The sequence below is a fragment of the Apodemus sylvaticus genome, chromosome 6 (genome assembly GCF_947179515.1).
Source record: "Apodemus sylvaticus chromosome 6, mApoSyl1.1, whole genome shotgun sequence".
NCBI lineage: Eukaryota > Metazoa > Chordata > Mammalia > Rodentia > Muridae > Apodemus > Apodemus sylvaticus.
In genome coordinates this window covers 22,374,742-22,446,118 of record NC_067477.1, presented here as the reverse complement: position 1 = coordinate 22,446,118, position 71,377 = coordinate 22,374,742, and the positions used below count along the sequence as shown (strand labels likewise).

Here is a 71,377-nt window from a genome sequence, read left to right as displayed (position 1 = left end):
TGAGGGCCCAAAGACACACCTGAATGTAAGCCTTTGCTCCACACACGCCAGCAGCATTCCGTAGATGGCTCTATCCCTGCTGGCTGGAATCTGTTAGACAGCTGGTGTCTCAGCTGTTAAAATGCCACAGGGACTTGCTGTTTGCCGAGCCCCCCAGGGAGGTTAATCTGTCAAGAAGGCTTTGCCAAGACAGCCAGAGTGGCACGTTTTGACATTTGGGGAACGCTCCTGGTTACACATCACACCTGATCCTACCTCCGCAAGGACTTCCCTGGGCACACAGCTGATGTCTTCTGGGGGTTGGAGAACGTGGGTGGGGACACAGAGGGATGTGCTGGTGGGTGGCTCTGCTGGAGTGGTGTGCTAAGGCTCAGGCAGAGCCAAGCTCAGACTAGGTAGAGGTCAACTCAGATAGTGGCTGCTTAGTTCCTGTCCCGGGATGCACCTGCCACCGTCGGAGGCTTGTTCATCCTTCATAGATAAGCCACAAGCCAGTCATGGTTTCCAGGAAATAGACAGGATCACGGCCATGTAGTCTCAGAAAGAGAATGAGACCCCAACTGAATCTCCAAGTAATAACTAGAAAAGTTTTAAGATGGGAGGGGGGAGGTCTGTAGAAGCCAAGAAGCTAGATATAGTGTGTGAGAGGGGAGAGGGGGAGGGTTCCTAAAGAGGGTGGGGGGGGAGATAATAGAATAGAAAGTAGAGAGGGGCAATACTGCAGGGTTAAAGATTTAAGTGAGGCTGGAGGCAGGAAAATGGGGGAGAAAGAGTTTGGGAGTGGGCTAATATATATATATACATACATATATATACACATGTGTATATATATACATATATGTGTGTATGTGTGTGTTATATACGTATGTATACACATATATACATATACATATGCATATTCGTGTATTATATGTGTGTATACATATATAGATATGCATATACATATATATATATATGCATACCTATAGAAACCCACTAAGGTAAATTTGCAAGCTAATTTCATAATTTATAATTTAAAGGACAACAAGATGTCTTAATGGGTTGAGTCCACAGTGGAAAGAGAGAATCAACTCTAGAGGGTTGTCGTTGTCCTCTGACCTTCATATGTGCATGGTGGTACCCATGTACACACATAATAGATTCCCCATGCACTAGTGAATGGCCCCCGCTCTCATGCACATGAGGCAAACACCTATTGGACTCAGCGGGTCATTTCATAAAAAAGGAGAAAGCATGAAGGTAGAGGACAACATGTCGGGATAGGATTCCAAGAAGGAGAAGAGGTAGTGTGGGTAGATATAATCGAGATCCTCTGTGAATGACCTCTCATGACCCCTACCAGACCCTTCCCCAGGGTCAGCCTCTCAGTCATCCCCGTCAGGGTCGAAACAAAATCCCTTCTTTGGGATCCATAAAAGTCTCCAGCAGCTGCTTTGGTGGCTTCTGCTTGTCCGCGACAAGTGACAGGTGTGCAGGAGCCTGCAGCTGCTACCCCTCCCACTGACACTGTGGGCTGTCATGTATGGTTGGGACTGTGGGGGACAGGGAACAGGCTCTCTGTCCCTGGGAGTCCCTCACTTGAGTTCCCACCAGTACCTCTCGTGCCCCGGCATCTGACACACACGCTGGTCTGTGCTCTCAGGGGACACGGTGCCAGCCCTCTTTCTCAAGGGAATCCCTGTACCTAAGGCTGATTCGCCTTGAGTCTCACTCGTGGGACAGCAAACAGGCCAAGCAATTCAGAGCTTTCGATCTCTATGTGCACCCTTCCTCTCTCCTAGGTCTAGTTTTCCTTTAAGGTGTGTGTGTGTGTGTGTGTGTATTTGTGTATCTCTGTCTGTGTGTGTGTCTGTATGTATTTGTGTATCTGTGTGTCTGTGTATGTGTTTGTGTCTATATGTATATCTGTATCCCTGTCTGTGTGTATCTCTGACTGCCTGTGTGTATCTCTGTGTGTCTGTGTATGTCTGTGACTCTCTGTGTGTGATGCGCATGTATGGTGTGTGCATACATGTGTAAGAATGTGCACACCTGTGTCTCCAGAGAAGAACATCAAGTGTCCTGCTCTGTCGCTTTCCCTCTGGTTGCTTTGAGATGGGCTCTCTCACAGACCCTCAAGCTAGACTGGCATCCAGCAAGCCCCAGTGATCCTCCTGCCTCCACCCAACATCCGCAGTGCTTGATTTACAGGTGTCCGAGTTCAGTGTCTGGCATGGGTGCCGAGAGCCAAACTCAGGTCGTCACATTTGTGAGCTGTTCTCTTACCCACAAGGCTGTTGCCCCAGCCTCTTCCTTTAAGTTTCACTATGATGACGATGTTAAATTTGTGGGGATAGCAGTGTTACGCACCTATATTTCCTCTGAAATGTGTTGAACTCAACACTTAATTTTGTTGACCATAATTAATTTTGTGAATTTTGTGGACAATAAGCTGTACAGCCGCTATATTTTTAAAAAATAAATACAGCCTTCCAGCAAGTGCTTAGCAGAAGAAGCCATAAAGGTTGCACACGAGGACCGCATGGGACACCACTGCATGCCCCTGGGGTGCCTGAGACACAGCCAGCGCCACATGCTGGAGAGGCTCTATGCTGCTGGCGAGCCGGTAACAGTGTTCAGCTGCTTTGGAAAACTGTCTCTGAAGGCTGTGACCAGCATGTCCACCACACATGCACACAGTTATGAAAGCATGTGACTGAGAGTGCGCATGACCTGGTCAATGACACAGCCTACATGACAGTCCCCGAGGATGGAGAAACAGACTGGGGTGGGGCTGGAAGTCTAGTCTAGTCTAGTCAGTCCCACCCCAATCAATTACTGAAGGTTGATGATATAAAATACAGCTTAGCTGATAGCAAGGGTCTTAGATACAGTCGCAGAACACACACACACACACCACACACCTTGAATGCTGCTAATGAGACTGTTAAAGGGTTCAACTTTGACATGGTGCATGTAATGACCCAGGGAAATCTCAGATTATTAAATGAAAATAGCTACACTTCAAAATGTGTGCATCATGCAAGTCAAGCCTGTGAATTTCTAGATGGTGAAAACCAAGGCAGTTCATAGATGGCATAGACTGGAAGAGCCTGAGGGCGTTTCTAGAATGCCGAGAATCTTTTATATCCTGTCTGTATGATGGCTGCCTGTGGGCAGACATGAGGGGAGTATGTGTATACGACATTCATTTTCGTTTTGTGTATTTATTTTTGTGCATTATTGGCCACACGATGTGCCTAAATGACAAAGAAAATGGATAGGAAACAGGCTGAAGCCAGGAGAGAGAGTGACTCCGCAAGAGCCCCTCACAAGGACACAGGTGGAGGGGGAAGGTGGGACGAGAGGAAAAGCAGAGGGGGACAGGGAGAGGGGAGGGGACCCTGGGAAGAGCTGCAGACTGCAGCTAGACGTGGGGGGAGGGGCAGCATCAGGACAAGAGGCAGCGCGTCAGGCTCCTGCACCGGACCACAGCACGCCCCAGCCTTCCTAATGCGCAGCACAGAACATGTCTGCACTCATTTTGGCCCGTTCGTTCTATTTCTAGGAATTTATTGTACGGGAATCACTAACTGTGGGCACAGAGACTTTGTGTGCTCACTCCAGTAATGATAACAGTCAATTTGTGCCGAGTCCTTTTCTCTCATTTAATTGACAGAACAACTATTTTATAGCCACGTTCAAGATGAAGGCATGGAGGCAGAGGATGTGGCCTAAAGCCGGGGCTTTAGCTCCTACCTTCCTGGCACAGAGGCCTTTCTTCTACATTGTGAATGTTCCAAAATATTAAATAAACACAGGTCTCATATCTTAGGCTACACCCCAACAGGCAGAATGGCACTTAATGGGAAGTCTCTTCACTGGCGGAAGGCCAGCTCTGTGAGATGGGGACACTGGTTGGTTCCCTCCATACCTCCCATAGTGTTTGGCGGGAAGGAGGCTTCCAACGTGTCCATCGTTTAAATGTCCATCGTTTTCAAAGCCAGAGTGTGAGTCTCTACAGGATACCCAGTTCTCTCTGGGAATACCCAAGCACAAAAGTGAAATGCTCTGTGTGCCGTGGTGGATTTGAAGAGGCTGCCACAGGGGAGTGCCATGGGAGGGAGAGAAGTCTCTTACAGTGTGTATTTTGAAGCAGTGGTCCTTGGTCATGGGGTCATAATGGGGCAACTGGCTGAGGCTGGGCAGACAGGTGCTAGGCGACTGTCCTTGTTTTGCCATGGTGACTGTCTATGAGGCCACCACACCTAAGATGCTTCTCTCATAACTTCCTGGACCTGTTCACCTTCCTTCTGTTAGAGATGACACAAATATTCCATATTGGTTTTGACAACTTTCACCTTTCTTACAGTGAGACGGGATTATCAGGAAATCGTGCTTTCAAAATATAGTTAATAACCCGGAGGAGCTATTTATGATAATATGATACTTCAGCTAAAAAGAGGAAATGGAGCTGGGGAGAAGGCTCAGTGGCTCATGAGCTTGCCCCACAAGCAGGAGAACATGACTTTGAACTCTGGCATCTGTGCAAAATGCAGCCATAGAGCTGGAGTCCCAGTGCTGGGAGTCTGAGGCAGGAGGCTTCCTAAGCAGTGCGTCTAACTGATCCAGTGAACTACAGTGTCAGGGAGACCCTGCCTCAGAAAAGCAAGGCCGAGAGCCATTGAGAAACAACACCTGGTGTTGACCTTCGACCTACAAAACAACACACACACACACACCAATATGGAGAGAGAGAGAGAGAGAGAGAGAGAGAAGAGAAAGAGAGTCAGAAAGAGAGAGACAGAGACAGAGACAGACAGTCAAAAAGACAGAGACAGAGAGACAGAGACAGAGTCAGAGAGAGACAAAGTCAGAGAGTCAGAGAGAGAGAGACAGAGAGTCAGAGACAGACAGACAGACAGTCAAAGAGAGACTGAGACAGACAGACAGAGAGAATGGGTGTGGTAGTGCACACCTGTAATTCTATACCTAGGCAGTTAAATTGTGAGCATAAGGCCACCTTGGACTATATAATGAGATCTGTCTCTGTCAAAGGGAGGGTTATGCTATACTATAAACTATATAGTGCAGTCACAACAATCATTTTTTTACAATTGAAAGGAAAATACTTACAGCAATACACCATACTAACTCAGGTGATCTCAGCATGGTAGAAGAACGGCTGACTTAGAATCTCTTTTTTCTCTTACATTAATTTATTTTTTTTAATGAACCTGGGTTCTGCTAGCTGAAAATTAAAGGTCTTTTGTTTGTTTGTTTGTTTGTTTTGTTTTGTTTTGACAAACAGTGTAGAGAGAATGGAAGTCTGCTCTAATCTGAGATGCCCCCAACCCTGTTTAAGAGGCCGTGGAGAAGGCTGACTGTCTATGCTTAGCAAAACTGCTAAGCGCAAAGTCATTCCCTCTGCAAGGCTGCTCCAGTTGCCTGATTTGAAGATTCCAGAGAGAATGCCGATGGGGGAATGCAGTGATATCGGGATACAGTGACCACAGAATTTGGGAAGTGTTGACCTATCCAGCATGAGATGTCCTGGTGGGAAGTGCCTGAACCAGGACAGAAGGGTGAGGAAGGGGCGACTCCAAAATCAGGACCCAAGTAAGGAGTCAGAACTCCACAGAGGGCAAACACCGGGCTCTGCACTAAAAGGACCAAAGTGCGAATGAATGGGCCAGCCCCAACGCTAGTAGAGAGAAATCCCAGGGACCCTTGCAGCCCAGGAGCAGAGAAGACTCCAGAAATTAGTATTATTGTTGGGTTTTGGTTTGATTTGATTTGATTTGGTTTTTAGACAGGGTTTCATTTGTGTAGCCCTATAGTCCTGACTGTCTTGGAATTAGTTCTGTAGACCTGGCTAGCTGCGAACTCAGAAATCCACCTGCCTCTCGAGTGTTGGGATTAAAAGTGTGCACCGTGCCACCCAGCACCAGAAAGCATAATTGATTCTCTAAGCCAGTTCTTCCCAAGAGTAAACAAGCCAGGCTGCTGAGAGTCGCTCTCAGACAAGCAAGCCCGGCTGTAAAGAAGACTCTGAAAACCAAGCATCTGCCTGGAAGAAATATAAACTAAACTGAATCTCTTGGAAGGAACACTCGCCAAACCTGAGGTGGTATTTGGTTTCATTCCACCCTCTGCTGGTAAGTATCTGAACTGCATGCACCTGTCAGGCAAGGAGAAAAATAGTCTTTGCCCCACAAACACAAGCAGACAGCAGCGTAGCCAGGGCTCTGAAGCTGAGGTTTACTTTGGGGGCCAGATTATCATCTCAAGTAACACATTTAAGTTCATTTAAGTAAAAAAATTAAAAGTTCCTTTAATTAGAAAACTGATGCCCAAAACACATTTAAAGAAGTTCATTTAATTAAAAAAAATCAAAATGCTTTAATCCAAGCATATAACATGAATATTAAAATTACCCCAGACTCCTTCCAGACAAGCTGCCTCTTGTGGGCAATCTCACACACTTACAGTGAGATCGGAGGCAGGAGAGTGCACCAGAAGCACACAGGCTAGCCTGGAGCATGCTATGCAGCCACAGAAACAATAAGAGCAGGGTGGAAGGCAGGACCAAGCCCAGAAGCTGTCCTCTGACTTACACATGCATGCAGTGACAGGCGCACATCTGCAGACATGCCCACACACACATGTTAAGATATGTTCATTTAAAAGCATAAGGCTTATAGACATCCATGTAATGAATAGTATATGGTATTGAGGTACCTGCATACATTATGTGATATTTAAATGCATATAAGAGCATCTATTTCTTTCACTATTAATCATTATGGTTAAAAGTTGAAATCCTTTTGACTAACTTTCTGAAACACACAGTTTACACACTGAGGTAATGTAGGATGCTTTTCCGACATTTATGAGGCTCTAGGTTTGAGACTCAAGTGAAGAAAAAGTAGCCTCTGAGAAGACATTCCAGTGGCTTCGACTAACACCCACCGTCTAACATCAGAACCCACCCCACCATAGCTGCACAGTCTTTATCCTGTTTAACTTCCCCTCTCATATCTATTATCATATGGCATGCATCATATCATACAATTTATTTACCTGCTTATTATAGACTTCATCAGGGAAACTTTGTTTTCTGCCTGCTGGTTACAGTGTTTCCCAGGCCCTCCCCCCCACCCCCCAGTGCCTGCTGGTTACAGTGTTTCCCAGCCCCAGGGTGCCTGCTGGTTACAGTGTTTCCCAGCACCACCACCCCCTCCCCCCCCCTCCCGCCTGCTGGTTACAGTGTTTCCCAGCCCCCCCCCTGCCTGCTGGTTACAGTGTTTCCCAGGCCCTCCCCCCCCCCACCCCCCAGTGCCTGCTGGTTACAGTGTTTCCCAGCCCCAGGGTGCCTGCTGGTTACAGTGTTTCCCAGCACCTCCCCCCCCCCCTGCCTGCTGGTTACAGTGTTTCCCAGCCCCAGGGTGCCTGCTGGTTACAGTGTTTCCCAGCACCACCACCCCCTCCCCCCCCCTCCCGCCTGCTGGTTACAGTGTTTCCCAGCCCCCCCCCCCTGCCTGCTGGTTACAGTGTTTCCCAGGCCCTCCCCCCCCCACCCCCCAGTGCCTGCTGGTTACAGTGTTTCCCAGCCCCAGGGTGCCTGCTGGTTACAGTGTTTCCCAGCACCTCCCCCCCCCCCTGCCTGCTGGTTACAGTGTTTCCCAGCCCCAGGGTGCCTGCTGGTTACAGTGTTTCCCAGCACCACCACCCCCTCCCCCCCCTCCCGCCTGCTGGTTACAGTGTTTCCCAGCCCCCCCCCCTGCCTGCTGGTTACAGTGTTTCCCAGGCCCTCCCCCCCCCACCCCCCAGTGCCTGCTGGTTACAGTGTTTCCCAGCCCCAGGGTGCCTGCTGGTTACAGTGTTTCCCAGCACACCCCCCCCCCTGCCTGCTGGTTACAGTGTTCCCAGCCCCCGCGGGAGAGCCTGGTGAGTGGTGAATGGCTGCTGCGTGGATGTCACAGTGAGAACTAGTGGTCTGAGCTGTGGCATCATTGACCGAAGTGGCACACACACTGACCTGGGGCACAGGCAAAGCCACAAGATGACCACAGACATGGGGGAGGGGAGGTGTGGGGGAGGGGAGGCTTCGTCTGGCTTGGGTCTCATTGTGCTGACATTAGCCAAGATATTCTCATTGTAACCATCATGTGTGACTATTCATTATCTCCACCCACCCCCCTTTCTGCCCACCTTCTCCTTCCCCTCCCCCTCCCCCTTTCCTTATCCCCACCCCTAACTTCTAAAGCTTGCAGCTTCTCCTTGGCAGAATCAGTGCCCACACCACCTCTCCCAAGAGGATCCAAGAAATAGAAAATAATAGAACCAAAAAAAAAATTTTTTTTTAAAGTAAAAAAAAAAAAAAACCCAGTCAGGTGGTGATGTCGCACGCCTGTACTGTAAACCCAGCATTCTGGGAAGCAGAGGCAGGTGGATTTCTGAGTTCGAGGCCAACCTGCTCTACAGAGTGAGTTCCAGGACAGCCAAGGCTACACAGAGTAACCAACCCTGTCTCGGGAAAAAAAAAAAATCCAAAAAATGGGAAAAAAAAATGTGCGTTTGCTCCACGGCAGGCAGGTGAAAGCAGGCTGAGCTGGCGAAGTCTCTCCGGGTGCTTGGGGAGATAGAGGGTGCGGGTGGAAAAGAGGGAGAGTTCCTGCTGGGGCTGTGCGAGGTAGAAAGCAGATTTAAAAATCACGGGACTGAGGCGCTTCTGCCTGTTGTGCATCCCACAGAAGGTAAGTCTTATTGTTTGTTTTTTTTTTTTTTTTTTTTTTTTTTTTTTGGTTTTCGAGATAGGGTTTCTCTGTGTATACCAGGCTGGCTGGCCTCGAACTCAGAAATCTGCCTGCCTCTGCCTCCCAAGTGCTGGGATTAAAGGCGTGCGCCACCACCACCCAGCTAGAAGGTGAGTTTTAAGCATTGGTGATGTGTGTGCCAGCCTCTTAGGGAGCCTTCTGTCTTTTCAGTCATATCAGGGTCACATTCCTAGGCATCCCAGGCAATGCCGGCCTTGTAGTATGCCGCATTTAGTACAGACCAGAGCCCTTTAAACCTTCCCACTTGTAATTTTTTTGCCTCTGAGACAGAGGCTATGTAGCCCTGGCTAGCCTGGGACTTGCTACGTAGACCAGGCTGGCCTCCAACTCACAGTCCTCATGCCTCTACCCACTCTTGTGCTGTTGGCAGTTCTCCACTCTGCTGCATCTGCTGCTGTGTTACCAGCCTCCCAAGCGTAAATTTCACTTCCTTCCTTTACCACCAAAGCAGGCAACACAAGACCAATGGGAGACTTTTGTTGAGCCTCATGTTACAACATCCAGGGAGCCAGCGTCCTCCTGCCAACTCCCTGAGCAAGCTTGGGGCAGCCTCTATATAGAGCAAGAGAAAGAGATTCGGATAATCACAGCACACCTGTGCACTGGTGATGGTTTGCATTGGCACCAATCACCTTGCCTCTTAAACCTTACAACACAACAGCTTCTGTCTGCCGACGAGAAATGAGAGGCTAAGGAAGAAATGATTGCAGGGGCTTCTGGCATTCGTTGAGGTGATAGCAAAAAGTCTGATACAGAGTGTTTGAAACAGCTGAGGTAATCCACTGTGATTGCGTACAGTTTTTTCAGTCTACGGAGTCTTCAAAGTAGCCAGCCCCGGGGGCTGTTTAACAAACTTTTGTTCAAAGTAGCTGTTAATTAGAGAGTCAGATTTCCTATCCCTCAAACTCTCACTTACAAATAGGACATTGGGGCTGGAGAGATGGCTCAGAAGTTAAGAGCACTGACTGTTCTTCCAGAGGTCCTGAGTTCAAATCCCAGCATTCACATGATAACTCAGAACCATCTGTAATGGGATCTGATGTCCTCTTCTGGTGTGTCTGAAGACAACAGCAGTGTACTTATACACAAAATAAATAAATACAAACAAACAAGTCTTTAAAAAAAAAAAGGAGTACTTACACTGACAACCTAAAAAAACTTATCGTTAACACTAATAACACTAATTAATAACAATGTGGAACACCTGCCAGGAGCCCCAAACAAGGTTTATGTCCCTCCCGGTGTCATTTGGACTCTCTTGACTTTCAGCGTCCTATCTTTTTAAAAATTTTTAATTACTTTATCTATGTTGACACGTATGAGTTTGCACACCACATGCTTACAGGTGCCCTGGATGATTGCAGGCCGCCATGTGGGTCCCCTGCTCTTCCCTACTGAGACATCTCTACAGCTCCTCAAGAGTAATTTTAACACAGTATTAGCCATCATGGTCAGTCCCTTGTAGGAAGGAAAAAAAAGGCACAAATTTAGATGACTTTAGGCAAAGAAATATTCTCAAGAGAGCTGGGAAATTCCAGAAGCTAAAGAAGAACATAAATTCTATGTATCAGTTTCTCAGTCCCAAGTGTCATTCCTGCTTGGCACAAATACTTCTTTCCCAATTATAATCTTGCATGCTTTTAAATGTTTTAAATTTTCAAATTTTCCCTAAGTCTTTAACATCCACGATCATTGTCTTAAGTTACTGACAAAAGCCCAACAGCAGCCAGCTTGAATTCCCTCAAGTAAACTATTTTAAGTTTTGCCCACATGTTTAACCAATCCTTGTACCAAACCACTGAAATAAACCCTTCGTGCTCAACTTCGCCCGTGAGGAAGTTGGTCCCGAAGGGCTTCCGTAGTCTGTCTTTTTTTTTTTAAAGTCACTTCCGTTCTGACGGGGTCGCGTTGGTGGATTCACTTCCGGTGGTGGCGACTTGGACGACTGAACGAAGATGGTGAGTGACTAAGGGTTTCGGCCAGTAGTCGTGGCCACCGAAGCGCCCCAAGGCGGGAGGACGAGGCGATGCGCCGTTCGGGTTCATCGCGGCCCGCGGGGCCAGAGCGATTCGCACTCCTCGGGCGGACGCGGGCAGGACGCACGGCGCCCGGGGAGAGACCTGCCGTGAACCGGTCGAGTAGGCGCTGCAGGGCTAAAGCCGAGCGGGTGAGCCCGGCCGGCGCTGGGGACAGCGGCTGAGCCGCAGGACCAGCGTGGTGTTTATCCGCCCACGGCTCAGCGCTCTCGGGTTTGGTTTGCTGGGCCGGATTCAGATGTAGGCACTGAGGGACCCGGGCGAGCACGGTTGAGGTCGCTTCCTCCGTGGAAGCGCTCCCATTCTAGAGGAGGGAGACAATGAACACGTCAGGGAGCAGGGCCGGGCCAGATCATTAATATGTGGCTGTGTTGTGAGAAGGTGGCTGTTTTGATAGCGTATCCGCCAAGGACCCTTCTTGGATGTGAAATCTGAGTAGAGGCCTAAAATTAAGGTTTTTATATCCGTGCTGATAACTGAGTGAGACCAGGGCAGGGCAGAGGGTCAGAAAATGCAAGAGGAGGCAGCCCCGAAGTCCGCCTGAATCATGAGCTGCTAGGCCGGTGCGTCTGAGTGTGGGTGAAGGGCAGAACTCACAAAAGACCTGTGATGAGTTTGAAAAGTATTCCAAACATGCGCCCCTCATTTTCCCAGAGTTGTCCTTATTTCTTAGAAAAACCCCGAAGATTATGATTAATGTCCTCATTTTAATGAGGAAACTGATTGCAGTAAGTGGCCATTGGTGGGACACATATTCTCTTTTCTAGAGCAGTTGAGAAATTCTCTGGGTTTGCTACACAGCAGAACTTAGTGTGATTTCTAGCTAACAAGCTTTGTGACAGTATACAAGTCCGTTAACCTCTCTGGTCCTTTTATCTGTCTGTATATTAGGGGGCCTTTAAGAATCAAATGGCTCGGGTAAAGAGCACTTTCTGCGCTTTCAGAGAACTCAAGTTTGGTTCCCAGCACCCATGCCAGGAGGCTCCTTAACCATCTGTAACTCCAGCTCTGAATAGGTCTGAAACCTATCTTGGGATTGTGCTGAATTAACGGTAGTGAAGGAAAAATAGCTAGCACACAATTGGAACCTGAAACAAACACGTCCCAGACATTGGCTGTGCCAACCACAAGCAAGGAAGTAACAGGTTGTTAAAGGCTCTAACTGGCACATCCTATTCTAGCACAACCAACTGTGTCTCCCGGAATCTCTCTTCAGCTCTCAAGTATTTTCAGAGTAAAACACAGTTTTAAGAGCCTTGCATAGGGCCGAATATGCTTGGCATCATTTCTGATGTGGTTTTGTCCTGCTACTGAAGCGGCCAGCGTTGTAGTACGAGGTGCCTCCCTAGGGTGGTGAATCTGTAACCACCGTTAACTCCTGTTTCAACTCCACCATTGGGCAGATGAGCTGGCACTTGCCTTTAAGCCTGACCACTTGAGTTTTATCTCCCGGACCTACAAGGCAGAAGGAAAGAATCCCTGGAAGTTGTCTGCTGGCTTCCTCATGGGTGCCCTGGCATGCAGGCACATAGACCACACTTGCACTAAACCACGTATTTTTCCACAGGAATTTAAATTTAATTCATTGTCCTGTGTTAAGCGTTGTTTTAAAAACAGAAAGCCTGGTGAGCTTTTCATGCATTTTAAGATGATAGCTTTTCAGATTGGAAAGGAAGTCTTTCCAGATCCCAGGCTATCAGGATAGGAGCTTGGTAGGTTGCTGTTGAAAGTCTTCCGTGAAGTAAGGCAGTGATGGCTCATGCCTTTAATCCCATCACTTGGGATGCAGAGGCAGGTGGATTTCTGAGTTCGAGGCTAGCCTGGTCTACAGAGTAATTTCCAAGTCAGCCAGGGCTACAGAGAAACCCTGTTTCAAAAAACCAAAAAGAAAAAAGTCGTCTTCTGTGTCCTGTGGACTTCTAGAGAGAGTAGACGGCCATGGAATATGTGTGACGAGACAGCTTTCGTAGTCCAGGACGTAGTGTATATTAGAAAATGGCAGGTCTGAACCCCCTGGTTGAGGGTGCGTTCTGACAGCCAGCTCTCTTACTGGCTTGTCATCACTGAGTGGATCTTGGTTCTAAGGCAAGTAATGTCCCCATAGTAAATGCACACCTGGGCTGCCAGGTACTCACTTGGTGTCCACATACTACAGTGGGGTGTGCTCGTGTTTTAGAGTCAGAGTTCCAGAGGGTGTTCTTTTGAAGTGATCATATTCTGAATTCATGTGTGTCTGTCTTTTTATTCCCCAGGGTCAAAGTCAGAGTGGCGGCCATGGTCCTGGGGGTGGCAAGAAGGATGACAAGGTAAATAATAAGCAAGATCTGATCTTGCCATAGAAACTGCCTTAGGGCTCGGCAAGTTCTTCATAACACCACACACTTTAAGAAGCAAAGTGATGTATAGTTATTTCAGCAACTTTGTATACAGATGGAGCCTGCTTCAGTTTTAAATAAGTTTAAAGAGCTTATTGCCCTGAGTTAATGATATTTTTTAAGCATGAACATTGTAGAAGTTTTAAAGTAGATCACCTGTAAGTGTTTAACTTACCGAGGCATGAGAAGTGCCTCACCCAACCAAACTTGGCAAATAAATCAATTATGACCTCTGGCTACTTATTAAAAAAATCTAAGTCACTGCCTTCTCTCTAAAGAGATTATATTTACTTGCTGTAGTTTGGTCTTACTAAGAGAACAGGAATATGAGGTCTGCTTTTTAAAAGGTGGTCATTTTGCAGAGTGAGCAAGGTGTGTGTGTGTGTGTGTGTGTGTGTGTGTGTGTGTGTGTGTGTGTGTAAAGCCATAATCAAAAAGAGGCCATCGGTGTGAGGTAGGGATGAAAGGGAAGAAGGAAATAATGTAATTGTATTTTAATAAAAAAAAATAAAGGGGATAGTTATTTTAAATATCCTAAGAGATGAGAACATCTGTACCCTTAGGAATAGATATGGTTTTGATACAAACATAAATGTTCTTTTTCTGGTTTCCATTCTGTCTCCTACAATGCTAAAACCGGAAGGACAAGAAAAAGAAATATGAACCCCCTGTTCCAACTAGAGTGGGGAAAAAGAAGAAGAAAACGAAGGGACCAGATGCTGCCAGCAAACTGCCACTGGGTAACGCCTGCTCTTCTGCTGTCCCCCAGCCCCCAGGGAAAGGACTCTGCTTATAGCATGGAGTAGGAGGACGGCAGTCAAGCTAGCTCAGCCTAGAACCCCATTCTACTTATCAACCCGCGTGTAGCCCTCTACTGGGTTGGCAGGGAAGTCACATTTTGTCTCAGAATACAGTGTTACATGAGTCTGCTGCCTGCTCACCATTCTCAGTGCCTGTAATCCCAGCACGCAAGCCACTGGATCCCAGACCAGCCAGGGCTGCACAGAGAGACCTTTCTCAAAAAAGAAAGATAGACAGACAGACAGACAGACAGACAGACAGACATACTAGTCACTGTCTCTAAATAGCTAGCCCCTCTGAGGTATTAAACATGTAAGTCATTTATTTCTTTTGTTGTTGTTTTGTTGTTGCTGTTGTTGTTGTTGTTGTTGTTGTTGAGGGCACACACATGCTTCAGTGTGAGTGTTAAGGCTGGAGGGCCGCTCTTGGGAGCCGGTTCTCTCCTGGCACTGTTCTAAGATGGAGCTTAGATCATGGGCTTGCACAGCAAGTCCTCTACTCACAGAACCTTTGTCTTGACGGCCCTGTTTGTTGTGAGGCAGCGTCTGGGTTTGTGGTCCAGGCTGTCCCTGGGTTTGTGGTCTCTTGCGGCAGCTTCCCGAGTGCTGGGATTAATGCGCCACAGTGGAGATGGAGTGTAAACCATGGATCCAGTCTCAGTCCCTTCCATGCTGTAAAGTGCTGTATCACTCTATTAACGTGTGGATATGTCTGATATGTCTGAACTAAAGTTTTTTTACTAGTTTTTTCTTTTTCAAGAATTATTTTATGTATATGAATGTTTTACCTGCCAAGCACATGGTTCTGAGCAGCCGTGTGAGCACTAAGAACTGAGCCCAAGTCCTTGGAAGAGCAGCTAATGCTCCTGTGCTAAGCCATCTCTTCGGCCCCCTTAGCACAGTTACTCATCTGTGTGTGTGTGTGGGTGGAGCCCATGCACGCTCCCTCAGGTACATTGTGAGCATGTGGGGGTCAAAGCACAACTTGCAGGACTCATTCCGTCCTTCTTCCACAGGGGTCGGGGGCTAGAACTCAGGTCTTCAGCCTTGGCAGCAAGCTCTTCAGCCATTGAGCCATCTTGCCAGCCCTGAACTTAAAAGTTTTTTAATGGCTTTCTGATGAACATAAAGTAAAACTTTATTATAAATTTTTCAAATGTCTAAAGCCTCTTTTAATTTTTTATTACAGTAACACCCCACACCCAGTGCCGCCTGAAATTACTGAAGCTAGAGAGAATAAAAGACTATCTTCTCATGGAGGAAGAATTCATTAGAAATCAGGAACAGATGAAGCCATTAGAAGAAAAGCAAGAGGTGAGTAGAGAAGGCGCTGTAGTCTTCTTTACTGAGTGAGTTCTGTTGAGAATCTCATCCTGTCGTCAAATGGGTGGACCTGTGCAGACTTCTGACTGGCTAGCTTTTAAAGCCAGGGAGAGGACACAGCAGGTAAGTACTGACTGCATCCTGGCAACCTAGTATGAAAAGGTAAAGATCCAGGCTGGGTGTGGTGGCATACGCCTGTAATCCCAGCACTCTGGGAGGCAGAGGCAGGCGGATTTCTGAGTTCGAGGCCAGTCTGGTCTACAGAGTGAGTTCTAGGACAGCCAGAGCTACACAGAGAAACCCTGTCTCAAACAAAAACAAACAAAAAGAAAAAGGTAAAGCTCCAGATGAGGCGCACATCTGTCACCCTGGCACCCGTCAGCCAGACAAGAGGCAGAGATTGGACGACCACCCAGGAGTTCCTCAGATAGCCAGGAGTACACACACCCTGCAGGTTATTCTCTGGTCTTTGCATGCTCAGACACACATACACAGAAATTGAATGAATGAAAAAGAAAGCATTTTCTGTTTTGTCACGAGGCAGATGCGGCAGGTGCTTTGTAAAAGCATCATCTGCCTTACGGTCTAATCTGCTTTTTCTCCTTGGCTGTTACTAGGAGGAAAGATCAAAAGTGGATGATCTCAGGGGGACCCCCATGTCTGTGGGAACTTTGGAAGAGATCATTGATGATAATCACGCCATTGTGTCCACGTCTGTGGGCTCAGAGCACTACGTCAGCATCCTGTCATTTGTAGACAAGGATCTGCTGGAACCAGGCTGTTCAGTCCTGCTCAACCACAAGGTGAGTTGCTGGTCTTTAAGGAAACCCACAAGAGTCTGTTCTTCGCCTCAGACCTGGCTCCTTGTGCTGGAAGTGGGTCACCAAAGCAATCACAGAATTGGGGGCAAGAAACTGGTACTGGTACTGTTTGCTATAAACGACTGACAAAACTCATGATCACATGTTAGGACTTGATGCATTGCAGGTGCATGCTGTGATAGGGGTGCTAATGGATGACACAGATCCCCTGGTCACGGTGATGAAGGTGGAAAAGGCCCCCCAGGAAACCTACGCAGATATTGGGGGACTGGACAACCAGATCCAGGAAATTAAGGTGTGGTGGGGACCAGGTCGGGTGTGCAGAATTCTGGTTTCTTACAGCTGTCCTGTTTGGATGCTTTGGGGTTGAGGTGCATGTTTGTTTTCTTTATTGAGCAATTCCCGCTGTGGATCTTTATGTGCTCAGAACTGTTAGGAACTGAAAACCACACTAAACTATGTGATGGTCCTGTAGTATTTTCACACTTTACATAGTTAATGTTGACTCAGTATCAGGTGATAATGTGATGTTCCCAGCTGTGCTAACTTTGCTGTTGTGTACTTATATAGCATACAGTGCTAGGGCCTAGGCTATGGTCCCTGTCCCTAAGTGGTCCTGGATCCTGGGAGGTGTGGTTGTTTCCAGTACCTATGTGCCTGCCCACTCCCCGCCCTTCATCTGTAGGGAGGTCAGGCAGAACTGTGGAAGATCTCCGCACTGACCTCTCAGCTGGAACTAAGCACACCGTGTGTGTGTGTGTGTGTGTGTGTGTGTGTGTGTGTGTGTGTGTGTGTGTGCGTGCGTGCGTGCGTGTGCGTGTGCGTGTGCGCGCGTGCGCACTCAAAAATAGTTTTAGCTTCCTTATTTTTTTATTTTGGTCCAGAATAGCTAAAGTGTTGCTCAAGGCTGACTTCTGAAAAGGAAAAGGAAAACTGGGTGTGGCTTAGAAAGGGAGTTGATAAGGAAACTCAGTGAGACAAAAATCTCCTTGAGACACATGTCCTCTTCAGCGAGCCCTACCCCAAGTGCAGGTTCTGAAGAGTGAGATTTCTATCTACCTTTGTGGGAAACGATATTTTCATGGCAAGTAATGCTAATAACCTCAGCTAAGCTTTGCTTTTTACCACGTTTCTTCTCTGCAGGAGTCTGTGGAGCTGCCTCTTACCCACCCTGAGTACTATGAAGAGATGGGGATAAAGCCCCCTAAGGGGGTCATCCTCTACGGCCCGCCAGGAACAGGTACGCCACGTGACGCTGGAGCACTGCACTCCTGTCTCCAGCAGCATTGGCAACATAGAGACACCACAGTCCCTTCGCTTAACTGGAGCTGGGGTGGGGTGGGAGAGGTAGACATATTGCTTAGCACGCACAGAGCCATGGCTTGGTCCCCATCCCCCCACCTCCATACCACCCCATGGACACACAAAACAAATTCTCAACCTTGGCTGACCTTATACAATGACATCTCCTTGAGAGTTCTCTGCAGTGCTGTCGTTTGACCCAGCCTCAGACCAGTGTGGAGATGGCGTTCAAAGGTATTCTGAGGTGTTGGGTCAGGTCCATTTACTGGTGCAGTAGCACTAAGTAGGTACTGTTGGATGGTGATAAACACACAACACACATTTAGCATTACAGTCGGACAGTTGTCCTAAGCTGTGGATACCAATGCTTGGCAGTTGATTGCCCTGCAGATTAGAACAGGAGTGGTCATTTGCTTAGAGAACTGACGTTGAGTTTCTGACCTGTGTTGGGAGATATTAAGAGACTGAGAAGTGTCTTGCCCCAGAAGCCTGAAGCTACAAGCCACTCTGTGTTATCTCAGTAGAAATGAAAGCCATGGAGACGCTGGGTGAGCCCAGGGCCGCAGAGTCTTGGTGTTGAGCTGGCCATGGCTGGAGCTGCAACACTGTCCTGACCCACCAGTGTGCATCTTGAGGTGTGGGCACTGCAGTGCTGGGTGCACCGGCCTGTCAGTGGGAGGCTTGTTCAGTGACTCCCTGTGTCACTTGAAGTACCCCAGCAGCTTTCTTGGCGGCTCCTAGACACTAAGATCTTCTTGTCCTAAGAGACCCTACCCTGTCTTTACCATCCCGATGGTCTCCCAGCAATTCTATTACCTTCTGAGGCTTTTTACCTGCCATTCTTCTGTGACCAAGCAGGACATTGTTACCACATGGTGTCACAAAGTTTAGCCCTCTGTCACTCCCTAGCTCTCCCTCTGCATCCTGAGCTAGTACCCAGCGCTCCTCATTTACTTTCAAAGGGGCCAAGGTCTTACCAACTTTAAAACTCTGAGTACTCTGAGTAACTGGCCTGTGCTAAAGGCTGGTCTCTGGGGCTGGGATGCGCATCAACGTTGGTTAGAGCTCCTAAAGTGAATTCAGTGTACATGGCCAACCAAGGGTGAGAACATGTTTGGGGGGTGTGTGTGTGTGTGTATACGTACGTACGTACACGTACAAACTGAAAGAACCAGTGATAGAGCAGTGTTAGAAACACTACTTGAGGGGCTGGAGAGATGGCTCAGTGGTTAAGAGCACTGACTGCTCTTCAGAGGTCCTGAGTTCAATTCCCAGCAACAACATGGTGGCTTAAAATGATCTGTAATGGGATCTGGTGCCTTCTTCTGGTGTGTCTGAAGACAGCTACAGTGAATTAATTAGCTAATTAATTAACTAATTAAATGAGAGGAATTGCCTCCCTCGGGAAGGGAGTGCCAAGCCTCAGTTGTCTTCTGATCTTCCCCAGCTCTTGTCTGTGGGCTCCATTGACTGGTCCTGCTTCCAGTGTTTTGACAACCCACAGCCTGCCTACCCAGTACTGCCTTTGGTGGCTCCTGTTGGAGGCTGCTTTGTGTCTAAGGGTCAAACCTAGGATTCCCAGAAGATATTTTATCACTAATAGTTCTATGGGAGTTTATTTGGTTTTTTAAAACTGGGTTGGATAAGTCAGATTACTTTTTATTTGTTCGTTCATTCATTACATTCATTCATTGGTTTTGATATAGGTCCTCATGAAGGCCAGGCTGGCTTTGAATTCAGTGTCTAGTTCAAAATGACTTTCAGCTTCTAATCCTCCTGCCTCCGCCTCCCAAATTCTGGATTCAAGATCTGTAGCACCAGGTCTGGTTGCATTAAGTTAATTTTATATGCAACTTTGAGTGGATCCAAGAAAAAGCTCCTTTTCAGAAAAAGCAGATCGTTGTTTTGCTAGTGCAGAGTGGTTCTTTCCATAGGTAAATATGGTGGTTGTTCAGATCACGGGTTCTCCTAATGCTGTGACCCTTTAATATGTTCCTTATGTTGTAGTGATCCCCCCATCATAAAATTATTTTTGTTGCTACTTCATAACTAATTTGGTACTGTTATGAATTGTCATGTAAATATCTGGTATGCAGGATGTCTAGTATGCGACTCCCAGATGGGTCTCCGACCACTACTTTGGATGATACTTTGGGCACAGAGTGTGAAAATAACCAAGTAGAGCGCACAAAATGTCTCAATGACAATGGTGTCTGTCACACAAGCCTGGCAACCTCAGTTTGATCTTCAGAACCCATTGAAGGTGAAAGAAGGGCAGTGTTCCTGCCAGGTTGTCTTCTGTCCTCCACAGGTGCTCTGTGGCGCTCCATGGCACACCGACCCTACACAGACACAACACACACATATATAATAATTTTTTATGAGAAAAAATAGCCAAGTAAAGGTGTTGCTGACATTATCATGATGACTTTTAGAAGAGTGCAAAGTCTGTGTTAGATTGGGGAGCAGAGGAGCCGACAGCTGCCGCTGTGTTGTCGTTGTTAGTGTCCATCCATTAGGATGGGGTGCTCCTAAGAGCAGTTAAATGGCTTTCTTGTCTTTTTACCCAAAATAGGTAAAACTCTATTGGCCAAAGCAGTAGCTAACCAAACTTCAGCCACTTTCTTGCGAGTGGTTGGCTCGGAGCTTATTCAGAAGTACCTAGGAGACGGGCCCAAACTCGTCCGGGAGCTCTTCCGGGTTGCTGAGGAACACGCACCGTCCATCGTGTTCATTGATGAAATCGACGCCATTGGGACCAAGAGGTAGAGTTGCCCTGAACTGTTCACTGTGTAAGGTAAACAGTACTGGCCCTGGCTGTGCACGGCCCTCTGGATAGTCTGCTCTCTGCCCTCCCAGGGCCTTAAGCACCCATCCAGGCAGTGTCTGGAGCCCTGTTATGTCAGAGCTCTTGCATGGAGCCGTCCAGACTCTGCAGGCGCACTGTAATCATGGTAGTCTTTGCCTTGCAATGAAAAGGTTGGACCAAACAGGGAGACAAAAAATGGGGCAACTTCAGGCAGAATTGCTGTGCAGTGATATGGTTCAGAAGTGTGTCTGTCCATCTGTGCTGCTGAAAACAACACTACAGGCTGGGTGGTTTAAAAAGGTAGAAACTCGTTTCCCCTCTGCTCTGGGCCATAAAATCTAAGACCAGGGCACGAGCATCATTGTCTGTGCAGGGCTGTGTCTGCTCCAGGAGCATGCGTTGTTGCTCCGTACTCCAGCAGAACAGCAGAGAGAAGGGCCCATGCTCGCTCGCTCCCCCTGCCCCTTGATCAGTGCTAGATGGAAACTTTGAGAGGCGCATTTGACCTAAGCAAGGAGTGCTGGACTGTTGTGCAGTCATGGGGAGGGACTCCTCAGGCTGAGGCAGGCACGGAGTCCAGGCTGTTGGAACCTGTCCTTTAACAGAACCACTGGTCTTCGTTTTCTTTTTCCAAAGATATGATTCAAACTCTGGAGGTGAGAGAGAGATTCAACGAACAATGTTGGAACTGTTGAACCAGTTGGACGGATTTGATTCGAGGGGAGATGTAAAAGTTATCATGGCCACAAACCGAATAGAAACTTTGGATCCAGCACTTATCAGACCAGGTCAAATTTGCTTATGTTACCTCATGGAAAATTAATGGGTTTGTGCTTGAAATGTGCATTGGGGATTGTTATATAACAGTACACAGACTGGCAAACACTGCTATGCAGTAGAATTTACCAGAAAACACCTTGATCAGAGAGACAGCCTAGTTAGGAAAGAAAACTGCCTGTGGGCGAAAGGGCCTGAATGTCATCTAACACATCCATCAAATGAGGTACAAGAAGAAAGGAGGAGTGGCCCCTTGTTCTGGAAAGACTCAGTGAAGCAGTATTTGGCAAAACCAGAAGGGGGAAGTGGGAAGGGGTAGGTGGGAAGACAGAGGGAGAGAAGGGGGCTTATGGGACTTTCGGGGAGTGGGGAGCTAGAAAAGGGGAAATCATTTGAAATGTAAATAAAAACTATTGAATAAAAAAAAAAAAGAAAAAAAAAGGTGGATGTGACCCTAGTACTGGGGAGGTCGAGATAGATAGTGCGGAGAGACACTGATCTCAAAAGACAAGGTGATAGGAGCACGTGCAATGCGCATGCACACACATACCCCGCACACGCAACACACACCGCACACACACCTCTCGCGCACACACACACCAAGTTCAAGGCTGTCTCCGTGGATCCCAGCTAGGAGACTGACACTGTCTTGACCTTTTCGTTCTAGTTCTGCACTGTGATTTTTTCCTCCCAGTTCTCAGTTTCCTTTTTACCCTGGAGCACTTGCTTTTTACTCTGAAGAAAACGTCCATCAACCACAGTTCATAATGACATTCAGGTAGCACTAGAAGGCGTGCTCTTGCCCTTAACACCATTCAAGGTCCCTGTGTTTACTCCTGAAGGCAGCAGAGCAGGGGTGAGCTCAGATGTAGACACTCACAGCACAGAAATGAAGGCTCACCTTTTAGGGTTCAGGTGTCCTCCCCATAGCATCATCTGACCAAAGCACCCCCTGTGGGGGTGGACTAAGGCTCTGAGTGGGCAGTGTGGGTCTGGATGGAGTGCTGAAAGCTTTGTCTCTGCAGGCCGCATCGACAGAAAGATCGAGTTCCCCCTGCCTGATGAAAAGACCAAGAAGCGCATCTTCCAGATCCACACCAGCAGGATGACACTGGCTGATGATGTGACCTTGGATGACTTGATCATGGCAAAGGATGACCTCTCTGGGGCTGACATCAAGGTAAGGGACTGGGTGGGTTTGCCTCTAGAAATCTGGGCTGTTAGAAAGAGTCGCTTGGTTGTATAATCATCATGTGGCTCTCAATACATCCAAATGAAAGATTTGCTTTTTTATTTGAAGCCATTTAATGCATTAATTTATAAAGTAAATTACCCCACCCCTGTGAACCCACAAGGATCAGTTACTAACATTAACTTCACCACCTCCTGTGCAAGACCTGGGTGACCTGCTTGGGAAAGTCAGACTTTGTCGTCTGTCAGGGAAGCGTCTGCTGGGCTTCCCTGACAGACGACACTCTGCGCTCTTGTTCCCACGCTGTGGCGATGGGCTCTGCTCAGCTTTACCTGTTGCTTTCATTGCAAATGTGAGTTAATAGTTTCCCACAGTTCTTTATATCGAGGCCTGTGAGCAATGCCTGTGGTGCAAGCTCCTTCCTTCCAGGAGCAGGCTCTTCCCCAGCGTGGCGCCCTGGTTAGTCGCTGAGGTCATTGGCATCAGTCCTACAGAACTAGGTTAAATAGCTTAGGATAGTTTTCCTTTTTTATTGAAAATTACTTTTTAATTGTATTACACTAACTTTTTTTAACATTTTTCAAGAGTTCAGCAAAGTTTCATCACCAGGATATGTCTACCCACATGCCCATCACCTAAATTTAAATGGCTAACCATTTCCTGTTGTCTTCCACACATACCTTTTGGTTGAGCTATTTAAAGTAAGCAATCTGGTAGCCATTTCCACAACAGCTTTTGGTGCCAGGATTGTAGTATTTTAGTCTTGTTATTTTGCTTGTTTATTTTTTTTTAGGTTTAATTTTTAATTTTTTGTTTTGTCTTATTTGTTCTTCTAGACAGGAACTTGCTTTGTATAGCTTTAGATGTCCTAGAACTCGCTCTGTAGACCAGGGTGGCCTCTGAACTCCCAGACTTGGCTTCTGCCTCCCAAGTACTGGGACCACCTGGCTCTAATTTTTAACTTTTAATTATATGTAAGTGTGTATTTTCACGAGGGACTCTGTGGGAATATAGCTACCTGCAGAGGCAAGAAGGCGCCAGGTTCCTGGAGCTGAGTTACAGACACTTGTGAGCCCGAATGGTGCCAGGACCAAACTGGGGCCTCTGCACAGCTCGAAGCATACCAAGTGCACGTGCACTCACCTCTGCCTTCTGGCTTATCACCTTTTCTGTTTCATAGAAATATTTCTAATAAGGGGACTAGAGTTAAGAGTTAAGAGCACTGGCTGCTCTTCCAGAGGATGCAGGTTCAATGCCCAGCACCCACATGGCTGCTCACAGCCGTCTGTCTGTAACTCCAGAGGACAGACACCCTCACACAGACATACATGCAGGCAAAGCACTTAAACTTTTAAAAATATATTTACTTTATTAAAAAAAACTAAAGCACTTAAACTTTTAAAAAATATATTTACTTTATTAAAAAAAACTAAGAACGGTATTTTTACTGAAAGTGAAGCTGCAAAAATTCACTGAGGCCCAGAGCCTGAGCCACCGCTCAGCACCCCAGACCTCGGCCAGTCCACCCCTTCAGAGTCTTCCCGGGCTATGCAGCCTGGATTCTCAGAAATTATGAGACATTTGAAAAATAACCTGTTCCCAAGTGAGCAATTTGTGTTTAGTCTGTTTTATACTTTATTTCAAAATATCTCTCTGAATTCCTTAAGATAAAAATAAGTGTTTCAGTCTGAACATACTGTTCCTTTTTTTCTTTCTAGACATGGTTTCTCTTTGTATCCCTGGCTGTCTCCGCTCTGCAGCTGACCTGCCTTTGCCTGGGATTAAAGGCATGTGGCACCATACCCAACTCATACTGTTCTTTCTTTCAGGCAATCTGTACAGAAGCTGGCTTGATGGCCTTGCGGGAACGCAGAATGAAAGTTACAAATGAAGACTTCAAAAAATCTAAAGAGAATGTTCTTTATAAAAAACAAGAAGGCACCCCTGAGGGGCTGTATCTCTAGTCCATAGTCATCGTCAGGGATGGACGGTGCCCCGTTAATCACTTCCCAGTTAATTTTGGCTAGAAGGCCTGTATGGTGGAGGGTGCTGTGCAGGCTGTCTCCATCTGTTGGCCACTGTGCTGGGCTGCTCTATGCTCCCAATAAAGGATTGTCCTGGTTTGCTCTCTATTACTGTAAGAACACCAAGACCAAAAACAGCTCGGGGAGTTGGGGGAAGAGTTCATTGCATCTTACAGCTCACAGTCATCATGATGGGAAGTCGGCAGGGATCTGGAGACAGGAGCTGAAGCAGGAGCTGTGGTGGGATCTACTTCCTGGCCTGCTTTCTAGGCAGAACCACCTGCCTATGGGCGGCACTACTCATAGGAGGCTGGGCTCTCCCACTAACTCATTAAGAAAATCCCATAGACTTGCCTATAGGCCAATCTGATGGAGACATTTTCTCCAAGTTCCATCTTCCCAAATGACTGTAGCTTCTGTCAGGCTGACAAAAGGTAATCAAGGTAATCAGCTAAGTGTACTTTCCCAGCTGCTCTGTGGCTGACACCCACGCCTCCCTGCAGCACACAGGAGCATCCTGTACTGGGGAAGCCTGTGGGTAACCACAAGGAACCCCACCTCCTCTTTCCAAAGCCAGTGCCTCGGGTAAGCCACAAGGCCAGTGGTCTTTGAATAGTAAAGATAAGTTAATGTGGCTGTTTCTCAGGAGGGTCTGCTTTGCTGTGGACTCTGCAGGGGCTCCACACTGGGCAGTACATGTTCCCAGGAGGCTGAGAGCCCTGAGGAGTCGGTGAAGAATCCTATCCCAACCATGCCTGCCTCAGTTCTGGGTTCATAAACCTCAGCACTTGGTATTTCCTTTTTTAACAGATGGTTCATTAAAGCCACAAGAGATAGGTGACCTATGGAAGAAGGTATATACGTCTCCTGTTGCCAACATGCCTTAAGTACAAATGTATTAGTTTATAGGTCAAAAGACCAGAAAGCTACACTGTGCTCCTTTCTGGATACTCGGGAGAAAAACCAGTTTCCTGGTGGTCCCTGTTGGCAGAATTCAGCTCCTTGTAGCCATGGCTGAGGTCAGTGCTGACTGAGGGCTTTCCCCAGCTCACAGGGGCTGAGTCCTGCACCCCACTACCCTCCATCAGAGTCGGAAGAGCAGGCTGGGCCCTGGGGCCTGTCTTCCAACTCCTAATCTTCCAGAGAGCCCCTTCCTGCTCTCCCTTTCACCGTCCAAGGGTCTCCTGACCAGGCTGGGCCTACTCAAGATACCTCCGGACAGCCTTCCCACTTTATTTTTGTCATAAAGATCTTCACATGTGGCCCAGGCTTCATGAGTAGTCCAGGCTTATTTACTGTAGAGGTCAGGCTGGCATTCTCAATGTTCCTTCTGCCTCTGTTTGGACTGTAAGAATTAGACAGCATCCTTGACTAACCCTCTATAGTTACTCACGGTTTCAGGCCTAGGGTGTGGCTTTACCTTGGGGATGAAAAAGAGTTTCTGTCTACCCAAGGATACCTACACGTAAGTGGCCTGTGCAGAGTGGGTGGTCTGCCTGTATAGAGGTGTGGTCTCCATGAGACGCTGCACAGCACTGGAGCTCAGCCTGGAGGATGCCACCTGGCTTGGAGTGTCAGAGACCAAGGGTAAGAAACGTGTACATAGTGCTGAAGAAATGGCTCAGTAAGGCTAGGCTCACAACCAAAAATATAAGAAATGTGTACATAGAAGGGTGAGCCTCCCCAGGGCAGCATAAGGCCCTGTGTCTAAATCCCAGCATAAACAAAAATACATTGAGTATTAACACCCAGGAGGCAAGTGCGGGAGAAGCAAGGACTCACGGCCACCCCGTCTCAAAACATCAGAAGAAAGCCACAGTCCCTGCAGACTCCTGCCATAAATACAGGCATGCGGCCGTCCCTTCTAGCCAAGCTGACAACAGGGGGACTAGCTGTGCTGCAGAGGTCTCCCTCAGTAAAGTGACTGCATTCTCAAACAGGCCTCTATTCCAGGCTGAGCTCTGTTGCTGGGAACAGTGGCTGTGGTTCAGATTACCAGCAAGGTTCCTGCAGAGGGTGCTGGTGTCCTGCCCAAGGTTTCCACACAGTACTGAGCACATGAACACCAGAGCTCCAGGGAGGGCCCTGTGGATGCTCCTGGTCCAAAGGCAGCTGTCACCAGAGCAATAATAAGAAACCTGCCACCCTGTAACTTGGGACAGGAAGGCTGGATAAGCGTCTTCTGTGCTGGATGGAAGAGAGCGAGCAATGTGTGTCTCTCATGATCAGCCCGGGGCATGGGCGGTCTCATTGGGAAGTGGCCAGCCCTGTGACTCCAGGAACATGGACACATGCAGTGGGAGGCTGCGCAGAGGGAGTAGGCAGCTGCACACATGTCAACCACAAAAGGTTTATCACTGGCATGACTGTCTGTACATAGAGATCACATATATAATATGTAAAACAATTCATCCAAGCCCCAGCAGACAGTGGAGAAAGCCGCTCCTTGCCCAGCCGCGGCTCTTGGTTCTGCAGACTGCACAGGCCTGGCTGCACTCTAATCCTCCAGCAGTAGCTCCAGCTCCTCCAGGGGCAGACGCACACGGAGCTCCTTCTCAGTCATCACATCCAGGATCTCCTGCAGCTCATCTGGGAAATACTCCATGGCGTCCATGTACAGCACCTGAGGGCAGAGAAAGACCAACGCTGGCCGTAAGCACAAAAGAGTCCCAAGATGAGATAGGATCCCAGCAAGTCCCATCATTCTGTCCCCGAGACAGCTCAGGCAGCTCTGCATTGTCTGGGAAAGCAGAGAACGGCAGTAAAGAGTGAAGCCCTCACTCTATCAGGCCAGCAGGGTCGGCAGGCACTGCCGTGACCCTTTGGTTTCCCATTACCTCTCGGTCTGGGTAGGACATGGGCCTCTGGCCATTGCAGGGGAATGTTGGGAAAACAGCTCACCCACAGAGCACCATCTACTGCTACAGTCACAAGGAACTCTGGTGCCCCGCAACACACACCCGAACACTGCTAGGCGGAGACTGGCAGGAAGGGCCTTGGGAAGCTGGAGATAGCAAGCCCTGCGCTTAAAGCTTACCTTTGCCCAAGGGCAGCTTTGCAGGGCCTTGTAGAACATGCCTTTGCTTCTTTCTTTGTTTCCTAAGGAAACCTGGGTTAGGAAGAGATTAACGTGAGCAATGGAGGCAGGGAAGCTAAGGTGACAATGGCACAACCTCACTTGCCCTGAGACCCAGAAGCCAGCCTGCATGTGGGCGGACACCATCTTGGCAAGAGGGGGATGGTTCCCAGGGCCAGAGCACACTCTCCAGCTCGGCTGTGTTAGATGTGTTAACTCCACGTGTCCCCTTTATAACACTATCATATCTGGGTGTTAGTGAGATGTTCATGAGGTGAGGCTAAGGACTTGGCACATGGAAAGTCATCTGCTATTTTAAGAACATTATATTCAGACAACCAAGAAACTGGGATCCCCTGGGTACTAGTTACATCATTTCTCTTGAGAGGCATTACACGACAAACATGATGGTACATCTGCTAGGGGAGGCTGAGGCAGGAGGATAACAAATCCTAAACTAGCCTGTCTCAAGACAATGAATAAATAAAAATCAAAAGGCAAATTTGCCCGTTATTAAAAGTAAAATTTCCCATCAGAGTCTAGAGGCCACTGTACCCTGACTTCACTGGGCACAGCTGCTGCCCTGGCTGCACTATGCTGCCATGCTCCTATAACGAGCTTCCCGTTTGCCTTTGCTTCAAGGGGAAGGAGAGTTGGGAGAGGGAAGGAAAAGATGGGCGGAGGACAGGTGAGAGGAAGAAAGTAGAGAGAGGAAGGAGAGCACTCAGTACTCAGTGTGTAGTGAGTTTTCTCCTAGCCCTGAAAATGAAGGCCTTTCTAAAACAGCCTAAGATCTGCAGCCAACAGATGAACAGCAATTACAAGGAGGTAAAGAATACCTAACGGTGGCAACCGTTAATACCACAGCTCCCTTTGATGTAGTGAGACTTTCTACAGTGTGCATATGTGGTCCCATAATGGATGCCTGGCTCATCTACTAAAATGTCCTTCAATACTGTGTAAGTTCACGGCCAGAGTACTGAAGGAAGCTGCCACTGTCTCAACACTGCCACCAGCTTGACTCAAAGTGCTGATGTGCACACCGTTAACAGCTGGGAGAGCCCTCACACTGAGGCTGCCACCTGCTGAAGTTCAGCCTAAGTAGGAAACTTAGCTGCTGTCTGTCTGATTTCTCTTTTTTCTATATCCAACCAACAGTGAGGTTTAACGCCCTCGACATTACTGCAGGGAAAGGAAGCATGCTAGCACGCAGCGTGTCTGCACGCCATCTCGAGGACTCAGGCAAGCCGCCCTCCCTACAGCCTTACCCAGCGGCTCTCACCTGTCCTCGAGCCCACAGCTCGAACTGCAGCTTTAAGTCTTTCTTTCCTTTCTTTCTTCCAACTGTAGTTACTTTACAGCTAGGAGCCCACTCAGGTACCTCAGGAACAGCCAGGCAAAGTCACTGCTCTAATTAATCCCTGGTTTTAACACTACCTCATCAAACATACAAACTCCGTAGGGGCCCAGACCTTTCATTTCAAATCAACAGTAGTTTTCGGTATACAACCCACGCATATCCAGCTCCCTGCAGCCTCGAAATCAAAGTTCTGTCATCTGACCGTTCTCTGTGTCCATCTGAACACTTTGGACATGAAGCTGCCAAACATTCACGCATCCCCACTTCGCTCTAAAGCTCTTTCCTTTGCTTAGAAGGGCTGAGACTGGGGGACGGGGGGAGGGGGGAGAGTGACTAAAGCCAGAGTTTCCTGTTAGCTGTACCAGGCTGCCAGGCAGTCAAATCAGGACACACCATAAATACCATCTCCCCATGCAACCCTCTGTTCCGCATGGAATTCAGCCACAAACCTAGGCTTCCGGCTCTAAAGAATTCCTCTGAGTGTGTTGGGGACACAGTTCAGCTGCTAAAATGCTTGTCATACAAACACAAAGATCCCCAGAATACAAGTAAAAGCCAAACAAAAACAAAAGCAAGCATGGTAGCACAGAGCTGTATCACAACATCGGGAGGCAGAAGCCCTGTGGATCTCAGGCCAGCCAGCCTCGCCTGATGTAAGTTCTAAGCCATGTGAAAGAGACCATTTCAATTCAAACAAACAAACAAACAAACAGTGAAATACACCCAAGGAAGGGTGCCCAAGGTTGACATTTTGGCCTCCACATGTATGTACGTGTACACACACACACACACACACACACACCAATGACTGAAGGCCACAGCACAGACCTAGGTGCCTATCACTTTGCTACAGCTCCACACCTAAGAATGTGCCTGCTTTCACTCCATGCACCAAGAGCTGGACTGGGTAGCACCCACATGGCTTCTAAGAACTAGGCCAGCCTGTCTTCCTCTGCCTTTCTTTCTAGCGGTACTAGAGACTGAACCCAAGGTCTGGCATGCTAGAACTAATCTACATGTCCACTCAAAATCTCACTCTTCACAGAACCTTATCTTTTAATAACAAAGTTAAGTCAAAACCAGGAAGTTCTTGCAAAGAGAATGGCAAGAATGTCGGCTTCTCTGAACTGAAAGCTCTTGGACCGATTTCCAAGTCACTAACTTAACAAAGTCAACTCAGAGAAAGCAATGGCCCAGTAATTACTCTTGCATTTCATTCTTCCAAGCATCCTGAAAGAGGAGCCACTACTCAGTCTGGTTCACATAAAAATTAACCAATGCCCAAGAGAGAGGTGGAAATTAAGGCCCTCCTTCCCAGGAAGTGGCTACAGACAACTGCCATCTTGTCTATATATAAATTTAGACATAGGGCTTTAACAAAACCAAAGCAGAGAGTCCAAAAGTTTTTTTTTTCTTACCAAAAAATTCAAATACATCCTCCACAGTAGGGGGCACTGGCTGCCCTTGTCACTCCGAATTGCATTTTCAAACAAAGCTCTGATCCGATGAGTGAGGCCAGTCTCCGGGATTGTAGCGTGGACCTCCCTGCCACCTACCCTGCAAGGAAAGAACTCAGGTTATTCTAAGACAAGTTCTGTGCCCGATGTCACAGTCGGTACAGGTACGGCATAAGAACGGGCCCTGGCCAAGAATGGGTTTCTTCGATATGCCGAACTTGCTCAGGAATCACACACAACCCCATTAATCAGTAAGTCAAGTCCTCCCTCAGGAGAGAAAAGGCCTTTCAATTTAAAATGGACAAGACTCAGATCAAGTGAAAAAAATCACTGGAAGAAACAAAAACCAAGCAAAATAAAGTATCATTCAAAGCAATCCTAATTTGTTAGGATTTCAGTGATGTGAAGCAAAGCAAATTCCAGAGAGAACAATGACTCCTAAGCTGACATGTTCCCCAGATGATCGCTAGCCTCCAGATGCAACGAGCTATGTCAAAAGACACAGAAAAAGCACGAGGCTGTTCTCAGGGAACGCCTCAGAGGCTCACAGTTGCCAGGCTGCACCTTCAAGCCACGCACCTCCTGCACCAGACCTGAGAGGAAACCCCATGAAGTCAGTTCTTCCGTGATTACCATCTGACAGGAGGGGAGACTGTCATAAAGTGCCTGCCCCACACCACCCAGGTACCAAGTAGCAGAGCCGGCGCTGGCACCAGAGCCTCATAGTCTACACTTGACAGCACGACGCTCTCATTACAGCTCCTCAGACACACCAGAAACCAGACAGGTGGAACCCTGGCACAGGAAGACAGTCCCCACCGGTTCTAAGGTAGAGCCACTTCCTATGGTCTTACTTTTTGGTCTGTTACTGGACGCAGCTAGAGCAGTCACACCAGGTGTGGCAAGGCCAGGCCATGTCCACTTCCACATGCCTGAGGCCTGGCAAGGGGCTGCGAACACAGCAACCATCCCATAAAGGTCTGTGAAGCCCATGCAGGAGGCTGCCCGTAATTACCTCTGAACAGATTCCACCAGCCTTTTCCTTAGCTTCTCCGCTTCGATTGCAAACAGCCAGGGCTCCAAATGGCTGGCAGACCTGGTGACTGTGTCAAAGAATCTTCTGGTCTTGTTAGCACTGTGCGACTTATTCTGAATCTGTATATAAGCCCTCCAAAGAACCTGGTTGCCTGGATACAGCTTTAAAGCCTCTGAGAGGGTCTCTCGGAGTGGAGCCAGTGGGTACACACAAACATTCATGTGGAATCGCAGCAGACTTGTGTACATCAGGGTGACAGACTCAAGAACACTGGTCAAACTCTGGGAGCTGACGCTGTCCTCTGACCCAGGGCCTTCTGGGAGAGCAGAGCCCTTCAGCTTGGAAAACACCTGTCCATATATCTGCGCAGCAGCATCAATTCCCACAGTCAGATACTGGAAGAGCATGAAGCATCTCACCAGGCTCCCCAGGCAGTCCAGAGGCTCCGCAGGAGCTGGGCTGGAGGCACAGCTCTGCCCCAGACAGTCCTCCAGAGCGTGCTCATAAGCCTTCCGGGCTCTCAGCACCTGCGTGGACAAGACCTGCCCAGTGTAGGGCCCGTAGGGACTGCTCTCCGTCAGCCGTGTTAGTATGTGGACAGCTCGGCCTGTGGTGGCTCCTCTCGAGTCCGGCGACAGCTCCATCTCCAGCTCGGCATAGAGCAGACTGAGTTCACAGAGTTCACGGTCCTTCAGCTCACTGCTGCCGGCCAGGCTGAGCGCTGTATCGAACACCTTTCTGGCATCCTCTGTGTTGCCTAGCAGCCACTCCAGATGTGCATACTGCTTCCACAGGCAGAAGTTGTTGCGGTTTTCTGGCTCCTTAAGGAGATTCTTGGCTAGTTTTTTGCAGTTCTTTCCCTGAGACTTTAATCGCTTCTTTTTAGTGTGTAGACACCAAATGACCTATAGTAAAAAGAAAACAACTCTGGTCCCCCAAACACTCCCTTTGTTTGTGTCAGGCTAAGGAGGCACTGGCAAGGCGGTGGTAACCACACACCCTTTGTCAAATCTGGTAACACCAGATCCCTGAGCTGGCAATGAACTCGGGGTTTACCATGGCCATAGGAAACATAACCAGGTTTTTACTCGAATACCCAACACACAGGCCTGGGCCCTCTCCAGAGAAACAGGCACACTTTCCTTCTGTCCAAAGGCAAAGCTCGCTGAGGGCAGGATACCATGAAACATACATACCCCACCCCATGGCTTTTTCCCACATTTCTGATAACTCAAATCACTTGGTCAGTAACACTTTTCAAGCCTGCCACACAGTATGCTGTGAGAAGACATGAAATGGGGACATGTAAACTATACATATGATCTAAATACATTGTATTCATGTATGAAATTACCAAAGGACATATTTAAAAAATAAAAAATAAATTAAAAAAAAATAAAACCCGAGAACACATTATCCAAAAGAAGTCAGTACTAATCCTGGCCAGCAGAGGGCAGAGCAGCTCCTGGGCGCCCTCCCTGAGCTGAGCTACAGAGCACAGGGTAAGTAGCTTAGTTCCTAGCCTGAGAAGCCCTAGATCCTCTAACCCTGCTTAAGCTGAAGCTGCCTCTTGGCACTAAGTGCCTAGATAATCACAGACAACAGACAGCTCTGGCACCAAGCACGGGACTGCCTCCTGCCTGCCAGTCAGCTGGAGGAGGAAGTTTTGTGAGGATGACACGCAGGTGCGTTTGGGGTTGACACTGAGGTGCAGTGAGGAGGAAGCTGTTACCTTTGCGATCTCGTACTGTAACCAGTAGAGGCAGAGCTGGGACTTCTGCCTGCCCGAGAACAAAGGCAGCACCAGGTGGAAGACGTTGCGGACAAACTCCTCGCCCTCTCGGTTGTGGCCTTTGGTCCAGCGGGGACACCCCAACTGCTCCATGTAGCCAACACAGCTAATGCCCGAAAACGAAGGGTTGAAGTGAGTCAAGGGCTTTTCATCATAAAGTTCACTCTTGAAGATGCTACTCTCGTCCATGGCCAGGTAAAGGCAGGAGGAGGGGGGAAGGAAGCCGGAAGGCACGCCCAGGAACTGCAGGAAGGCCTCAATGAGCTGGAACTGGAGACCCGGGCTGGAAAGTCTGATCAAAGATTGCCCAATATCGTCAAACAGCACCTGTAAGCAAGAGGAGACAGAGCCACTGAGACCCAGGCTCTCACAGGCACACGGCTCCTGAACAGACTAATTCAACACCAGTCAGAGGGAGGGAAGTTTAACAGACAGTAGCTAGGTGTTCTCCCAACACGGAGACTCCCAAGGCCTCCCAAGGCATTGTGGGCAGCTGGAGAAGGGCAGGCTGAAGCCCGGGGCGCCATTAGCACTCACACACACCCAGGAAGCCCTGGGAAGGGGGTTAGGACCCGGAGCCAGCAGCTTCCAAAGCCACCTGCAGGACTCACAGAAGACCTAGGCCCACGTTCACTTTAGAAAGCGAACGACTTTCTGCCTCCGCTGGCAGGCAGCAGTAGCAGAGACCTTTGGTTCTAGGGTGGGAGGCTTACTATTCGTAGTTTCTTTCCAGAAAGTTGCTTCAGAGTGAAAACAGTTCAAACACAGATAAACAGGAGCAGGGCTAAGCAGAAGACAACAGAAGCAATGGACTGTGTAAAGTGCGACTACAAGCACAGTGCTGGCTGTAAACACTCACAGGAGCACTGAACAAATCTCTGTAAACACAACGATACACCATCGCTTTAAAGCACACAGACAAGGACACTGTCCCTCTGGAGGTGCTGTCACACTGGCCGCTTTCTTTGCCTCTCATAGAGGAAACAAGCGCAGGCACAATCAAACTGGACTGCCCAGGATTCAACAAACGGAACCATAATTACTCCGAAAGCCTTTCTCCCTGGGGTTTCGATTAGAGAAAATGCAAAGTGACAGGAAGTTACTCAGACAGTCTGCTCCAGAAATCAGCTCAACTGTGAACTCTTAAAATCCTCAAACACCCAAACAAATGGTCCTCCCTTTGACACTCAGGAGCCTCAGCCAGGGAAGGACTGGGACCTCCCAGGCTCTCTGCTGCCCACAAACGCCCGCTGGGGTGTCCTCGGAGGTTGCTTCTGGTCCAGCCCTACTCTGCCTGCTAGCTCCGGATTGGCCACTCCTTGCACCTCAAACACTGCCAGTGCAGAGGCCTCCATGCTCCACATCAGATGCCCTTTCAGCCCTGAGCAGAGGCCATAAAATAGCATGTAGGCAAAAGCAACAAGCAACAGGCAGGAGGTGACACGCCCTGTAAGGCGCCTCTCTGGCAGGGATGCTCACAGGAGCCTCATCCACCGAGGAGTTCCCCTGATCTACACGCATAGCATCACAAGCCAAACAATACCTGGTATCGTATAAAATGGGATCAAGTCCAGGCATCAAATTAGCACTTCTTAGCAGGTATGGAGGCACAGAAGACCAGTTGGGACTACACAGCATCAATACAACAATGGACAAACAAACAAACACATCTGGGGGGTCAGAATCATGAGACTCGTGGTTCAGATCTCTCGGCACCTACTTAAGAGGACGCCTGTAACCCCAGATCCAAGGATAGTGACATAAGCATCACTGGGGTTTGCTGGCTTCTAGGCTAGCCTAGAAATTCAAGAGCATCCAGGGAGAGACCCTGCCTTGAAAGAATAGGTGGAGAATAAGAGGGGAGGATGCTCTCTCGCAGTGTCATGCACACACGCACACATGCACGAAGGAGGTGAGGGCAGGTTTCTGCTATAGTGAAGGCTACATGCCTGTCTTTCGGGGTCCTCACAGTCTTCCTCTGTTTGCTTCTTGGTCTTATCGGGCCGCCAGGGCCGCCAGTGCCTCTGGGCTCGAGATCGTTCAATGGCAAGCCAGATCTGCCACCTGGGCAGGCTCTTGTCTTTTATCTCCTGGTCCTCCTCTTCTGGCTCCTCCTCATCCTCATCTAGATAATAATGAGACACCTAGTTCACAGGAGCAGAGAATAAAGCCATCACCACCATCATCACCTCCTGTGCCAGCTCCATGTGGACACGTGACACACACAGAGACAGGTCACCCGGGCTGCCTCCCTGGCTCAAGGACTTCCGTGAAGAAGGGAAAGTCCCAGAGAAAGAGAAGAAGATAAAGGACGGATGGTGTTTTGTTTTGTTTTTAATGCTTTCACACACACACAAAAAAAACAAACAAACCTGGAAATAGATTTCTAGATTATCACTGCCCAAAAGAACTTTCTGAAATGATAAAAACACTGTCTGTGCTGAAGTTGCCACCACCTACATGCGACTCACTGAATTCTTCATTTTATTTCATCCTAATGCACTTTAAGAATAGACAGCTAGGGGTAATTATTTTGAACAACACCATTTTTAAATACATAAAATTTAATAACCACACTGGTTAACCCATCTGATTTTTTTAGCCAGTGGCCTCATAATTATGACTTATCATTTCACTTTGATTTAAAAGCTGTTAATTTAGGGTATCCAACCATTTCTTTCACTATGCTTCCTAAGTCTGAACATGTAGTATTAAAAAATAAAGAAGTCTCAGTCACCTGCAAAGCCAAGTATTTTCAGGGCATAGAAAAATGTAGCAACCAGATCCAGAATGAGTTGGGTGGTTTCCTATAACAGTAGCTGGCACCCACCGCTGCAGAAAGGTGAAGGCTGAAATATGTGCGTACACGTGTGTACACACACACACACACACATACACACACACACACAGTGAAACCTGTGCATCCACACTCAGCGCAGCTCTGCTCATCACAGCCAGAAGCAGAACAGCCTTGATGTCCAAGGCGTAGATGACAGACTGTGACTACCTAGACCCCAGACTGATGCTCAGCATAAAATGAACAAACCCTGACACAAGCAACAATGCAGATGTGTTGCAGAGACTTGAGCTAAAAAAGTAAAATCACCCTAAACATCACAGAGTAAACAAGGGATGCCAAGGATGTGGAGGAGGTGACCGGGCAGCAGCAACATAAAATGGTGCCAGCAGCCATAAAAGACAAGATGGCAGCTCAAAGAATTATAGGACTATCACATGACTGGGCAGTTCTGCCTCTAAATGTGCACCTTACAGGGCTAAAAGTGGACTCAGTCACAGCGCACTAGGGTTCCCAGCGCACCACAACTGTCCAGGATGCAGCAGCCCAAACGTGCATCCGCTGAATGGATAGCCAAACTGTGGTACCCATACAGGGGAACACCACACAAACTCGAAATGAGAGGCCAGCCTGGCATATGCTAAAACACAGGCGACTCCCAACAACACTACAGAAAGTGGAAAAAGCCAGCTACACAGGGGCAAAGTCATCAACTGATACATGCTGTAGAACTGTAGCTGCCAGGGGAGGAGAGGACTCGGAGGCAGGGGGTTGATAACTGAGACTAGTTCAGCTGGAAAAATGAAAAGGTCCAGAGATGGCCTCCATTAACAGCTATGCACTGTGTACATACATATCACTGAACTGCATTCTTAACAGCTACCATAGTAAATTTTATATTTTATTTTGCAACTATTTTTTAAGTTGTATAGCAGCCGAGGCAGCTCAGTGGGTAAAGCGGTTACTGTGCAGCTCACCAGCACCCAGGTATGGCAGTGCCTGCCTGTAACCCCATCGCCGGGATCAGGGAGGAGAGGAGGAAGAGCCTGGCAGACCCTGGGGCTCGCCGGCCAGCAAGTCTAGACAAAGTGGGATGCCCTCAATTCCATGGCAAACTTTGTCTCTAAAACAAGGTGGGAAGCAACAGAGGCCCCACACATGTTCACGCATGCACCACCCATTCATACCCACACACATATGCATCTATCACGTGCACAATGATGATTCCGTTTATAATATATATCAGAATTGATCCCCGTGTTCAGTAACTACGGGAAAAGAAGGATGTGCCTAAAAACAGTGGCCAAAAAAAAAAAAAATGCATGCTGTCTTACCCAGCTCTGGCTGTCTTCTGACCAAGCAGCTTTAGCACTGAGCCCCACCCTCCTCTTGCTACTGAAACTGTGCCTAACAGACTAGGATCCAGTGCCTGCCCTGCCTTCCTGCTGCCTGGCTCTGTTACAGGTAGAAACCTAGAAAGCACTTTGGTCTCAAACAGCTGGTTGCCTCTTTGTTAGTCTGAACACTGACAAAAGACTACCTTAAATCTATGCCCAGAAGAATGGGAAGTAGGGGCTAGCCACACTCTGGCCACTGGGAAGCAACTTGGAAAAGGCCTTCTTCCTCTGGAAGCCTCAGACCCTCAGATGCTCGGAGTGCTGCATGCTGGGAGTGGGAGCTAAGGACTTGGCAGCCCAGCGTCTGATTGAATGCTGACACCCTGAAGCTTGCGGAGCTACACATAAGCAGCCTCCATTAGGCAGCATCTACAAAGAAACATGAAGCAGGAAAAGCCAGCCCCCCCCCCCAAAGATGAGGCCTGGCTGTACTCTCTGGAAGCACATACCTGGGGTGACAAGCACCCAGCCACCACGCTCCTGCTGGTGCATCCACGCCCGCCAGCCTCGGGCTCCCTTCTCCCCAACACGAGGCTCTCCGCTGTCCCAGAAGGGTTCAAAGAATTCCACCTGGTTCAGGATTAAAGGACAGAAGTTTAGGCCAACCACAAGACAAACTCCCGAGTCTCTGGACCAAATAAGTACACACGTAGCTCAGCACACAGTAGGAACTCAGCAGATGCCTTTGGCACAGTTGAGTGACAGAAGGTACCTTGGGACAAAGCCCGATCTGCATTTGAAGGCCAGGCCCTGGGGTCACCTGGACTTGAGATCTGCAGTGTCTGGAAGCAGCCTGCAGGCAGTCAGTCACACCCAGGGACAGAAAGTAGCACCAAGCAGAAACTGACCCTGTTATTGATCTTGTTAGTGAGTAGCAACAGGATTTCCAGAAGCAGCAATCTTCTCTAATGAAAACTTTCTAAAGGAACCTTTGGGGGGCAAGCAGGTTTCTGGGGAGCACATTGCATGCTGACAGTTGCAGGATGTATCTTGAGAGGAAGACTCCCTCCAAGAGTCACAGGGCCAGGTGAGTGAGCGGACACTGGCCTTAGAGAGCAAATGAGTGCGGTCGCCCACAGGAAATGGGATGGAAAGACTACAGATGGGCTTCTGACAGTGACTTAAAAATAAACAGAACTCAAGGCCTACCAAGTGTGAAGACCTGGGTTCAATCTTCAGTAGTGCCAAAAAATAAACGCAAAGTGCACTCAAGTAAAGTGTGCTGTGTGTTTATAACCTGAGACAGACCAATGTAGCAGCCCCTGCCTGTTTTGTCCTGTTTATGGTGATGGAATCTCTCAGCTGGACAGGAAACACACGGCATACTCAGCAGGTAGTTCTTTGTGCGCTGGCTTGCAGATGCTTGGGGAACTGTGCCCCTGGGGTTTAGCACCTCCACCCATGGCGTGGGGCTCTAACAGAGCAGAGCAGGGTTGCTTGAAACATCACCAACTGTCCTCACCACAGATCAGGAGCCTCAGCAGAGGCGTGAGAGAAGGATTCAGACCCTCACCACAGCACCCGCCTCGCTTCTGAGGCATAATGTAGACTTAAAACATCACAGCACATTTTAAAATTGCTCTGTATAAAAGCTAATTAAAAATTAGCTGTGTCAGTATTATCAGGTGTAATTCTTTAACCCCACTTTGTCTAAAGGTAGCATCATAATAAAAATGTCTTCCCTGCCAGTTCACAGGAGACCTCAACTTCTCAGAAATTCTTAGGGCTCTCCATGAGCTGAGACATTCTCACTACCTTCCCCCAGACCCTTTCACAGAACAGAAAAGAAAGCCAAGTTTGTTTCAGTAGACAAAGGGAAGTGGTTGTTTTATAGCCACACAACCCTTATGCTGTGTCATGTTACCACATGGCATGAACACTGGAAATGTCACCTTAAAGATGAAACCCTTCTTGGCGAAGACTGCTGACAAAATGTCCACATGCAACACGCGGACAGCTCCAGCAGCAAATGTAGGCAACGGAGATATAGCAACACAACCCAGCCAAGACAGAGTGACATGTAGCTCAAAATGGAGACAGGCTGCACTTAAGCCGGGGTGGTAAGCAAGGAAGCAAGCCTGTCAGTGGACTCTGTGTGGGGGAGCAGAGATCCCCTGTACCCACCCAGCACGCCCCACTGCCATCATGCAGGATTCCCCCTGGTCACTGGGTCACTTCTGAGACACAGAGGGCACCACACCTGTACTTTAGTAGGCAGCTCTTTCACACTGTCAGGCTTGAAGAAGGTGAAGTCGACCATGGCCTGGAACAAAGAGATGACCTTCTCCGAGTGGCCAGCCTGCCGTAGAAAGTGGCACTGCTGAAGAAAGAGCCCTGTGAACAGGAGCGAAAGAGGACAGGTCTTTGTTGACACCACAAAGGGAGAGAACATGCAGCCAAACACCGAGAAGTCACTGCTATGTTCTCAGGGTCCTGATGTAAAAGCACTAACAGGCTGAAGAGACTCCTCAACAGTTAGAGCACTTGCTGCTCTTCCGGGGACCTGGGTGCAGTCCAAGCACCCTTAGGTGACTTGAAGCCATCTATACCTACACCTCCAGGGGGTTCAGCACACTCTGCCGGCTTCTGCAGGCACCCACACACATGTGCACATACACAGACACATATACATACACATCAATAAAACCTTGTTATATATTTTGAGACAGGGTTTCCTGGAGTAGCCCCTGGTGTCTTGGAGTTCATCCCATAGATTATGCTGGCCCCTAACTCAGACATCCTCCTGCCTCTGCCTTCCTAGTGCTGGGATTAACAGTATATACCACTATGGCTGGCTTAAAAATTTTTTTAACAGACAAATAAAAGGACTCATAACAGTACTATAATCAAGGTAGTTTTTCTATTTTTTTATGAAACTACATAAATATTAACAATAAAACCATATGCAGTATTTAAATATGGCAAAAGGTATGCCTGAATGATAGTTATCCAATACTCAAAGCTTACTATTACAAGAAAAATGGTAGGAAGGGATGGCCCAGGTTTTGTCAGAAGGCAGAGCTGAACTCAGCCCGTCACTGGATGGCATTATTTGTCATTCTGTCGCCCTGTGTTCACACAGGAGCGAACAGACCACGTCCTGAACATTTGAACTGAACATTCTGAACATCTGAGATAGTCAATTCATCTTTTTCTTTTTTTAATTTTTGGATTTGTTTTATTTTATTTTATTTTATTTATTTATTTATTTATTTATTTATTTATTTATTTATTTATTTATTTATTTGAGACAGGGTTTATTTATTTATTTATTTATTTATTTATTTATTTATTTATTTATTTATTTATTTATTTATTTGAGACAGGGTTTCTCTGTGTAGCCCTGGCTGTCCTGGAACTCACTCTGTAGACCAGGCTGGCCTCAAACTCAAAAATCTGCCTGCCTCTGCCTCCCAGAGTGCTGGGATTACAGGCGTGCGCCACCACGGCCCAGCAGTCAGTTCATCTTAATGGTGGTAGAGTCCCACTTACTAAACAGCATTAGGCTATGTAAGCATATCATGAATAATATCTAATTTCAAAAGAAAACTCCATGTCACTTGTTTTAATCTTGGTGTTAGGGATTAACACCTCGTCCGGGCATCACCTATGCACGGAACTGTACCTTTCAGCCCCAAACACAAGGCTCTGTGTCTGTGAGGGAAATCTTATTATTTCTAGAGCAATGCACCCTAGATGTTAGGATAGATGTTAGGATAACTAACTCTCAGTAACAGGGTTCACTGAAGTAAATGCTTGTCACGTGCAGGTCCATCATCCACTAACTCACTTCACATTCACAGTGGTCTTGTAAAGCAAGTGCTAGCCTACTGTGCTGATAAGGAAACAGGCTCAAACTGGTTCAGAAATGTGCACACTGTTACAGATCAGTATCTGTCCACTGTCACAATAAAGGAAAGACCCAGAGCCCAACTGAAGAGCGACATTCTCCATGTACATGAGATGCCTGTTGTATCCCATGACCGGCAAGATTTTTCTACAGTCCTTGAGGACACAAATATTAACACTTAATTCCAGTCACTTACATGTAGGTAGTAAGTAAGCCGTCTCATGTACCTACCTCACTGCCAGAGACCCTATACCTGGGGGTCTCATCAGCTAAGACAGCTGGCAGTGAAAGCAATTAAGGCTGAGATGTGTTTATTTGGTGAATAAGTAGGAAAGATGTCCAGTCATCTTCTTCTTCTAACTCCGCTAGTTCTAACAAGCTACCCACCCACCCTGCAAGCTGGACGGGAATCTGTTAAAATTAGACAGAGTGGTAACACTTGAAATAAAAACCCCCGCTCTGACAATTTAGACCTTTCTAAAATAAGCGTAAAGCCAAACAAAAACAAAACCCTCCCTCCCACACAGCCACTTCTGTTTATCTCCTTACCAAACATGGCTTCCTCGGTGCCCGGCAACACAGGGTGGGATAGCATGCTGCCATCTTTAACGGCAGACAAGGTACTCAAGCACTTGCCATATAGACTGTGGAGTTTGGATACCGAAAAGGTGCCAAACTGACTCTGGCAAAAGGAGAGGTAGCGCTGCCACAGGCTTGTGTTGTTGGGGTGCAGGAAGAGGAGCTTCTGCCACTCCTTGGCCAGCGCGCTGGGCTCCCAGAACTCTGAGCACAGCTGCAGCTTGGCGAGTTTCAGGTCCACGCTGCTTGGGTTGCTCTCGATGGCCCGCTCCAGCACAGCCAGCTTCTTCTCCAAGAGGAGCTTCAGGGACTTCCTGTGCTTCTCCTGCTCTCCGTCCCCAAGGGCACAGATACCAGGACTTCTCATGACCTCGTCCTCAACAACAAGAGCAACAGTTTATTAATGTACACTGCACACGTGTGCTCCTCCAACAGACAAGCCTTCGCCTGCGTGACTTTGAGTGGGTTTCCAGCTTTCAAAATAAGCTACTAGTAAGACTCTGTTGATAAACCACTTACTTACAACAATTCCATTTAATAAACACACAGCACAGTTTCTTTGGTGCCTGTAATACTTGTGTATTCCGTCTTTATTTCTCCAGTCAGAACTGTCTGTCCTTGTCATTCTCGATTTTTAAAACGTACTTATTACTATTTCTTTGGTTCTGTGGTTCTGTGGTTCTGTGTGTTCCTAGGCTGTGTCTATGTATATGTGTGTGTATATATTTTGTGTCTAGGTACATGTGTGTGTATATATTTTGTGTCTAGGTACATGTGTGTGTGTATATTTTGTGTCTAGGTACATGTGTGTGTGTATATTTTGTGTCTAGGTACATGTGTGCGTGTATATTTTGTGTCTAGGTACATGTGTGCGTGTATATTTTGTGTCTAGGTACATGTGTGTGTATATATTTTGTGTCTAGGTACATGTGTGTGTATATATTTTGTGTCTAGGTACATGTGTGTGTATATATTTTGTGTCTAGGTACATGTGTGTGTATATATTTTGTGTCTAGGTACATGTGTGTGTATATATTTTGTGTCTAGGTACATGTGTGTGTATATATATATTGACCAGAAGAGGGCATCAGGTGTCCCCTCTATCAGGCCTCATTCCCGAGGCAGGATCTCTCCAGCAATCCTCCTTTGTCTACAGACACCCACACCCACCTTAGAGATAAGAATCACAGGTTTACAGTCTCTGGTGACACTGGAATTCTGGTCCTCAAGACTACACAGCAAGTGTTCTTACCCATAACTGAGCAATCTCATTGGCCTCTGTCATTCAACACAGATTTATACATCAATAACTAGTACACAGCGTGTTGAACAGGGTGGACCCACAATGTGACAATAAAACAGCCATAACCAGGAACTCCTCAGAAGGCGAAGAATGAGCATGTCAAGCTGTGCACACTGAGGCAGGGGCACTCCCCTGAGCAGCCCTGACCTTTCACAGCTTGATGCCCTTGGCCTGAGAGCCCGGTGTGCTCGGCCCTTCAGGGTGGCCTGGTCTTCACTGCCATTGCATTCCTGGGCTGAGATCCCAATCAGTGACAGATGACTGTCTAATCTGTGAGGCCCTCAGCTCCATCTCAGCACCGCCCCTACCCCTCATTACCCAGCAGTCCAACCACACTCCCACACCCAACCCCTACTAAAAAAGAAACATTCTATTCAAGTTCCCTCCATTCCCAGATAACACCAGGCATTCGGGCTTGTGCTGCACTGTTTCCTTGGATGGCTGGGCTTCGCCACTGGACTCTGAGCAAGCTCAGGTCAAAGGCTACGATGAACAGAAGCTAGGCCCAGGCCAATTCAGAGCAGTTCACAAAGGGCTGCAGGACAGGACCAAGTGCAGTGGTGCATACCTACGATCCCAACCACATGGAGGGGAGGCCGAGGATCTTGGCTCAAAATAAAGCAAAAAAAGAGCTGGGGGAGGGGGAGTGAACAGCAGACACTTGTATATGCAAGATCCTGGGTTCAATTCCCAGTACCAACAAATGCATGAACGGTTAAATGGATGGGTGGACAGGCAGACAGAAGAGTGCTATAGAATAAAGGTCAGAAATGTCATTTCAGAGTGAGAGGACCAGGCCAGTGGCCCTTACCTGGAAAGCCACAAAGGCCATCCACAGCTGCGTGTCCCGAGGATTCTCCCGAACCCTTCTGTTAAAGTCTTCCACTCTGGCCTTCAGAGCAGCACTCTCCCTGTCTTGCTGTGAGTCCGGCTGCTTTGGTTCTTGCTCTGCTGGGCCCTGTCCTTGTAACCACTGTGTGGTAGACTGATCATAAATCCCCAGAGGGTTCAGCCATGTTGCGACAGGAGTCGCCGTGTCAGCAGAGTCCTTCACTGGGATGAATGTGACGGGCTCAGAGGAGGGAGGCTCAGGGTGACTGCACACAGCGACCCCCTCAGTGCGCATTAACCCCACATTCTTCTTAGTAAAATAGCGCTCCAGGGGCCTGTGGGAGTGCCGCTTTGCTGCAGAAGCCCCTTCCCAAGATATACACTGTTTCTTAGGATTGAGACCCAGGCAGGAGTCTCCCTTCCTCTTGTACCTAGTTAGAAAAATAAATTGTGACAAGATATTTGTTCCCCGTGTACCTATTTTGTACCAGGATTTGTTCATCCTGAGACCTGACTCTTCTTCTACATTCACCTCATATGCAAAAATCTAAACACATATAGACAGGCCCTGTGACCTGGCAACCCCATTCCAAGGAATTTACCCAAGAGAAAATAAAGCACATGTCTACACAGAGCCTTGTGCTCGAATATTCTCAGCAGTCAAAGACTGGAGAGAACCCAGGTAGCCATCAACAGGAGAACGCACAACAAACAGTGGTAAAGCCATAAAATGGACTACTACAGGAGGCAAAATTTCTGACAAATGTCACATGCTGACTGTCAGAAACACCACGCTGAGTGAAAATGCCAGGCACGCTGTAACCCACTCACAACTCTCAGGGCAGACAAGATGAACAGGATGAGGATCATAGAGCAACAAATGCCACTGTGACCCAAGGGACCAGGGAGAAAACGTATGGGTGTCACAGGAGTCACGGTTACACAGATGCAGGTATTCGTCAATGGGCACAATTAATTGCATGTAAATTTTAAACCAAAGGAAAAACTCTAAGAAGCTACTGAAGTCTAGTTACTGCTGTACACAGTGTTATCTCATTTGCAGGGTATCAAGACCTCTGGTGGGCTGATGGACAGATGGTAAGGACTCAGCATGAAGGGTGTGAGCAGTAAAATGCTGGAGGAAGGATTCTCCCCCTCCACGGAGAGCAACTGTTTAGAAGCGCCATCAGCTCACGGCTACACCGTGAGTGTGAAGCCAGCCCGAGGTATAGAGGAAGCTCAAAACAGACACCAAACAACCAAAAGAGAAACGGACTTCCAAGGTCTCAGAGCTAAACTGCATGGCCAATACCTCTGGTCCTCAAGACCTGGGAAGCGAGAACAGGAGTCATACCTTTCTCCTTTGTGTCCCCAGTTTCCTTAAAGTCCTAACTGTCTACAGGGAGTCAGTAAACACTCAAATTTTGTTCTGCTGCTGCTGATCCTTTGAGGCAGGTGACTCCCCGAGGTGCCTAGGCACCCTTCAGGTTGATAATTATGCCTCTACCTCACAAGGAGCAGAAATTAAAGGAATGCACCACCCCACATGCTTTTTTCAAATATTTTTGATAGATTACAGAGAAGACTTCTAATTCATTATGGAGGCAAATGTCACCCCTACTTTTATGACTCTGCTGGTGCCTGCTAGAAATAATTTGACAAAGGCATTACCACCAAATGTCATTTGTTAAGTGGCATATGTGTGGGACTGAATAAATAAAAATGCTCTTGCCACTTTTCAAATGGCATGTACATCAGACCACACAGTTCCTGGATACCCTACGGCAGCTAATTACTATATGGTATTTTTAGATTCATTCCTGAACAAACATTTATTGAACACCCACTCTGCCAGGCACGATGCTGTGCGCCGGTGATAAAATGAACCCTGACTGACCTTCCAGCTAAAGCGTTCATTTTAGAAGAGCCATGTGTCTTTAAAACTTGACAATGGGCAAAATCCAACAGAATCCATGAGAGAAAGACAGACAGTGCTGACAGAGTACAAAGAAGATGTTACTTCTAATAGAAAATAGGAGGAGGAGGGTGGGGAACGGGGGAAGAAAGAAAGAAACCAAACCAGGGACTCCAATGGCTACCTCGCTATGTCCCCACGATACAGAGATTTATACTCCCAGTTGGCAGGGTCTGGCTTCTTATCTGTCCTGAAGACGTCTGTCAGAGTGGAGACATCTTCCAGCCAAATGGAGGGGTGTCCAGGAGCAGCAGCAGCAGCAGCAGCAACATTACTTCCCTGACTATCAGACAAAGAAAAAGGGAGAGAAACTTTAAAACGTCTTCAGAAACATCTGTCATCCTCAGAAGTATGTAAGCCATATCTATCACACCCCCCATGGCATCAAACAAACCTGGGTACACAGAACCACAAGCAATGAAAGGAAGAGGCTTTCACTATGGGGAGGGTTTCAAAATGAAGCAAAACCTGCAACCACGAAATAATACTTTACCTGAAGGATACAGTCATTCCTTTTAACTATTTCATTTCAGCCAGAACAGCCTACACAGTCCTGGCTACTCAGCGGGTCAAGGCAGGAAGAGCATTAGCTCAGGGCAACTTAGGAAAATGCTATTTTAAAACAAAAAATACAAAAAGAAAAAGAGATCCAGCTTGGTGGTCCCATGAAATAAACCCTGAGAAATAAACAAGCAAGCATATAAAAATATTTGTATGCCTTATAACGAATGTCTTAGTTCCTTTATTATTGTAAAGAGACACCATGACCAAGGCAACTCATAGAAGGCAGAGTTGGGGGGGGGAGGGTGCTCACAGTTCCAGAGAGTTAAGAGTCCATGACCATCACAGCAGGGCGCATAGCTGGGGCGGGAGCTGAGGCATCACATCTTGAGACAAGCACCAAGAGGCAGAGAAAGAGTTACCTGGGCTTGGCATGGGCTTCTGAACCTCAACGCACACCCCATGGCACAGTCTTCCCACACAGTCACCTTCTAATCCCTCCCAAACAGTTTCACCACCTGGGGACCAAAGAATATGAGCCTATGGGGCCATTCTCTTTCAAAGACCACAACCACAACTGCAAACAAATCTCCAAAACGAAGTTGTTTGGAAACCCATTCATGCTCTAAGACACTCTACGGACATGGCCACAGGCCAAGGGTGCCAAAGCCTTTACATTCAAGTGTACTGCCCTTAAAGTCTTCCAAAGTTTTATTACAAGTGAGTACTTAAGAAAAGAAAGGCCAGAACTCTGACTTGCTCATCCACTGTCACTCTGGCAGGTCCCAGAGTCTCACCTGGACTACTGGACATGTGTGCCTCCTACAGAAAGGGCAGAAGGGCGAGAGCTTCCGGTAACCCCGACTTGTCTCTCTGAGCCCATCTGTAGACTGGCAGAGGTTCAGCCCAGACACAAATGGATGGGACCCCCTGCCTGGGCAAAGAGAGGAAAGGGAGGTTTTCTGGCCTCTAACATATTTTTTCCCCTCTGAAAAAATGAGTTCACAAAGCTACAGACTTTGTTTTGTAGCTCTGCCCGGACACAGTTAAAAGATTCTGGAAACTTCTAGATCCCTCTTGGCAGGGAACATTACAATGGTTTTCATGGACACAAAATAGCTATTCACTAAATAATTGTTGAATGGCGAGCCTTGGGTTGAAACATACTGAAGAAAAGTACAAGTGCCTGCAGGATTCTCTACCAAGCCCTACGGATCAACGAAAGGGGGTAAGCCTGCCGGAAATGAGCGAACACATTCACAAAGGAAAGAGCCTCGACCGCTGGAGCAGCCGGCAGCCCAGCCGCAACTCCTCTGGGAAAGACACAGGCACTCACCTCTCCCTGTGAGAACTGAGCTCAGAGAGCAGATGTGTTCTCAGTGTGCGCAAGGTGCTGCCCCCACCTGAGCAGCTGAGGAGCGCACCCCAGAAAACAAAGGTCAATACGTGGCTATCACCTCTAGGGATTTGTCCTTTAGTGCCCTGAAATGGAGTCCCACCTGGTCCGCTACACATGAAACCACTTTCCTGACATCAGACCGACTTTCACAACTCACTAATATCTTAGTCCTTACTGTGCGGAAACAAACGCTTCTTCCAGCTCAGCGTTTCCAGAATCAGATGAAAGAAGTTATCAAGAAAACAGAAAGCTGGGCGATGGTGGTGCACGCCTATAATCCCAGCACTCTGGGAAGGCAGAGGCAGGCAGATTTCTGAGTTCGAGGCCAACCTGGTCTACAGACTGAGTTCCAGGACAGCCAGAGCTATACAGAGAAACCATGTCTCGAAGAAAAAAAAAAATTCAAAAAACAAAACAAAACAAAAAAACAAAAAAAGAAAGAAAACAGAAGAGAGACATTAGACCAATCTATTAAAAAAGCATCCAATAAAATGACCTAAAACAGCTATCTGGGAAGTAGGCAGATACCGTGCAGTGAGTGAAGGGCTCGCTTGGAAGGCATGAGGCCCAGCCTCAGATCCCACGGGCAGCTGCCCAGTCCTCTAACCCGCTGCTCAGAGGCAGAGACAGCCGGAGCCCTGGAGCTTACTGGCTAACCGTCTGCCTCCTCAGTGAGCTCCAGGTCCTGCGAGAGACTGGTCTTTAGGGAGGGAGAAGGTGGACAAGGACAGAGGAAGACACCCAGCCCTGACTTCTGGCCTTCACAGACAGTAACAACGGTGGACAGGCCTGAAGACAGAGGAGTTCAAGCAAGCCTGGGCTACATGAGACCAAATCTAAAATGACACAATGACAAGAGTACTGTAAGGTTAAATCAACAGCCTTTCAAGCAAGTGCTCTTAGTAGTTGTGTGGTTTGGGAAAACTCTTTAACTTCTACAAGCTCTAGGAAAGGAGTGAAAAATAAAATTTCCCAAAGCTACAACCTCGTAGCTTGTTTTAAAGGCATTAAAAGGTTAAAGACTGTTAAAAAGTAATGGGGGCTGGAGAGACAGCTCAGGGGTTAAGAGAACTGGCTATTCTTCCAGAGGACCTGGGCTTGGTTCCCAGCATCACAAATGTCTGTAACTCCAGTTCCAGGGGATCCAATGACCTCTTCTGGCCTCCACAGTCAACAGGCATGCATGTGATGCCCATACACAAATGCAGGCAAAATTCTTATACACATAACAGTACAATAAATAAATCTTTAAAAGCAAGTACAAGGAGTACTAGTAAAACAAATCAGCCAGGCAGTGGTGGCACACGCCTTTAATCCCAGCACTTGGGAGGAAGAGGCAGGCGGATTTCTGAGTTCGAGGCCAGCCTGGTCCACAGAATGAGTTCCAGGACAGCCAGGGCTACACAGAGAAACCCTGTCTTGAAAAACCAAAAAATAAAATAAAATAAAATAAAAAAAACAAACCAAGTCAGCCAACAAAAAGATGGATGGTGCCTGAAAAACAACACCTAATACAGACCTCTGTCCTACACACACATACACACACACACACACACACACACCACACACTCTCACACCCACCCACTTACACACATACACATACACACACTCACATATACACACTCACACATGCACTCACACTCACACACACACATACACACACTCACATATACACACTCACATACTCATACAGGTATACATAAAAGAGTAAGATACTACATTCAACCACTAATGCAGTGAAAATGGCCTGCAGTGAAAAGGGACGGGGGCCAGGAACACAACAGTCAGTCAACAAGGCAGCCATGATTCCTGCCCTCCTAAACTCAGTCCGTTCTGAACATTTTTGCCAGATGCTTTCAGTTCCCCCTCCAACAGCAAGCACAAGGGTGGCAGCAATAGCCTCTAAGCTACATATTGTTGGACAAATCGCCTCTCCTAAGCCCTTGGTTGCTGACACTACCTGGGATCCCAGAAGACTGCAGTGTTGGCCTCGGATGGAAACAGGGCCAGGTTCCAGGTCCTTAACCAGAGTTCTCTGACATCAGCAGGGCTCCCAAGCACACAATGAAAGTACACAGTCCTCAGGGAGATACAAAAATCTCAATGGAGCTACTACGTTCTTGTGTGCCATTAAGAAAAACATAATTTCTCCCTTGTAAAACATGCAAGCAAAGCAAAAAGAGAAAAGGTTAAATGAACAATACTTGAGGTAGTATAATGGCTAATATTGACTATAAAATCAACAAGATCTAGAGCCACCTAGGAGGCAAGCCTCCTGACACAACAGCCTGTCAGCAGTTCTCCACCTGTAGAGCAGGACTCTTTCCGGGGTCACGTGTCAGATATCCTGCACGGCAGACACTTACAGTTGTGTAGCAGCAACAAAATAATCTTATAGTTGGGGGGTCACCAAAACAGGAGGAGCTGCAGTAAAGGGTGGCAGCGCCAGCAAGTTCGAGAGGCACTGCTCGAGGCTTAACTGTGGGGCCTTTCCTTGACCAGGTTAACTGAGGTGGGAAGAGTCGCCCGAAAACCCGAAAACTGACATATGCTAGTTCATGGGCTTAGCCCTGGACTGAGGAAGGCGGGCAAAGGAGCTGAGGGGCGGCAGCAGCAACAGGGGCGGCAGCAGCAACAGGGGCAGCAGGGACAGCAGCAGGGGTGGCAACAGTGGCAGCAAGGGCAGCAGCAGTAGCAGTGGCAGCAGCAGGGACAGCAGTGGTGGCGGCAGCAGCAGGCGTTCCCCTGGTTCTGATGCAGGGGGCCCACTGCCTTACTCCTGCCGCCAGGGCCTCCCTGCTACCATAGGCTTTACGGTAGAACTCTGAGCAGGGACAAAAGCTGCCGCTGCTGCTCCACACTGCATGGATACACACACCAATACACGGCCAGCATCAGGCCAGGTACGGTGGCGCACACCAACAGCCCTACCACAGGAGAGGGGAAGACAGAGATCAGGTCAAGGCTGCTCCCTGCTACAGAGCAGGCCTCTCTTTTGATCAACTGGCTGACCGAGCACACAGAGGTCTAACGGATTGTTAGGACACTCAAGAAGAAGCATCACATTTAAAACATCACTGTGTCTGCAAGCACCGACGGACGCACCGGGCTTTCTCAGGCTCCTTCTGGCCATCCCTGCTGCTTCGGGAAGCCCTATCCTTCCCAGCCTCGGCGTCGGACTCAGACCCACTGCTGCTTGACTGCTCCTGTCTCCTCTTGGCTTTCTTATGGTGCTGATGTTTCCTTTTCTTCTTTTTCTCCTTCTTCTTTTTTCTGCTAATCTGTGTGAGCTTCTCGCTAGTGTCACTCTCGTCTGAGAGCTCTGACTTCAGAGGACTCCTGTTGGAAAAACCCAAGACTATTTTTAAAAGAGAAACAGGAGCCGGGCAGTGGTGGCGCACACCTGTAATCCCAGCACTCTGGGAGGCAGAAGCAGGCGGATTTCTGAGTTCAAGGCCAGCCTGGTCTACAGAGTGAGTTCCAGGACAGCCAGGGCTATACAGAGAAACCCTGTCTCGAAAAAAACAAATCCAAAAAACCAAAAAAAATTTTAAAAAGGAAGAGAGAGAAACAGGAAAAAAAAAAAATCACACTGACAATGAATGAGTGGCGGCCCCTGCTCACTCCTAGCCCGCACGCTACACGGTGCCTTCCTGGTTCAAACTCACCTTAGAGACCTCAGGATTGAACCAAAGTCAAAACAGGTGAGGGACCTGTCCTAACGCTCTCCAGGCCAGTGCTCCCAATCTTCCCAAAGCTGTGACCCTTTAGTGCAGTTCAACAGGTCGTGGTGACCCCTACCCATAATATTACTTTTGTTGCTATTTCATGACTATAATTTTTCCTACCATTATAAATCATAACATCCATATCTGTGTTTTCCGATGGTCTTAGGCTACCCCTGTGAAAGGGCCATTTGATCCCCCAGGGGGGAGTGACCCAAAGGTTGAGAAATGCTGCTCTGAACCCTTTCTTCCCTATGTACACAGCCGTAATGGAAGCAATCTATCAAAGTGTGTGGCACCATTCTCTAGTAACTCCCTCCTGGTCATCAGCTAGCGTTTCCAGAGCCTTTCTGTGTATGTGGAATAGGAGGGTTTCACCATGTTAATGAGGCCAGCTAGTCTATATTTATGAACGTACATTTCTCAGTTCAATGGTCTACAAAACTTCTTTCACAGCCACAGAAGATGTGTGTCATCCAGCTCCCCAATGAGCTTAGGAGATTTCAGCCTCTGGTATCTTATGTCAGCTATTTTTATCCTTATTGTAGATGAAACTAAAGAAATACCCAAATTAACAGTATTCTAAAGGTCACTAATGAGGTCACTGAAGTTACCGGAGAGTCACAATGATGCAGTCTCCCGTGGCCTAATTATAAGCCTTAACTGTGCCGTGCACTTTTGCCACCGGAAAGGCAGTCACTGGAAGCAAAAGGACAAACTCCGCAGCTCTTCCATCTCAGGGATTTTAGGGAGCATCACAAAGGCTAAGCTATGAGCAGAACACAAGACTGAATCCACCTGTTAAACAAGTACCTTGTCAGTGGTGAGCCTTCGGGAGCAAGGGCTGTGACCTCTTCGGTTTGTTGGCTCAGAGAAGTTAGATTTCCAACACGGAAGCTTGGGTTGCTCAGCCAATCTAACTCTGCACATGCAAGAGAGAGAATCAAGAGATGACATTACTCCCACAGGTCTTCTAGACCAGGAACCTAGGCATGCTATCAGCTGACATCTGCATTCACCGCCATCATCAGCCAGTATCTTGTGCAGTCTGCAGAAACCCAGTGGAATCCATGGAATTTTTATTTCACAGGGCATGGTGCTTTCCGCACATTCTAAAGTATTTAAGATTGAAATCATCTTGCAACATCAGGCTGTGGCTTCTGCCACATAATGAAAGTGGTCTAAAAGACAAGACTTCAGGCGTGCCCGAACATCTCAATGCATCTGGTCTTAGAAAATCAGTTCTCTTCCCACCACACGGGTCTGAGGGGTCAAGCCCAGGCTGTCAAGCTTGGCAGCAAGTGCCTTCACCCACCACACCATCTCACCAGCCCTCAGACGCCAACTAGAAACTCCTAAAAGTTAAAGCCAGCCATACACAGCTGCATAAGCCTGCAACCCCAGCACGCAGGAGACAAAGACAGGACCGTGAGATCAAGTCCACCTTGAGCCACTCAAAGAGAGTTCTAGTCCGGCTTCATAACCTTACAAGGTCCTGTGTCCACATGCTTACCATCTGGAGGGATGTGGACCACTCAAGAAGCACTCCATGCTCTACAGTGCAGTCAAGAGCAGACTTTTTCTTATAACAATATCCTTTGGAAATACAAATGTTGAACTTTAATACTAAAATGTATTAACATTACTGATTGCTTCTGGATACTGCAATTAAATGTTTAAAATCTTTAATTTATAATTTCTAACTTCTTTTTTTTAATGATTTTTTTCTTTTCTTTTCTTTTTTTTTTTTTGGTTTTGGTTTTTCAAGACAGGGTTTCTCTGTGTGATCCTGGCTGTCCTGGAACTCACTCTGTAGACGAGGCTGGCCTCGAACTCAGAAATCCACCTGTCTCTGCCTCCCAAGTAGGGATTACAGGCGTGCACCACCACGCCTGGCTTGATTTATTTACTTTTATTTTATGTGCACTGGTGGTATCTGTCCTCTGGGGCTGGAGAACTCCGTCATCCGTCACACACGGCGCTTTCCCCAGCCTGGTGGTCTCTCTGCCCCTTTAACGTCTAACAGATAATTATATCTACAGTTCTAATTTTACAACTCTATGGAGACCTCCCCAAGTTTTCTAAGCCTTACCTGTGGAAGGAAAGAAAAGAGCAAGGGATGGCACTATGGAGGGGCCACAGAAAGGTCCTGTTCCTTCCTTCAAATGCTGAGAAGGCAAAGGCTTGGGACCAGGAGGAAGGCAGCTGAGACACCATGTGTTACTGAGATCAAACTGATGTATCATAAAATTCACCCCTGCAGCAACAACGGCTTTGAGTATATTTAGGAGTGTGCAGCCACCTCCGTAACTGTACATTTTCAACTTCCTGTGAAGAATAGCCCTGACTTGTTCCTCACCCATGCTCTGTCGCCCGCCTCCCACATCCCGCCTCCCGCCTCTGCCTTATATAATCTTATTCATCTACTTTCTGTCTCGATGGATTTGCCTGCTTGGTACACTTCATATAAACAAGCTCACACGCTATGCGGTGTTTTGTAAACTGGCTATTTTCACTTTCTGGTTTACAAGGTTCATTCAAGCTACATCCATATATCATTGAGTCATTCTTCTTTACTGCTAAATAATAGAGCATTTGATGGATATTCATCATGGTCTCTTCATCAGTCAGCAGTCACTTGGGTTACTTCTCTTCTATGGCTATTATGACAATGCTTCTAAGAGCATTCATATTCAAGTTCTCCAGGATGGATATTCAGACAATTGCAAGGTGATATCGTAAGCCAAGTTAACATTCCAAGGAACTGACAAGACTGTATTTTACCAAATAGTTGCATCATCTGACTCTCATTAACAGCAGATGAGGATTCCATTTTTACACATCTAACTAACACTTCTGGTTGTTTTCCAATTATCATCATCCTAGCAGGTGAGATGTTATTTCATTGTGGCTTTGTTTCCATTTCCCTTATCATGATAATAATGTCAACATCTTTTTTACTTAGATATTGATCTCCAGAAAAAACAGCTATTCAAATCATGTACCCATTTCTAAATATGGTCCTCTTATTACTGAGTTCCACAAGTTTTTTGTTTGGTTGGTTTTTTTATATTCTGGAGTCTAGCCCCACCCCCACAGTAACTACATGTTAATAAATAGAGTCAGACAGTGAGCGCGCTCCCTGAAGACTCAGCCTAACTCCTGCCATCTTCCCAGAAACTAGGGCAAAGCTTGGAATACAGCCGGTGGCCAACAAATGTTTATAGGAAAGAGAAGATGGGAAGATCCCAAAGCAGAAAATAAATATTTAAAAGCACAGGGCACAGGGGAAAGGAAGGAAGGAGAAAATGTTACTGTAAGTGTCCACAGAAGGCCAACCCCAGGACAGGCACGCATGGCATGCACACCTTTCAATCCTAGTGAGCTGGTTTAGGAAGTACTGCACTCTCCTTTCCAGACATGGAACAGGGCTTGAAGGGAGTAAGTAATTCATAAGGCCCTGTCTAGTAAATGCTCAACGACTGCTTGTACAATCTTTCTCCTCCTGTCTCCATGTTCTTTCTCAGAGTGGTTCCTTTCCCTTGGGCCTAATTCCTGGCAAGAGCTAAGGGCAAATAGTCCTTGTTGCTCACTGAGCTCTATTTCCATAGAAATAGCAGGCTCTACCATAAACAACGAAAAGTGGGAAGGAACGGACAGTGTACAGAAAGGGATGCTGTTTCGGCATCTGGGTGGCTCGTCACATCACCAACACTCAACGGTGATGGCAGGTGAAGGAGTGTGAACAAACACAAGCCTCTACACAAAGCTGCCAGGGTACAGGGTGTGAAGGTGTGTCTCTTCAATATTTATTTGAATCCGATCTGTTATTGAATTGCTAATTCATGCAGCAGTGTGCAGCAGGGAGCTCCTGGTGCAGGACTCTGGTGCTGCCATTTCTATGACCCTTTATGGGTTTTCTATTGTGTAAATACTCAGTTTTTCTCCCCTGCCTAAGACAATGTAGAATTGTATCTGATTAGCTGTAAAAAGGAGCTGATGACCAATAGCTCGGCGGGAAGCAGAGGGAAGATCTTCCGGGCAGAGAGAGGGATGCTGGGAGAAGATGAGAGGTAGGAGATGCGAGGGGGGGACACAGAGCTAACCAGACCAGGGCGGAGCAGAGAGGACTGGCCACACGGCCAGACACAGTACCAGGATTAGTTAGAATAGCTGGGAGACTGCCCCAGCAAAATGCCTAAGATTTTAATTATTAAAAAGTCTCTGTGTCATTTTTATATTGCTGGCGAGTTCAAGATAGTCCCACTATACAAGGTAACACAAAGGACTCACCAAAGGCCTTCAGAGGGCCTGTCAGGCTTCCTCTGAAAACAGCTAAGGGTTTGCCACATGCAACCACTGAGAAAGACCCTTCAAAAGAACTGAAACCTGAGTTCAATCTCCAGCCTCCACATGGTGGCTCATAACCATCTAGAATAAGGTCTGATGCCGTCTTCTCGTATCGGAAAACATGCAGACAGAGCACATAAAGAAGTTAATTAAAAAGAACCTGAAACTCTTGGGTTATGAACTCAGATCACCAGACACAGTCACCCGACAGGCCAGTTTTGTGGTAGCACATTAACTGGACACACATATTAGAAGTTTCAATCCTGGAAGCATTTGAGAGATGCGTCCATACCCCATTCACAGATTTTAAACTTTTTTTAACCAAGGGACTGTGAAACAAAATCTCTGAGTTCACCACAGAGAGCAGTAACAGCAGGGCTGCCCTGGCTGTCGCTCGGCCTACAGCAGCTGAGCAGCATGGTCAAGGGCACACACTGAAGCCTGGTGTTGCTTTCTTCCTCTAGGGCTCTGCACCATACCATGGGACTACTCTGCACCTCAACTAAAGTCTCCCGACACGTCCATAAATAAGGCTGTCAGGGCAGTTCGCAAATCGTGACTTATTATCTGCTTGTCCATCTTCCTACAACGTTCTGCCAACTCAAATCCTGTTAAGGGTCGGTTAATCATTATTAGTGTGGCTAGGGCATGTGACTTCAATTACAGCTCTAGAGACAAAGGCAGATCTCTATGATTTTGAGGCCCATTTAAAATCAAAACAAAAAAACTGTCAATTAACAAACAACAACAACAAAACCATATAAACGAACAAACAAACAACCAACCCAGGGCTGGGGAAATGGCCCCATGGTGGAGAGCCCCAGCTGCTCTTCCAGAGGATCCCAGAGCCCACATGACACCTCACAATCATTTGTAACTCAATTCCAAGGAACCTGAAAGAGCCTCTTCTAGCCTCTGAGGACAGCAGGTATACAAGTGGCACAAACATATATGCAGACAAACACCCACATACACATACACACACACATACACACTCACACACACACACACACACAGACATACAGACATGCTCTTCATGTCAAACACAAAACTGGTCTGAGAGTCTTTCATCCTGGCTTCCAGCTCCTCCTCCTGCTCATCTCTTACAAACCGTAAACAACCTGGGGTGGGCGCCATGACTACCTACTCCTATGTTCCTATTACAGAGCCATAGCATAAACTATCGACTCAATAAGTATCTGTTGAAATGCACTGAGGATGTGAAGTCTATCTTCATCTTCACATCCAAAGGCTCCAACCTCCTCCACAAGTCCAGTCAAAGTAGGAAGTGCAGTCACCATATGCTTCTCCTGTTCTTTACAGCAACTGTGTAGTCACTAGATTACCTGCTACATACCCTAGCACAATTCCAGATATTGGGAGACAGTGATGGACAAGACAGCATCCACTTATAGGATGCTTATACGTGATCATATCCTTGCCTGTCAGATGACACACCTGAGTTGTGAGATTCAGTTTTTAGTGACACAGAATTCTGGACAGAGATACTTAATATTAAAAGACATTTTATTAATCAGATTGCTAAGTCCTTTCTTCTTTTTTTTTTAAATTTTCATTTTTGGTTTTTATTTTAATTTCGAGTTACAAATGCTTGTGAGCTGCCATGTGGGTTCTAAGAATTGAACCTGGGTCCTCCGGAAGAGCAGTCAGTGCTTTAACTGATGAATCATCTCTCCAGCCCACTAAGTCCCTTTCAGTGGTTACTTACAATCTCATAACTCAGAGTGCCTGAGAGAAATCAAGTATGTATCCATTATCACTAAGGTGTGTGTGTATGTGTGTGTGTACTTTCATCACTAGGAAGGGTGTAATATATATGGACTTATGTCACTCAGCAGGGTGTAATATATATGTGCTTACGTCACTAAGCAGGTATAATACACTATAGAAAGGAGCAGCAGGAGAGCAATCATCTGGAGCTTAAGAGGGAAGAACGCTCAGGTTAGAAACTGCTGAGAACCTAGCACTGTACCTCATACACACACACACACACAAGAAAGGAAGAGAGGGAAATATCCTCCACAAAAGCCACTTCACGCACTGCCTACCTACTGCTGGGACCCTCAGCACCGACACACACCTTCAGAGAAATCCGACAGAGAGGTAAGCTAACAGCCCATTGCTGAGGACTCTGTGCCGTGCCTCTGTGGTGAGTTTACTACGGCACTTTACTAACTCTCCATCTCCACTGGAAAGGCCTGTGCTCAGCTCCTCCACAGGCAGAGGAGCAAGCCAGCAGGAGTAAGCTTCACCTTTAAAAACTGGATAACTTTCTAAGTGGGTACCACATCCAAGTTCAATGTCCATTTCTGTGACTTGTCCTAACAATGTGGCACTGGCTTCTTGTCTGTTTAAGTGAACTCAGAGATGAGGGGCCACTCCTCCAGGGGTAACCATTCAAACAGCCATTCCAAATGATGGTAAAAATAAGTTAGCAATCCTATTAATGAAGATATTTGTTCTTTTGAGAATAAGCCATTCATTTTGATTAGGATCCCTATTTTCTGGTTGCTGGAAGCTCAAACTCACTTGTATAAAGGTAAGAATGACACTCAGGTGGTGATGTTTTCCTGGGAGTTGATCTACCCCATGAAGCAGCCCAGGAACTGCAAAGATGTTTAAATCACCAGACCCCCCAACTCTATAATAAAAAGTTTATAATGCAAGTTCTGGAGTCAGAAGAACCTGTGTTCTTTAAGTGTCTTTTGCTCATTCACAGTGATTACACACTGGAGGCTAATCTGGGTCCCATTGAGACTCTGTCACAAGAATATAAAAAACATCACTGCGAATTCATCAGCTAAAGGTATGATGGCGTGGTTGGAAAGATGGACCAGTAATTACGCCTACTGGTTGTTCTTCAAAGGGCCAAGGTATGATTTCCAGCATCTTCACGGAGGCTCCCAACCACCTTAACTCTAATCCCAACACTGACCCTCCTAATATCACTGAAATCAAAGATTGGACCTTCCTGACATGACTTATTATCATTTGTGCAGCACCAAACAAGCTACATTTAATGACAAAAAGTACAGCTAAATTTTATCAGGTCTTCCTTTTGGGTTTTTTGGTTTTTTTTTTGGGGGGGGGGGCGTTCTCCTCTCTTGTATTTTCTCAGGCGATTTATTTGTTGAGGAAACTGGTTATACATCCTAAAGCTGTTTCCCACCAAATCTTCTCTGTATAGCCCTGGCTGTCCTGGAACTCACTCTGTAGACCAGACTGGCCTCGAACTCAGAAACCCACCTGCTTCTGCCTCCCAAGTGCTGGGATTAAAGGCATGTGCCACCACCACCCCACCACCACCACCACCCCGGCTTTTTCTTTCTTTCTTTCTTTCTTTCTTTCTTTCTTTCTTTCTTTCTTTCTTTCTTTCTTTCTTTTCTTTTCTTTCTAATTCCACAGATGTGAGTACACTGTCGCTGTCTTCAGACACACCCTAGAAGAGGGCATCAGATCCCCATTAAAGATGGTTATGAGCTACCATGTGGTTACTGGGAATTGAACTCAGGACATCTGAAAGAGCAGTCGGTGCTCTTAACCACTGAGTCATCTCTCCAGCCCATCTTATCAGCTCTTTAAATCTAATTATCAGTTCACAGGAAATAATGGAATGGGTAAACTAAAGGAGCATGCTACATGAAGATTTGGTGGGAAACAGCTTTAGGATGTATAACCAGTTTCCTCAACAAATAAATCGCCTGAGAAAATACAAGAGAGGAGAAACTGTTTCATACTCAAGGAGATCTACAAGTGCATGCAAAACATGCAATACTCCTTGTTCATGGTAGCACTTGCCTTTAACACCAACATTAGGAAAGCAGATCTCTGTGGGTTTCTGGCCAGCCCCCTCTCAAAAAGAAAAAAAGAAAAGAAAATGGAGAAATCTGACTTCTTTTGGATCCCTATAAGCAAACCAACAAACAGTAAAAGGTTGAGACACTTGGAGAAAGCTGAACAGTAGCTCATAGTTAAATAATTTATAGTTAATTTTCTTAACTATATTTTTTTTTTTTTTTTTTTTGCTTTTTGAGATAGGGGCTCTCTATGTTATAGCCCTGGCTGTCCAAGAATTCTCTATGTAGACTAAGCTGGCCTTGAATTCTGAGATCCACCTGTCTCTGCCTCCCAAGTGCTGGAATTAATGACATGTGCTACCACTCCCAGCCCTCCAAACTGATCTTACACTTTCAGTATCAAATGTATTTCATGCATTTATCTGCCATGGTTAACTTCATTATAGGTGACACTTGTCTTAACATTTAAAATACACATACAGTTCTCTAAGTCTCATGCTCCACAACCCCTTGAAGGTCCCTGAATTCTTATCTATCCAAATCATGTCCTCTTGCAGACCATTCCAAAATTCCGAGCATTCCACTTTTATGGACTTGTTGACCGTGGCTCACCTATGACATTTGTAGCATACTACCTTATACTGACTTTTTTTGTTTGTTGTTGTTGTTAGTACCGTTCATGCAACAGGTTGCATTACCGATCCGGACACATCTATTGAATACGTCTATATTTTGGGCCTGTGCTGACAAATAAGTGTGCTACAATGAACAGTCTCGAACTTTGTTAAGGGTTACAGTTTAGTAAAGAAAAATCAGAATTACGCTAACCACAATTACAAGTATTTTAAGAGGGTTTCTTTTGCAATGGAGTTGTGTCATTGCAGCTTCTAGAATGAAGTCCAAAAGTACGGTAATGTTTGCGCCAGATACCACCCTAAGCTTTGTTTCCCCTTCCGTTACTTGACTACAGTAGTGCCCTAAGGAGCCTCTGGCCATACACTTCAGACAAGACCCAGAAGGCTTTGCATCGCCGCGGAGAACCCTGGGATACAAGTGGATAAACAAATCAAATAAAAAGGCCATGACCCAGGCCCGAAAATCTGCCATTAATTTCATCGGTGTCTTTTTCGACTCTTTTGGGGTGCTTACCTTTTCTGGATGCCCCATCACCGGAGGCCTCACTTACGCCCGCAAAGGCCGGGAACAGCGCCATAATCACAGGCCGCACCACCACTCCTGCCACAGAAATGGCGCGGTCTGGAGAGCTCTGGTTGGAGGACACTGACTCGCGAGGCACTCTGGGAAATGTAGTTCTTCCTGCATTCGTTGAGGCTTAACTCCTGGGCAAGGCGGTGCAGAGACCCGAAGGGTAGAGAGGAGAGAAGGGAACAGGGTGAGATCGGAGGCGGGAGCGGAGACTGTTTCCTTGCAGTTAGTGGCCTCCGGCCTCTGTGGAAACTGGAAAAGCAGGAACCGGAAGAGGAAGTTGGGAGGAGGGGAAGGCGTGGAAACTGGAATTCAGCTCAACTCCTAAACGCACACTGCTTCTTTTAAACTGGGTCAAAGTAATCAAACTCTGTAAGCTTCGTTTTCCTCCTCTGCAAGATTGTGTATGTCTGTGTATAGGTTCACATATACATGTATAGATTGCAATTGTTTCACCCATAAAAAGCATTTAAAAGTTGGCTTTAAACTGGGTGTGGGGACTCACCCCTTTAAGTCCCAACACTCAATAGTAGAGGCAAGTGGATCTCTGTGAGTTCAACGCCAGCCTGGTCTACATAGTGATTTCAATGAGAAAACTATAGAGAGAGACCCTGAAGAAAAGAAAAATTAGCTTTTATGTGAAATGTAACAAGTTCCACAACAAAATGTGAGCAATCCAAATATAATTTGCCGTTTTAAATACCCTAGGAGCCGGGCGGTGGTGGCGCATGCCTGTAATCCCAGCACTCTGGGAGGCAGAGGCAGGCACATTTCTGAGTTCGAGGCCAGCCTGGTCTACAGAGTGAGTTCCAGGACAGTCAGGGCTATACAGAGAAACCCTGTCTCAAAAAAACCAAATCCAAAAAGCCAAACAAACAAACAAACAAAATGCCCTAGGAATAGAGTTCAAGGTCCTAGTAAGATAACGGTCTTTGGCAGTAAATACATGTACTTGCCTGTAAAGTAATTTTGAGATTCCTGTTTAAAAAGAAAAAAAGGTTGGAGGTGGGTGGGGCAGGGAGCCAGTGAAATGGCTCAGATAATAAAGGGACTTGTCAAGCAAGCATGAATACTTACCTGAGTTTCATCCAGACTCCACAAAGTTGACTTCTGACCTCCTACAGGGTTGTATAAACATGCCCCACAAAAATAATAAAGTTAAAAATATAAACCACGAGATGTGAACCTAATCATCTAAGCAAAGGAATGGATGGAAACCTATCCAAGCTGCACCTGTATAACATGTAAACGCTGTGTGTCCAAAATAAATGTCCTTCAGGTTTTCAGGTCCCTAAAAGTACTCTGGAAAGGAGGGCAGTGGACTCCACCTCATGACTTCAACTATAAATCTCAAGTTCTGGGAAACCTGAGAGTTATCTCAATCGATTAAATCAATATCTGCACCAGGGCATGGTGATGAACACCTTTAATACCAGAACTCTGGAAGCAGTAGAGTGGATCTCTGTGAATTTGAGGCCAGTCTGATGGACAAAACAAGTTTCAAGACAGCTGGGAATACACTGAGAAACCCTGTCTCAAAACAAAACAAAAACAAAAAAGGGATAGCTGCTTCTCTTCAGGTAACTAAGATGGCTACAGTCTTTCCCTAATGCTTCATCTCTTTCTACTCCAGAAAAATAAGAATTAAGTGTGAAAGGCTTCAAAACATTTCTTGAAAGCCATGATAATGTATTGATAACAAGGAATCTTGTTATAGTGGGTATTTGTGTATTTACAGACATGTAAGAGACTTTCCATAAGTCATTCTTCATAAGAATGACTTAATAGGTAATCAAGATACTGATACAGATTTCTGAAGCTTTTGTTTTCTAGGAGGATTTTTTACATTTTTAAAATGTGTGTGTGTGTGTGTGTGAGAGAGAGAGAGAGAGAGAGAGAGAGAGAGAGAGAGAGATTAGGTTTCTGTGGCAGGAGCTGATGGCCACTGAGAAATCTCACCTGCCCTGTCTTTTGGTTTGGGTTTGGGTTTTTTTAAACAGATCTCACTATGTAGTACGGGCTCAAACTCTTCATTCTCTTACATTTCTCTCAACTAAAACAAAACTTCACTTTCAATTTAATGTGATAGTAAATTTTGCAAAGGTCTAGAAGACACAATCATTTGTATAGAGTATATAGCTTTCATCCCAACAAATGTTGAAAAATACAGGGATTCTCTATGTAGCCTAGGCTGTGCTGGAACTCTCTGCGTTGATCAGGCTGGCTTCAAACTCACAGAGATCTGCCTGTTTCTGCTTCACAAGTGTTGGGATCAAAGGCATGCATCGTAATGCCCCGTATATTTGAAAATGTACAAAATTAATTTCCAGTGTAGCCGCCACCGAGGCTGGAAATCCTGCTTGGTCTTCAATGTTTCTGTGTGATCCTTTTCTGAAAAGGTGTGCTGACCTTTGGCTTAAATGATCAACATTCAGGTGGTAAAGGTCAGTGTGAAAGATCACTTGCTACTCTTACGGAGGACCCAGGTTTTTATTTTTTCAGCCTTTGTAAGGAAGGGTGAAAGCTACGTGCTCCACACACATGGACAGAGGGCTGATTCGCTACAGCTGTGATTGCTAGACCTTTGCAAAATTTACTATTATGTTAAACTAAATGTGAAGTATTGAGCTAGACCTGGTGGCGCATGTCTTTAATCCCAGCACTTGAAAGGCAGAGGCAAGTGAATCTCTAAATCAAAGGCCAGCTGGTCTACAGAGTGAGCTCCAGGACAGCCCGGGCTACATGGAGAAAGACTGGCTCAAGAAAAAAGGGAAGTTTTGAATATTCTTTTCTGCATAGAAAACCTACCACAACAGGTGTGAGAACAACCAACTCTAGTGATTCTTACTCTGGTTTCCAGCTGTAAACTCTGGGTATTTCCATGTGCCAGGGATTTCTCAACATAAACCAGAAATAGTTTCAAATCACCAATTGGTTCTGTGAGTAAATGGATAAAGGAAGAAGTGCACTAGTAGCCACCCAGTGTGTGTACAGAGTACAATGGCCCAGTAGCTGAGGAAACTCAGCCAAGCAGAGAAAAAAAAGAAAGGTCAGATTCGAGTTGAAGACCCCAGTCTTGAACTGCTACTCCTTGATGTCCCTGGAACAGCCTCACTTCTGTGTGTTTGCTCTAGAAAACAACCAAATATACTTATTTTTCCAATTTTGGGAATCAGATTCAAGTTCACTTTCTATCACTGCAACCCAAGGGTCTTAGAAATACAAAACAAATGAGTAAATTTCCACATGCAGGGTCATGATCCCAGAACCTGGACCTGTTCCCGGTTAGTTTGAGTGATGACTTCTAAACTGGTCTACCCAGACTAAGCCAAAGTCAAACTCCCTTTCATCTTTCTGCAAGAAAGAATCCACACTAATTCAGGGAAACTGGAGGAACAGGTCTATCTGCCCACTCCATCCTAAGGAATTTTCTGTTGGTCCCTATGAAGAAAACAAAAATATGCCCTTGGGAAACCAGAGCAAGGAGATAAAGGTGTGGATCTGCTCCAGCCTGGGGAGGGGCTAGAGGGGGGCAGTGAGGGCAGGCAGGGCAGGCAGGGATGGAGGGGGGGAGCAGTGAGGGCGGGTGGGGATGGAGGGGGTTGCTTCTTACCTGATTTGTTTTCTTTGGAAGCAGTAGGGGGGGGGTCTAAATTTGAAAAGTTGTTTTTTTTTTTATTGATTCAGATTTATTCTATTTTATACAGATGTGTCTGACCTGCTGGTTTATATGTGTACCACATGTGTGCAATTGCCCATGAAGGTCAGAAAAAGGCATCACATCTTCTGGGTGTGAATAGCCTGATCTAGACACTAGACATCTACAAAATCAGCAAGTGTTCTTAACCACGGAGCCATCTCTCCAGCCCAGGAAAGGTTTTAGTGATCAGATACAATTTCAAAGATCATTCCTTGGTTAAACCAACCTGTTTATGCATAATGTAAGATTCACATTCTGTCTAAAACAAAAAAGGTTTTGAGAAGCCCCTCAGAAATACACAGAAAGAATCCAACCCGGGTCCTCTGTAAGAGCAGCAAGCGTTCTCAGCTGCTAAGCCCAGGAGGAGCACTTCTTCCCGAGGTGATATGTGGTTTGGTTTTGGTTTAGGATGCTGAGTTGAACCCAGGGCTGCATGTATACTAAGCATATATGCTCTGTCACCGGGCCAACCCCATAGGGCCATCTCTATTTTCTTGTTTTATTGATGATAAAGATAATTGAAACAACACACTCCATTAAAGATAATCTTTTAAAAGCCAAGTAGCTAAATCCTCACCTTTCTTTGACTAGGAAAGTGACATTTTAAAACTTAGTTTATATATACATATATATATATATATGTATATGTGTGTGTGTGTGTGTGTGTGTGTGTATGGGGGTATTTTGTCTCCGCGTGTGTCTGGTACCTATGGAGGCCAGAAGACATCAGATCCCTGTCTCTTGGGATTAAAGTTACAATGTGAGCCACCGTGTAGGTACTGGGAATTGAACCCCTGGTCCTCTGGAAGAGCAGGCAATGCTCTTAACTGATTAGTCACTCTCCAGCCCTAGGAAGGTGACATTTTTAAGAAGTGAGTTAGTGTCAGTCTCTTTTAAGAGAGACTGTTACTTGAAATTGTTTGTCTTTGAGGAAGTATCATCTCACTGTCCTTGGCTGTGCATTTTATCGCCTTGTACACCAGGGAAAAAACCATCTATCACTGCAGCGTTACAAACGCTCCCCTGAAGACTGGTGGACAAGTTATCACTCGAGATCTTGTGCCTGTTGGCACTACTTCATCGTGCTGGATTTTGTTGGTGCTTTTCTGTCAAGTGGAGCAGGAGATGCTTCATTATCTCTCCCCCATTTTCTTCCCATCAGCACCTCTCTTGTCATTGTCTTCCCTCATTACCAAAAAGAGCAAAAGAATGCATTTTCCACTGTCCAGACCATGGTCCCTTGCATTATGCTCAGAAAGAGAATAGAGCATAAAGATGGGGACTGACCATTTACCCTGCACCAGTTATTTTTGTTCTTTCTGTTAGGTTTTTCCCGGGTATTAGATTAACATACATTTTTATTTATTTTTTAAAATGGCAGCTGCTGTGCCATTCCTTTTTTAAAAAAATATATTTATTTATGTGTATGAGTATACTATCTTCATGCCAACCAGAGGAGGGCATCAGATCCCATTACAGATGGCTGTGAACCACCATGTGGTTACTGGGAATTGAACTCAGGACCTCTAGAAGAGGTCCTGATTAAGAACAATCAATGCTCTTAACTGCTGAGCCATCTTTCCAGCCCCAATGTATATTTTTATTATACCTGTGACTATTTTTCCTCTTAAAGTTTCAAGCATCTCAGTCCCTCACTGAGGAACCTCATAAACATGTAGTAGAGAAGCTGTGATATTTCATTCAAAGGATAGGCTCATGATATGCTTACTCAGTTCCCTCTGGCTAGATATTCAGCAGAATTCACTTCTTGTATCGTCTCTCCTTTGTTATCTAAGATTTTTCTAAAGTGTGCAGTGGTGCCAACAGGCACAAGATCTCAAGTAATAACTTGTCCACCAGTATTCAGGGGAGCGTTTGTAACACTGAAGTGATAGATGGTTTCTTCCCTGGTGCACAAGGCGATAAAATGCACAGCCAAGGTCAGTGAGATGATATTTCCTCAAAGACAAACAATTTCAAGTAATAAGACTCTGTATACACATTCCACAAAGGTTCTGACTATAGCCAATAACACACAGAGGCATCTCCACAGGAGGTCCTGGCCTGAAGAGTGAAGTGCAAAGATAGTCCTCCTCAGAAGACAAACTTGTGACACATTTCTCTTGAAAACCTCATTTGCAGTTGTGGAATCAGGTAAGATGCCACCTTAGAAAATAAAGTGGGCATTCCAGCGCACCAAGAGAGGTGCCTGGTTTTGCAAACAGAAAAATGTAGAAAGCTGCAGAAATTAAGACCAACAACTTCAAAGTATCAGGAAGACAGAACCTACTGCTTACTCCACATCAATTTAGTTCAGATTCCTTTATTGGAAGACATCAAAGCAGCGCAAGTGTCATGGTCACGTGAACAGAAACTGGAAATGTGATTCTTCTCCTAAGTCTTCAGAGGGTAAAATACACTTGGGTTTGATGGGACAGTGTTTTAGCACTTGTGACTCCATTTTGATTATTGGTTTAGTCCTCTGGGTGATATGCAGAAGCTTAGTCCAAAACAGTGGTGTTCTATAGTGTTTCTATGACATCTATAAATGAACAACAGAGTAAAAGAAGCACGGGAGAGGTAGAAACCGACCACCCCTCTAGAAGACTCTAAAGAGGAAGAGCCGTTTAGCTGGGTCTTAAAATGTGAGGCATTTACTAAATAGGTAAACAAAGAGACAAATGAGGAACTGGTGCGTGCAGGAGTTCGAGTGTACTCAAGGATCCTCAGTGCAGACTGAGGCTGAGGTGACAATAGAGGGACTGTAAAAGCCTGGAGGAATGGGGGGGGGGGGGAGGAGGGCCTGGATGCTCCCAATGCTGCCTAACAGAGATTGTAGGGGCTGGAGAGATGGCTCAGTGGTTAAGACCACTGGCTGCCCTTCCAGAGGACAGGAGTTCAATTCCCAGCACGGACATGACAGCTCACAACCATCTGTAATTCAAGTTCCAGGCAGTCCAACATCCTCTTCTAGCCTCTCTGGGCATGCTTGTATCTATGCAGGCAGAATATCCATACACATACCTTAAAATAATAGAAATAAAAGTAAAAAAAAATTGTTCTTTATCTCTGGGGGGGGTAGGACATTAAACCCTTGAAATTCCCAATATGATGTGAGAATAGGTAGGCCTTGATTGTAGCTAAGTTTAAGCTAACAACATCCTGAGAGGGAGAAGGAGGCCATCCCAGGAAGACCAGCTACGGGCTTGCACTGGAACGGTTACTGGAGACCAACTCCCATCATGTCTAAGCAATGAAAAAAAAAAACCAAAGACAAACAAAAACAATAAACCAAGAACTTCCGGAATGACGCTGAATGGGCTTCCTAAGCAGGCAGCAGCTGCGGCAGGATTGGTACATCTCAGTTCCACAGGAAGAGGGCACACAAGCTCCACATTTGGGACCGTGTCAAACCTCACCCCATGTGTCTTCTCATTTGGCTGATCCTGACGTCTAACATTTGTAATAAGACTATAATAGTAAGTACAACCATGAATATGCATGAGGGATTGGTTCCAGACTCTCCATGGATATAAAAACCACTAGGGTGCTCTGAAATCCCACTTATGATGTGCACGCCATTTCCACATAACCTACACACATCCTCTGGTATTCTTTGAATCCGCCCAGACTACTTGTAATACTTAGGACACAGACAGCCAACTACAGAACCCACTTTCCAAGTCCTGCAAGCTTTTCTAGCAAATTATTGGATCCAGGCAGTTGTTAGGATCCCGGAATTTGTAACCCTGTGTGTGTGTGTGTGTGTGTGTGTGTGTGTGTGTGTGTGTGTGTGTGTGTATGTGTGTGTGTGTGTTGGAGGTGTTGTACATGTGAATGCAGTCGTCAGCAGAAGTCAGAGGTACCAAGTCTCTTGGAGCAGAGTCACAGGTGTTTGCCAGCCAGCTGACGTGGGTACTGGGACAGGAGTTCAGCTACTCCACTCTGAACCTCTGAGCCACCTCTCCAGCTCTTGTCTTATATAAGTTCTTTTTAAAAGATAAGAAACAGATCTCAAATCAGAACTTTCAAAGTCAGAAACCTCAGCAGTGGAAAATCATATGACAGTGACTGTTCCAGCATAAAAGCGATCTGCTGCTTCGCTGTTGACGCTGACGTCATTGACACTGACGTCATCGAGCCTTCATCATGCAGCTCCAGGGGCTCCCGCCGGAAGAGCCAGGTCTTCCCTTGGCAGATTCAAAAGCAGCATGGACGATGGAAACTTGCCCGGTGCTTGTTTGGTTAACTGATTCATGGGAGCAGGTTTTCAATGTCTCTCAAGAACACCAAGCAGCCGATCTCAGCTTCTGCCATTCCTGAAGCATACATATGTCTGCATAATCTGTGGGGGGGGGGGTTTCACATATGCCTGCATAATCTGTTGGGGGTTCTACAGAACATGCTGATCATGGCTTCCTCCGTGACCTTCCAGTTAATTATCACTACTGAATCTTTAATGCTTTAAACATATATATTGCTTATTTTGCTTCCAAATCAGTGGCTTAATAAATGTCAACACGCACATTAAATGATGTTAATCTTTAATATAGTTTTGAGTAGTTGAAAGTATATTAAAAATTAAAATAAAATTAATTTCCACCTTCTCATTCTTAAGCTGCTGGCTAATGTCATTTTAAAGCCTGCTATCATATTCTATGAATTGACATTTTGCTATGAATGAATGAGCTCGTATTTATTTACTGCCTCTGGTGTTTCTATTTATGTTTTCGATTGCTATAAAACACCATACATCATGTTATGAGAACCCAGGCATTCAGATGAACTGTGCTGGGTGGGATCATGTACTAATGACAAAAATACTAAGGTAATATCTTTAATATGCCAGTCGGCCTTGCTAGGGTTCATGATGGTGGGCTTGTGAAACCTGTAATGTCGAATGCTTTAGGGAAAACCTAGCCTCCTGCCCTTGAATAACTGAAGGCCCGGAACCACCAACATTCATGGTGCTAAAAGTCAAGACTCCCTAGGGCCTGAAGTACTGAGTGGACAGAGGCACCTGGGATTTTTGGAAGCTCCATCTTGTAGCACGACCATCACCTTGCAAACTTTTAGAACTGTCATAATGGCTATAAATTATAAACCAAGATGGTGTGGCCAGGCAAACATTGTCTTTAACTATTTAATTAAGCACTGACCGGGCTTTTAGCACTACCCTGGGCTTTGTGGATTGAGCTCACACAACACAGAGATAGCATTCCCTTGGGGAGACTAGTCAATCTCCGGGAAACCCTGTGTCATGGTGTGAGGACACCCTGTTTAGAGCACGGTCCCAGCTGGGAAACTCACAGGGAGGTGAAGCTGAGCATGGAAAGCTTGGGGCTTCTCTGGGTTGCATCCTAACCACAGAAGTCATTCGCAGAAGCACAGGAAGGAAGAGCAGGTATCAGGGAGGACGGGTGCGCATGGGCTCGGCAGGAATCCAGATGCAGCACCAGCAACCAGATCCATTTGCACAGTTGATTCAAGAGCCCGAGAGCCCAGCAGCTATGCAGGAAATTTGAGAGCAGCCTGATGGAAACGCAAGAAGGAACCTTGTGCTAGAGGGGAAGTAGTCGTGGTTAGAAGCATTTACAAAGTTATGCAAAATGCCAGCCCCACGGGAAACATCAGTGATTTCAGGAATTTCATTTCCGTATTGAAATACATGGAACCTCAGGGTTTTTAAACTGTCTACCTACCTATCTATTTATCTCTCCATCCATTCATCTCCTGGGGCAGAGAGAGCCATATGTGCTAAAGGACATGAGAAGAGATCAGAGAACGGAACTCAGGCCATCAGGAAGAGCAGCAGACACCCTTACCCTCTGGGCCTTCTCTCTGGTCTTGCACCCCAGCTTTCTAAGATGTTCTAGAGAATGGTACTCACCTTTTGGATATACTCAAGTTAGCAAGGCCCTTCTGTTCCTGGCATCTCAGCGATGGACAGTGAAAAGCAGGAGGGTCAGAAGCTGTTCCGGTTACTTCTGTTGTCACTGTAGTAAAACACCCAACAAGAGCAGGTGGAGAAAGGCCTGCTTTCATTTGGCTCACATGCCATGTGTGCAGTCCATCATGGTGCGGAAGTCATGGTCATTGATCACATGGTATCCACAGAGATGCATCATCACAGTATGGCTCACTTCTTCCTGTATTTTCAGCTCAGAACCTTAGTCAGGGTTTCTATTCCTGCACAAACATCATGACCAAGAAGCAAGTTGGGGAGGAAAGGGTTTATTCAGCTTACACTTCCACATTGCTGTTCATCACTAAAGTAAGTCAGGACTGGAACTCAAGCAGGTCAGGAAGCAGGAGCTGATGCAGAGGCCATGGAGGGATGTTTCTTACTGGCTTGCTTCCCCTGGCTTGCTCAGCTTGCTCTCTTATAGAACCCAGGACTACCAGTCCAGGGATGGCACCACCCACAAGGGGCCCTCCCACCCTTGATCACTAATTGAGAAAATACCCCACAGCTGGATCTCATGGAGGCACTTCCCCAACTGAAGCTCCATTCTCTGTGATAACTCCAGCCCATGTCAAGTTGACACACAAAGCCAGCCAGTACAGAACCCTGGTGCACTTAATGGTTCCTCCTACATTTAAAGTGGGTCTGTCACCTCAATGAACCTCTTCTGGGGTTACAGGTAGTTGTGAGCTATGTAATATGGGTGCTGGAAACCAAATCAGGGTTCTCTGCAAGAGTAATACATCTTCTTAACCATTACACCATCTTCATGGTCCTTCAGTTATTAACCACTAATCTGTTTCTTTCCTGGCTCCTTGGATCTGATACTCAGGCCGACTCTCCTACATCTCTGCTTCTTCCTGGAAGACCCTCTAGGAATCACTCACCCACCAGGCTGGCCCTGGTTTATCCTACTAAGCAGTCTAAGGCAGAGATGGGTCATTTGCTTTGGAAGGCAAGAGGGTATTTTTTCCTTCCTTTG

General features: G+C 46.7%; 2 protein-coding genes across 2 annotated transcripts; one reads left to right on the top strand and one right to left on the bottom strand.

The window, feature by feature from the left end:
* The first annotated feature begins 10,703 nt into the window (after positions 1–10,703).
* On the top strand, positions 10,704–24,386 carry Psmc1 (proteasome 26S subunit, ATPase 1). Its single transcript, XM_052185256.1, has 11 exons — positions 10,704–10,777; positions 13,108–13,161; positions 13,874–13,970; positions 15,220–15,344; positions 15,971–16,156; positions 16,341–16,469; positions 17,318–17,414; positions 20,052–20,241; positions 20,922–21,073; positions 22,088–22,242; positions 24,084–24,386. The coding sequence occupies exons 1-11, from the start codon at positions 10,775–10,777 to the stop codon at positions 24,216–24,218; spliced, it is 1,323 nt and encodes a 440-aa protein (XP_052041216.1). The 5' UTR covers positions 10,704–10,774; the 3' UTR covers positions 24,219–24,386.
* Positions 24,387–26,614: 2,228 nt separating this feature from the next.
* Positions 26,615–60,980, bottom strand: Nrde2 (NRDE-2, necessary for RNA interference, domain containing). The gene is made up of 14 exons (XM_052185255.1): positions 60,674–60,980; positions 52,170–52,278; positions 50,737–50,970; positions 45,856–46,014; positions 43,737–44,187; positions 41,593–41,998; positions 39,394–39,527; positions 37,643–37,763; positions 34,949–35,124; positions 32,940–33,326; positions 31,187–32,112; positions 30,133–30,271; positions 27,316–27,387; positions 26,615–26,901 (listed from the first exon to the last, which is right to left on the bottom strand). Exons 1-14 carry the CDS (start codon positions 60,735–60,737, stop codon positions 26,776–26,778), a joined length of 3,504 nt encoding a protein of 1,167 aa, XP_052041215.1. The 5' UTR covers positions 60,738–60,980; the 3' UTR covers positions 26,615–26,775.
* Between the last annotated feature and the right edge of the window lie 10,397 nt (positions 60,981–71,377).

Excerpts from the sequence above, each read along its gene's own strand:
- Psmc1 (XM_052185256.1), top strand. Across the intron at positions 13,971-15,219 it reads TGCCAGCAAACTGCCACTGG|TAACACCCCACACCCAGTGC; the intron begins GTAACGCCTGCT and ends TTTTTATTACAG. Across the intron at positions 17,415-20,051 it reads CTACGGCCCGCCAGGAACAG|GTAAAACTCTATTGGCCAAA; the intron begins GTACGCCACGTG and ends TACCCAAAATAG.
- Nrde2 (XM_052185255.1), bottom strand. The coding sequence starts at position 60,737 with ATGGCGCTGTTCCCGGCCTTTGCGGGCGTAAGTGAGGCCTCCGGTGAT. Across the intron at positions 32,113-32,939 it reads TACAGTACGAGATCGCAAAG|GTCATTTGGTGTCTACACAC; the intron begins GTAACAGCTTCC and ends TTTTTACTATAG. Across the intron at positions 30,272-31,186 it reads CTGGTGGAATCTGTTCAGAG|GGTAGGTGGCAGGGAGGTCC; the intron begins GTAATTACGGGC and ends CTTTCCTTGCAG.